The 72,089-nt window shown below is 44.9% G+C and overlaps 2 protein-coding genes and 2 long non-coding RNA genes across 4 annotated transcripts in view; 1 reads left to right on the top strand and 3 right to left on the bottom strand.

Moving 5' to 3' along the window:
- Positions 1 to 8,746, top strand: part of LOC116984996 (choline kinase alpha-like) — a 16,490-nt gene extending 7,744 nt beyond the window's left edge. Inside the window, exons 5-13 of the mRNA XM_033039355.1 lie at positions 386 to 499; positions 2,414 to 2,547; positions 3,963 to 4,067; positions 4,249 to 4,307; positions 5,613 to 5,700; positions 6,228 to 6,336; positions 6,607 to 6,713; positions 7,565 to 7,646; positions 8,632 to 8,746. Coding sequence (XP_032895246.1) covers positions 386 to 499; positions 2,414 to 2,547; positions 3,963 to 4,067; positions 4,249 to 4,307; positions 5,613 to 5,700; positions 6,228 to 6,336; positions 6,607 to 6,713; positions 7,565 to 7,646; positions 8,632 to 8,688 — 855 coding nt within the window. The 3' untranslated portion in view covers positions 8,689 to 8,746. The remainder of the gene's footprint in view (positions 1 to 385; positions 500 to 2,413; positions 2,548 to 3,962; positions 4,068 to 4,248; positions 4,308 to 5,612; positions 5,701 to 6,227; positions 6,337 to 6,606; positions 6,714 to 7,564; positions 7,647 to 8,631) is intronic.
- Positions 8,747 to 17,876: 9,130 nt separating this feature from the next.
- LOC116984994 (lectin-like) lies at positions 17,877 to 48,563 on the bottom strand. The gene is made up of 6 exons (XM_033039354.1): positions 48,523 to 48,563; positions 47,741 to 47,811; positions 45,617 to 45,771; positions 45,069 to 45,209; positions 18,531 to 18,642; positions 17,877 to 17,953 (listed from the first exon to the last, which is right to left on the bottom strand). The coding sequence occupies exons 1-6, from the start codon at positions 48,561 to 48,563 to the stop codon at positions 17,877 to 17,879; spliced, it is 597 nt and encodes a 198-aa protein (XP_032895245.1).
- On the bottom strand, positions 21,076 to 25,112 carry LOC116985282. The gene is made up of 3 exons (XR_004415236.1): positions 25,091 to 25,112; positions 24,943 to 25,013; positions 21,076 to 21,274 (listed from the first exon to the last, which is right to left on the bottom strand). It is a non-coding gene; the product is annotated as an uncharacterized LOC116985282 (long non-coding RNA).
- A 20,787-nt stretch (positions 48,564 to 69,350) lies between the features above and the next one.
- Positions 69,351 to 71,598, bottom strand: LOC116985281. Its single transcript, XR_004415235.1, has 3 exons — positions 71,586 to 71,598; positions 71,438 to 71,508; positions 69,351 to 69,469 (listed from the first exon to the last, which is right to left on the bottom strand). It is a non-coding gene; the product is annotated as an uncharacterized LOC116985281 (long non-coding RNA).
- Positions 71,599 to 72,089: the final 491 nt, after the last annotated feature.

Below are 72,089 nucleotides of genomic sequence, written 5' to 3'. Positions count from 1 at the left end.
GATAAGGAGGATCTGAGAAAAATGTCTCCCCCCCCCCCCCCACTCCCCATCATCCCAAGAGCATGAATGCAATCTGGAATTTATTATCTGAGAAGGTTGTGGAGGCAGGTATATCCATATTTGTTTCTAGGCGAGCACTAGAATCAGTGCATAAACCTTAGACCAAGTAAATGGGATTAATGTATAGGTAAGCACTTGATGGCATGTACATTCAAAGGACCTATTTCTATGCTGCATAATTTCTAACCTGATGCTGTTTAAGTTGCTAATCTATTATCTAATGTAAACTGCCTGTTTTCAAAAGCCATTTCCAGAAAGTAGTGGTCATCCTAATGGATGTGAATTTTGCTGTTTTGACAGTAGGCATTTTTGTTGTCCCTCGCAGGGTGTGGATTCTCTGGTACTGGAGAGCGTGATGTTTGCTGTATTGGCAGAACGTGCCTTGGGACCAAGATTATATGGAGTGTTTCCGCGGGGACGTTTGGAGCAATACATTCCAGTATGAAGTTATTTCTCTCCTGTGTTACTTTTAAAATTTGAAAATTGTTCCTGCACCATTTGCAGCATCCATGTACAGTCATTCATCCTCTATGGGGATACCCTACTCATCAGAGGCCTTGCTGAACTGGTTGCAAATGGTTTACTGCATTGGGCTTGTTGACTAGAATTGGCAGTTGGAGGTGGTATTGAACCTGCTGGCATAGTAAGTGGCCAAAAATGAAATTAACTTGTGCATTCTCTTTGTAGCATGTCCTCTTATTTCTCATCTCCTTCACACAATTATTTTAAGATCTTGTTATTGTCAGTCCAGACCATGCTTCAGTATGGGTGGACCTGGTTTGTTTCCTTTGCTAACCTCTATGTTGTGCAGCTGGTGGGAGATTAGATCTGTGCAGCATTTATACACCAGATGTGATAAAGAACTCCATGGTATATTTAAGCAATAGTGAAGCAATGTCTAAAATATTCTTTAGCATGTGGACAAGTGTCATTCCTGTATCATCTCATTGTGCATTCTTGCAAAAAGACATATTTGTTCATATTCTTCCCAATTTAATGTAAATGTTTACAACACTATGAATGGAAGCAAAACCAATTAATTTTAGTGTTCTTACTCCATTGATTGGAAGTTCTTCAGATTCTTTATGCAGACAGAACCTTTATCCTTAAAAGGACACGACATGCTGGAGTAACTCAGCCGGTCAGACAGCATTGCTGGAGAACATGGATAGGTGACGGTTTGGGTCGAGACCCTTCTTCAGACATAAAACGTCACTGTTGCACGTTCTCCAGAGATACTGTCTGACATGTACTAGATCAAAACCACCTTAAATTTGCTCATCTGAATGCTTGGAGTATATAGTATATAGCTGCTGTTTTAAAGTGTCGTTGCTATAAGATTGTCACTTTAGTGATGTCCTTGTACAACTGGGTTACACAGCATTCTATAGCATTTAGGAGTGTGCTGAATATAGCATAATGCCCAAAAGGCTGAGCAGCAGACCTTAATTCTATTATAGATATTTTAGATGGGATGGTACTGAATAATTCCTGATCCTTCACCTGTTTCAGTCACAGTGCCCTCCATAATATTTGGGACAAAGACTCATCATTTATTTATTTGCCTCTGAACTCCACAATTTGAGATTTGTACTAGAAAAAAAATCACGTGGTTAAAGTGCACGTTGTCAGATTTTAACAAAGGCCATTTTTATCCATTTTGGTTTCACCACGTATAAATTACAGCAGTGTTTATACATAGTCCCCCTCCCCCATTGCAGGGCACCATAATGTTTGGGACACAGGTGTCATGTAAATGAAAGTAGCGATGTTTAGTATTTTATTGCATATCCTTTGCATGCAATGACTGCTTGAAGTCTGCAATGCATGGACATCACAAGTTTCTGGGTGTCTTCACTGGTGATGCTCTGCCAAGCCAGTATTGCAGCCATCTTTAGCTTATGCTTGTTTTGGGGGATAGTCCCCTTCAGTTTTCTCTTCAGCATATAAAAGGCATGCTCAATTGGGTTCAGATCTGGTGATTGACGGCCACTCAAAAATTGACCATTTTTTAGCTTTGAAAAACTCCTCTGTTGCTTTAGCAATATGGTTGGGATGATTGTCTTGATGTAGAATGAACTGCCGGCCAATGAGTTTTGAGGCAATTGTTTGAACTTGAGCAGATAGGATGTGTCTACACACTTCAGAATTCATTTGGCTACTGCTGATGGTAGTTGGTGCCAAACTAGGAACATGTGAAACCAAAATTTTCTTGCACCTTTTAGCCCCCTATTTCTCAAGTTTCTTCTTGTAGTTGAGTGATGCCTATATTAGTGAGGTTGTGCACTTATTATGAAGGATGGGCTGGAAAGTTGCATATATTTAATGTGGCATCCTCAATCTGTCTGACTAGAGCCGTCGACTGCTGACTGAAGAGTTGGGACTTCCAGATATTTCAGCAGAGATAGCAGTAAAAATGTCTCGATTCCATGGAATGGTCATGCCCTTCAACAAAGAACCAAAGTGGCTGTTTGAGACTATGGACAGGTATGACTGACCAGAATCTGCATCCGTTTGAGTGGAGTGAATAACAGGGAAAGAGTACAGTGACCAATGCAACAGCAATTACAAAATGGGCATTCTCTTAGCTGCCTCTTTTCTAATTTACCTCTTCACAATTCTGTTGTGCTTCTAAACCTTGGATTGTCCTTTTCCAACTAATCTGGGTGGATTAGACCAGGGTTCTATTTGTAAATATACTCCTACAAATGTTGTCTTTGAATAGTCTTGCTTTGTCTTGTTGCTACTAAACATGGGTATGAGCTGGTCTCTTACCACCATCACCACCCAAACCTTTTGTTCAAATAAACATACCCTCCAAACCTTTTGTTCAAATAAAAATGAGCCGATCTGAAACCAGAAAGATTGAACTGCCAATGTAAGTACCCCAACAGGGCTACTGTTGCCGTGAAGCCAAATGGATTTGGTAAATTGTTAAGCGCAATGCAAGGAAAAATAGTAGAACTCGTTTGCTGTGCATTTTATATGACCGGATCTAGACCTGGAAATGTGTAAATTCCTTATCCTTTACAGAACCCAAATTGGAGCATTGATTGAAAGATGCTTGTATGTGGCAGGTCATGTCTTATTAACTTGATAGAGTGTTTTATTGAGGAGGTGATGAAGGAGATTGAAAGTGATGAAGGAGATTGTTGGCAGTGGATTTTAGTTAGGATTTGATAAGGCCCCTCCGGGTAGGCTGATCCAGCAGTTAAGATGTAGGGGTTTCATGATGACTTGGTCATATACATTCAGAGCTGGTGTATTGATAGGAGGGTTGTGATGGATGGTAGATATTCTGGCTCTAGCTCTGTGACCAATGGAGTTCTGCAGGGATCTATGCTGAGACCCTTGCTGTTTGTGATATGGAGATGCAGGTGGTGAGGAATGGAATGCTGTCGGAAGATACAGCGGGATATAGACCAACTGCAGAAATGGATGGGGAAATATCAGATCGAGTTTAACCGGAGCACGTGTGATGTGTTGCAATGTGGGAGGTTCTCCAATTTCTGGTAGCCCTTACTGTCTCCTCCCCTTCTCAGCTCTCCCTCAGCCCTCTGGCTCCTCCTCTTCCTTTTTTCTGCCCCCCCCCATGTTGGTCATGAAGTTGTATTTGAGGCGGGGGCTGTGGGGTGAATGGGCCGAGCGGCCTGGAGCCGGGGGAGGGAGAGGCCTAGTCCTTGCACCGGGTCCTGCATGGTGAATAGAAAATAAGGTAATGAAATGAAGGGTGAGCCTTTCGAATGATCATTTTGAATGGCGGAGGTTTGAAGGGATAAATGTCCATCTTTATTTTTGCTTCAAAAGATTGTCTGATGCAGGCTTAATCGGGGGCGAGCCAGTGGTCTTGTGTTCATCATTTAAGTAGTTTTATTAAAGACCATCTCTCTCCTCTTGTTAAGGTATCTCAAGCAGATAATGGGATTGACATTCGTCAGAGAGGCACATGTGAAAAAGTTTAATAAACTGAAGACTTTCAACCTGCCAGGAGAGTTGGCGAGTTTAAAGTAAGAATTTAACTTTACTTTAATCATTGCTTTATTATTTGACCAGACAATAATCGGAGGATGTTGGTCATTGGCAGAAACTTGAGGTTAATACTTTTTCATCTTTTCCTGTTCTTTCTCACTCTCAGAAATCAATGTCATATGCTAATTTAGTGATTTTTTTTTTATCCCCCTCTTTCAGGTCGCTTCTTGAAGCCACATGGTCACCTGTGGTTTTTTGTCATAATGATGTACAGGAAGGTAAAGGTGTAGAATAAATAAGTATTCTATCGGGGGGGCTTTTAATTGACAGAATGAGCAGCTGAGCTGTGACAGGCTGCAGTATCAACCAAATGTTTTGCAATTAGTTCTGGTCAATTATTGTTCAGAGCTATATTGTTCCCTTAGTAGTGTGTCTGAACACATTACTGTTCTGTAGTAATGCAAGGCAAATGACAGGTCTTTTGGTACCAACGACCATGGTTCTGTTGGCTTTATAATAGTTAAAGTCAGGGGAGGTCCAGAAGTTAAAATTTTGAATTGGGACAGTGCCAACCTTGATGGTATTAGACAGGAACTTGGAGTAGGATGTTTGCAGATAAAGGGATGTCCTGAAAGTGGGTTGCTTTTAAAAGTGTGGTGAGGCTTCTGGACACACCCTAAGGCTAACATGAAATTTTGAGCTGTTTGAATTTGGAAGAATCCAGACAAAGAATCGAAGCGCAGATCTAAGACTGCTTGATAGCCCTCTCAATTCCTCCTTCCATTTGTCATAGTTATACAGCACAGAACTAGGCCCTTCAGCCAAACCAACCAAGATGTTCATCCCACCTGTCTGTGTTTGGCCTATATCCCTCAACCTTTCCTATCCATGTACCTGTTCAAATGTCTTTTAAATATTGTACTGGTACTGGTCTCAACTACCTCCCCTGGCAGTTCGTTCCAGATACCCACCACCCTCTGTGTGGAAAAAGCTGATCCTCGGGGTCCTATTAAATCTTTCCTCTCTCACCTTGAATCTATATTCTCTGGTCTTGATTTCCCCTCTGCCAGGTAAAAGACTCTGTGCATTCACCCTATTTATTCCCCTCATGGTATTATATTTTTAAAAGATCACCCTTTAGTCTCCAGCCCTCCATGGAATAAAGTCTTAGCCTGCTCGACCTTCAGCTCGGGCCCCCAGTCCTGGTAACCTTCTCATAAATCTGCTCCTCACTCTTTCCAGCTATGACGTCCTTTCTGTGACCAAAACTGAACCCAAAGGTAACATAATGTTCCAACTTCTATACTCAATACCCTGACTAACCTGGATGGATCCCTGGTTGCACCTCCTGCGGTTCCAAGGAAAAATACCTGGAAAGAGGTGGTTTGGGTTGGGTTGGAAGGGATGAGTGAACCAAGGAATTAAGGGAGTGGTCCCTATGGAAAGGGGTAGAGACATGGTACATTGATGAGAAAAAAATGAAACCCCTCAAAATCCATGTGCCTATTCTAAATCAGTATGGAGAAGATTCTTGAAATGTTGCTGAATGCTTTTTCTGATTTACCTTGTTTCCCCTTTTCAAGGTAATATTCTCTATTTGGCGGACAAAGACGCAACATCCACAGATAAATTGATGCTGATTGATTTTGAGTACAGCAGCTACAACTACAGGTAATGACCTCTGAGCTATTAGGCTAAGATCCGAAGTCTTCAACACGAGCATGGGTACCAAAGATTTACACAAAGGGCTGGAGTAACTCAGCGAGTCAGGCAGCAGCCCTGGAGAATATGGATAGGTGTCAGGCTGGATACTTCAGACAAGTGACCAAGAAACACTCCTCCCTCCTTCCCCAATTTCCTCCACCCCCTCCCCAAAAACCACAGATAAGTACGAACTGGAAACCACCAGTACATTCTGGTTTTGGCAATATTAGCTAGAGCCAAGCCATATTTGCAGGTGACATAATCTTGTTCTGGACAGGCTATTTATCGTTTTGGTCATGCAACTAGGTTGGATCTGACCACTGCCCTCAATGGCAATCACTCTTTGGGGGCTTAACTATTAGCTTTCCCTGGTTGGGGAGGAGTGATGGGGCTATGGGTTGCAATGGGAATCTGGGTTCCTGTTGGAGGGCGAGCGCGGGGGAAAGGGAGGACTGCTGCTTAACGTGTACCTTCTGCCTTGTCTTTGTTCGCAGGGGCTTTGACATTGGAAATCACTTCTGTGAATGGATGTATGACTACACTTATGATCAGTGGCCTTTCTTCAAAGCTAATATGGAGAATTATCCCAACCGACAGCAGCAGGTATTGACAACAGCAAGCTGGTCTTTGGGTATCTACACAAGGTGAAAAAGGAAGGGAAATTCTTCCTCTTACCACAACATCTGGCATTGGTCACACAAAAGTCAATGTTAGGCCTCTAAAGAAACGCTTTCAGAAGCTGTTTCTTGATTCTGAGAATCTTGCCATCAGGAATTCTTCATGTCTCAAAAACATTCAGGGTCAACTTCCATTAACAGCAAATGTGGTTTGTCTACTTCACTTAAATAACTTTAAACTCTTATTTCTCCTCAGCTTCACTTCATCAGACATTACCTTTCTGAATATTCGGGGAATAAAGGGGACTCGGTGCATGATGATCAGTTGAAAATTGAAGAAGAGATGATCATTGAGATCAACAGGTTGGGCACTTGTATGGAATAATCAGGGGGTTAAGTTAGTGAGAGGTTTTATAACAGTGGGGATATAAGGATGGTGAGGCTGGCAGCTAAACTGTGCTTTTCTGCACAAGTAACTGCTAGAATCTAAAGATTGGTGGACTTGGCTGATGCTGTTTAATCTACTCTCCATGTGAAACCTGAAGACCTCTTACTCTTCTTATGAGGTAGATGTTCATGCTAAATGGAGTCATGAGCCATGGTAGCAAGATTGAAAGCCCCAGAGGGCACTGACCTTTTAATACAGAAAATGCTAAAGCACATCTTGGGTAGTAAGAGTTATAGCCTCTGTTTTGTATTTCATGTTGAACAAAATAGAGTGAGGCCTTTCCTGGAATATATTTCTTATCTGCCGCGGTGATTTTTGCCTCCCATGAATACTTACAGTGCAGCTCCAACCTCTTGCCACACTCTCACCTTTACGTTTACAGTCTCACTGCCTCACTGCTTCCCCTCCCTCCCAACCACTTTCAGCTCCAAAGTACCTCTCCAACCCGTTTAAGGAGACTGGAGAACACTGACCTAAAGCTGTGTATTACTCGTAGTAAAACTCCTCTAGTGCTGTTTTACAGTGACCTGTGCATGATGTTTGGGATGGATTGTTGACAATATTGCTGGAGAAACTCAGCGAGTGAGGCAGCATCTATGGAGTGAAGGAAATAGGCAATGTTTTGGGTCGAGACCCTTCTTCAGACAGGATTGATTAGTTGTTTATCAGTAATAACGCCAGATTTAGAATGAAATTGTGGGAAGTTGGGCCAATGAAGGGTTTTTTTCTGTTTTAACTAACTGATGCTATGTATTACTTTCTTAAGGTATGCCCTAGCCTCTCACTACCTGTGGGCACTCTGGGCTATTATACAAGCAAAGCTTTCCACAATTGAGTTCGGTTACATGGTGAGTTATGTGTGTCTGTGTATCTTTCTGCCTCTCATTACACACTACCTCATCTTTTTTGTCTTCCCATTCTTGTGCATAAGTTAAGAGAGGACAGGAATGGGGTTATACATTGGCAAGGGATGTGAAATGGCTAACCGACATGAGTAAATGGTTCTTTTCTGGATTGGCAATCGGTAGCTAGTGCAACTATATATAATCTACAGTTTTGATCGGGATGAAATGACGGGCATTTGCTGATGAGACAAAGTGGGTTAGCAAGTTGAAGAGTGCACAGCTCACAAAGGATGTAGTGAGTGGGAGATGAAGTGGGAGATGAAGACTGCTGTGGGAAAATGGGGTTATCTATTTTGGATGAAAGTTTGGAAAAAACACAATATAACAACGTGAAAACTGTTGTAAATGGTTTGGGGAGTGGAATACGTGAAAAAGTTAATATGCAAGCAGTTGGGAAGGTTGGTGGGATCCTGGTCCCTTATGTGAGAGGTATGGGGTGTGGAGATGGTACAGAGAAAGTTCATTCAGAATATCCCCAGATGAAATAGTTGACAAATGTTGAAAGAGGCTATCTTCCCTTGTGGGGGTATCTGTAACATGAGCATATTTTGAATAACGGCCGCTCATTTTGGACAGAAAATAGATTTCCTTCTCTCATAGGGTGGAGACGATGTCTATGTCACCTAAAATATATTCCGACATTTGCACTGAAGATGAGGTGGAATGGGGGAAAATTGATGTTGATGCCAAGAGTTTGTCAGCCATGATAGTACTGAATCGTGGAGGATGAACAATTGACCAATTTAGCCTGCTCCTGCACCTTGTTTTCCCATCCTTGCCTGCCCTCCTGCCTTGCACTGTCCCTCCCCTCCACCACAGCATCCTCCCTTGACTGGCTCACCCACTCACTTGCTTCCCACTTTATAAATTGGAGATGATTCTGCTTTGTGCTCTCTGAAGAACTAAGGTGATGTCTCTTTTGTTTCAGGATTATGCCCTGTATAGACTGGAAGCCTACTTTGATCAGAAGAGAATACTTGGTTGACTTGCTGTACAGTGCTAGCACTGCTTGGAATTTAGCACGTTTCTGTTATTAATTATTTTTTAAAATTGCATTTTGCTTCAAATTAGTCCAGGACCATTTTAAACCTGATCAGTGACTGCACTTTGAAATCACACAAATGTAGTTCGATGAACTCGAATCACAGACTAAAAATGGTGATCATGGACTTCTTGGAAGGGCTGTGGTTGAGAAAGTTAATCTCCAGTCCTGTGAAACCCTGGGTCACAGATGATCGTGCAGGAGCTTGTAGCAATATGTTTCTTGTGTGTGTTCTTGTACTGTGTATCTCCGTCCTCATGCTCCAGCTGTCTCCCAACACATGAACTACAAGGCTGGTTTTCCTTGTCACGACTGTGCTTTTAAGTAGCCGTTTGTGCTGGATATTTTGATTAAGATGGTCTGATTGGACTGATTAAGACCTTGGGGTTTACTTTGATGATTTAAGTTAATGGTGTCTCTGGCAAAGCCAGCACTTGTCATCCCTAAGTGCTATCAAACAGGTGACAAAAGATTATCTTGAATGCTGCAAGGTATTTCAAAGTTGTTGGGTAGGGTGTTCTAAGATTTAAACATGATGGTAAAGAAGAAATGACTCCACATTAGCCATTTATTAGAAACATAACCTGTGGGTGGTGTTCCAGTGCACCTGTTACCCTCTTTGTTTTTGATGGAAGAGTTCACATAACCACAGAAGTAATTGGGTGTTGGTTTGAATATGCTTCCACACCATTTGATGAAAATAAAATGAGTACAGTTAAACAATGCAAACTAGTTTGATATGTGGCATAATATGTGGTATAGAATACTGTGCTGAGGTTGGTACAGTTGCAAGGAAGATCTGCCCAGGTTCCTACTCAGGAAAGATAAACAAATAGTGGAAACTTGATGAGAAAAAATTCTCAACATTATAATTTCTCGGTAATATCAATGGATGGAGAAAGAATTGTGTGTCAGTTCAATGACTTACATTTCTAATTTTTCTCTCTCGGTTGCATGACCTGCTTCCATTCTTTTGTCCCTGCTTCTGATCATGGTTTAGAAATGAAGAACAGTTGTTCACCTCAATAATTAAAGCTTGTATTAGCTCATTCTAAGGACATATTTTGGTGTCACTCATGCTACTAACCGTGTGTGTGTGTGTGTGTGTGTGTGTGTATGTATATGTGTATAGACAGACTCGTGTTAAGCACTGAATTCTCGCTCATTAACTCAAATAAACAAGTACGAGTTGTTCTTTCACACTTAATATCAGGTTAAGGAATTATGCATACGAGGCATTGTGCAAGTCTACAATCATTCCAGACCCTGTTCAATATGTTGGGAGTTTCACTCTTGTGAAACTTGTGTTTACAGATTGAGTCTCTTCCTCTGGCTGTTCACCCTTCAACCAATGGAAGCAATAGTAACACACCAATATCTGCTGCCCCAATCGTTTGGCACCTGGTTCACACCGGCCTCAGTCCATGCACTCTTCTTAAAGGGACCTGAGCCCACTGGAAAGCTTGTTATACCACTGTATTGTGTAACGTTTTTGTAAGTGAGTTGAGAGTTAACTGGAATAACATCCAATTGTATGAAAAAATCTGCCACCCAGCTCTACCAAAGTCCCAAGTGTTCCAGAACCATTTTACTGTTTTGTCAGTTACTATGATTTTTTTTCATACCACCAGATATGAGGTGGGGGTGGGAGATGGGAAGCAGCACATTAAAACTGCAATGAACATCAGCTTGACTCTTGCAGTCTACTCCTTAACCCCCACACCCACCCCCACCCCCACCCCCATGCCCCAGCCTTTGTCATTCCCAAGGTGTGGCAACTGAACAAAGGTTTTTCATGTGACAATAAACTGACCTTTGAACCTTTGATTTCACTCCATTGGAAAACAATGTCTCCATTTATACTGTCAAACCCTTGCGTGGTAAAGTTCAAATGATCTCTGTTATAGAGAACAAAGCATTGGCCAGTTGCATCTTTGCTGATTGCAAATCTGAGAAGTATTTTGCTAATCTTTGAAAATTAACAATTGTACACGACATTTGTAGTTTAATTTGATCTTAACATTTTCTATACCTTCAGAAACTAATCTTAATACACTGAACGCAGTAAAAGTTAAGTTGTAATTACTGTTCCCCTAACTCTAATATCACATCTATTTTATTTTTCATCTGTTGTTATGTCTGGTATCTTCACTTTTTATTCTACCTTCATGTTTACCTACTTCTACAATGCACAGGACTGACAGTTGGCTCGGGTCTGAGAAAAACTCCTGTTTGATTTGTTTTAAAATGATTTGCAAGAAAATAAATTATCTACCACTTAACATCACATGCTCTTCTTTGGTTTGATCATTGAGTTGATTCTGGGATCTTTGTGAATTGGTGAACATCAATCCACTAAAGTCCTTACCAATATGCCATAATTCCAAATAAATGGTGTATTTAATGGAATCCTGAGCAGCTTAACCACAAGGAAGTATTTCACAAGAATGTGATGGGAATACTAAACAGCAAGAATGGACAGCTGTATATTCATGTACCTATCAAGCCTGTTAATTGGCGATATTATATGTGGTTCCACTGTCATTTCTGACAGCACGTTCTGGGTAACCACTGTTATCTGTGTCAAGTAAAACTTGCCCTACACATCTCCTTTAAACTTTACCCTTCCCATCTTAAAGTTATGCCCTCTAGTATTTGACATTTCCACCATGTCTACCCCCATCTAGGATTCACATAATTTAAAATACTTCTATCTTCCCTCAACCTCTGACATTCAAGAGAAAACAATCCAAAGTTGTCCAATTTCTCCTTATAGTGAATATCCTCCAACCCACGCAGCATTCTGGTAAACCTCTTCTGCACTCCCACATAAATCTTCACATCCTTCATGTAATGGGTCGACCAGAACTGCACACCATACTCCAAATGTGGCCTAAACAAAATCCTATAGTGTTGCAACATGACTTCCTGATTCTTATACTTAATGCCCCAATCTTTGAAGGAAAGCATGCCATATGCTTCCTTTACCACTCTATCTACTTATGTTGTCATTTTCAGAGATCTATATACTTGGATCCCAAGATCCCTTTCTACATCAATGCGGTTAAAGGCTCCATGAACTAGATACATTCCCCTGGCATTTGATCTCCCAGAGTGCAACACCTTAAACTTGCTCATCTGCCATTTCTCCACCTATTTCTGTAGCTGATCTATATCCCAATGTACACTTTGAAAGCCTTCCTCTCTTTCTGCAACTTCACCAATTTTAGTGTCACCCACAATCTGACTTTCCAACCAATCGGCATTTACACACATCATTTATATATATCTCAAATAAGAATTCTCAGCGCAGATCCCCGCAGAATGCCATTGGTCGCAGATCTGCATCAAAGCTCTGTTTTCTATGATGAAGCTACTTCTGAATCAAAATGACCAAGTCACCATAATTAGCCCATTCTCGTACAAATGCGAGTAAATTCTATCCAGAATAATCCTAATGTTCACTGACACCTACACTTGCTCTGGACGGCTTCCTCTACATTTTCCATCAAAGTGGAAGGTCCTATCTCTCAATGATTCTGAAATGTTTGTAATCCATTTGTAAGGAACTGGTTCAATTTAACTTCAAGGCCAATAAGGAGCTGGAGTGAAGTCTGGTCAGAAGGAGCGTGGAATATTTGGGTGATAGTTATACAACGTAGAAACAAACCTATCCTATCCATGTACCTGTCTAGATGTTTCTTAAAACTAGTACCTGTCTCCAGCAACTTGTTCCATTGGCCTCCCACCCTTTGTGTAAAAAAAAAAAGGTTGCCCCTCCAGTTTCCTATTAAATCTTTCCCACCAAATTTTAAACCTACATCCTCTGGTCCTTGATTCCCCTACCCTGGCTAAAAGACTCTGTGCCTTTACCCTATCCATTCTACTCATGATCTTTCTCACCTCTATAAAATCACCTGTCATCCTCCTGCGCTATAAAGAATAAATGCTCAAATTTTCCCTTCGATTCCTAGTGACATCCTCGTAAATCTCAGATTTTCCAGCTTAACGATGTTCGTTCTTATAACAGGATTACCAAAGCTGAACACAATACTCCAAATGTGGCCTCACCCATGTCTTGCACCACAGTAACATGGCCTTCCATCTCCTATACTCAATAGTCTGACTGATGAAAGCCAATGTGCCAAAAGCCTTCTTGACCACCTTATCTACCTGAGATGCCCCTTACAAGGAACTATATACCTGCCCTCCTGGATCACTTTGCATGACAACATTCCGCAGAACCCTGCCATTCACTGTGTAGGTCCTGCCTTGGTTAGACTTCCCAAAATGCACCATCTCACACTTCTCTGTATTAAGTTCTATCTACCATTCCTCAGCCCAACTGCCCAACTGATCTAGATATTGGAGCAATGTTTGACAGCCATCTTCACTATCTACAATTCCACACACTTTAGTGTCATCTGTCACACACTTTAGTGTCATTTACTAATGCCGATTATGTTCTCATTCAAATTATTGAAATAGAAGACAAATGGGCCCAGCACCAAACACTAAGGCAAACCACTAGTCACAGGCCTCCAGTCCGCAAAGGAGCCTTCAACCATCGCCCTCTGCTTCCTTCCATGAAGCCAATTTTCTATCCAGCCTGCCAGCTGTCCTTATATCCTATGAAATCTAACTTTCCAGAGCAGCATACCATGTGGAACATTGTCAAATGCCTTGCTGGAATCCAATTTTACAACATCTACAGCTCTACCCTCATTAACCTTTTTTGTTCTATCGTCAAAAAACTTAGAATTGTGAGACACGATCTCCCACATATCCTGAGGGATGCTGTGTATCCCTAATCAGCCCCTGTCCATCTAAATGCATGTATATCCTATAATCTTTAGTAACTTTCCAATCACATGTTACACTCATTGGCCGATAGTTCCAGGTGTTTCCCTATAGCCCTTCTTAAATAGAAGCACAACATTTGACACCCTCCAGTCTTCCGGCACCTCACCCGTACCTAATGATGACTCATAAATCTCACCTGGGGCACCTGTAATTTCCTCGCTATCCTCCCACAATGTCCTCAGTTATATCTGACCAGGCCCTGAAGATTTATCTACCTTCAAGGGCATTAGGACCTTCAGCACCTCCTCAATCGTAATACTGCCCTCAAGACACTTCTATTTACTGCTGCAAATTCCCCAGTCTTCATGTCTCTCAATGGTAAAAACTGAGGATAAAAACTCATTAAGGACCTTGGTCATCTCCTGTGGCTACACACAGTTACAAGGTCATTAGGAATAGCAGTAGTATTAGGCCATTTGGCCCATCAAGTCAATTCCACCACTCAATCATGGCTGATCTATCTCCTAACCCCATTCTCCTGCCTTTTCCTCATAACCTCTGACGCATGTACTAATCAAGAATCTATCTCTGCCTTAAAAATATCTACTGACTTGGCCTCCGCAGCCTTCAGTGGCAAAGAATTCCACAGATTCACCACCCTCAGATTAAAGAAATTTCTCCTCATCTTTCACTATTTGTATGTTTCAATTAGATCCCCCCACATTCTCCTAAACTCCAGCGAGTACAGGCCCAGTGCCGACAAGCGCTTATCGTAGGTTAACCTACTCATATGTGGGATAATTCTTGTAAACCTCCTCTGGATCCGCTCCAGAGCCAGCACATCCATCCTCAGATATGGCGCCCAAAATTGCTCACAATATTCCAAATGCGGCCTTACCGGCAGAGAGGCTCAACATTACATCCCTGGTTTTGTATACAAGCCCTCTTGGAATAAATGCTAGCATTGAGTTTGCTTTCTTTACTTCTGATTCGACTTGCAGATTAATTTATTGGGAATCCTGCACCAGCACTCCCAAGTCCCTTTGCTCCTCTGATTTCTGGATTCTCACCCCATTTAGAAAATAGTCTACGCCTTTATTCCAACAAAATGCATAACTCCACACTTTGCTACACTATATTCCGTCTGCCACTTCTCTGCCCACTCTTCCAACCTGTCCAAATCTTTCTGCAGAGTCCCTGCTTTCTCTGCACTTTCCGCCCCTCCACCTATTTTCGTATCATCCGCAAAACTTGCCACAGAGCCCTCAATCCACTCATCCAAAGCATTAACACACAAAGTTGACCGCTTTGTTTCATGAGGGGCCCCATTCTTTCACTGGTTACACTTTTAAACTCCTCCAGGGATACACTTGATCCCAGCTGTCTATTCCTGCCCCATGCCTCCTTCCCATTCTTGACCAGAGCTTCAATTTATCTTGTCATCCAAGCTCACTTACACCCACCTGCTCTGCCCTTCACTCTAACAGGAACATGCAGGTGCTGGACTCTTGTCAGCACACTCTTTAAAACATCCCACTTTCCCAACATTCCTATTCCTTTAAACAACCTGCTCCAATCAACTTGAGTGAGTTCCTGTATAATATCTTAAGTTATCCCTGTTCCATTTAGAATTTTAACTCGTGGGCCCATCCTATCTCTCGACCAACAGTTTTTGGTATTAAATCTTTATTTTATTTTTTAAATGTTTGCAATTCGCTGCAGATCAGTCCAGTCCCATTTCATAACTAATCAACTGTGACTGACAGATTGGTGTGCAAATCATAATTAAATCATGTGCTAGAAATGATGATCATTGATTTTTAGGGGGAACAATTGAGGAAGGCAACGTCCAGGACCAAACCCATGAATCTTTGGGCCCACAGGCTTGTAGCAGTGTTTGTTCAGTGTGTGTTCATGTACTTTGTATCTCTGACCTTCCTCTACCCAGTAGTCTCCCAATCCGTGAGGTACAGTTCCACAATGCTAGTTTTCCTTGAAAAGCAGTTGAGAATTGGGCCTGTGGCTTACAGTGGTTTAAAGTGGTGGATTGTGTTGGGTGGTCCAAGGGTGAGCATGACTGTTCCAATTCAGACTTTGTAGTGGTTTACTTTTCATTCTTGTGTCTCCAGCAAAGACAGCAATTGTCCATCCCTTGTTTCCCTGAACCAGGTGGTGGGAAGAGATTGCCTTGAACGCTACATTCATCTTGTGAAGATATTTCCATGTTGTTGGGAAGGGTGTTCCAGGATTTAAACCTGGTGATGTTGAAAAAATGTGTCCACATCAGTCTGACTTGGAAACATAACTTGGAGAACCGGTGGCTGATGTTGCCGTGCACATGTTCCATTCCTTCTTGATGGAAGGGTCACTTTGCTTAGGTATGCGGAGACATGGGTGACTGCAGATGTGGTAATCTACAGCAAAATAACATTTCTTGATGATCACAGTGATCAGGGAGCATCTGTGGAACATCTTATATTCCACTGGGGTAATCTATAACCCAATGGTATTAACACTGAATTTTTCAATTTCACGTATCCCGCCCTCCCCGTGTACCTGTCTCTCTCATTCTGATTCACCCAGATTTTCTCACTGTCGTTTTGTCAACCCTCTCCCCTTCAGTCCACCATCACCCAGTGTAGTTTCCTTCCCCCACTGGGTTCCATCTATCACACCCACCCACTTAACCTATTGTATCTCCTATTCCCTCCCCCAACTAGTTCCACCTGTCCATCTTACATCACTTAACTGGTTCCCCTTTTCATCTTCTTTACTTCTCAGATTCAAGCGCCTGCAGTGCGGGTTAGTGGCGGTGCCTAACGGCAGCGGCTCGACTACAGTCGTCTGTCTTTTTTTATTTTTGTCTTGTTAAATGTATGTCTTGAGTTAGTTTTTATTATTTTTTTTAGCTGTGTATATGTGGGGGGTGGTGGGGGGGCTGTGGGGGAAACCGTTTTAAATCTCTTCCCTGTGCGGGGACCCGACTATTCCCTGTCGGGTCTCGGATGTCGTTGGGCCTAACATCGTGGAGCCGGCGGCGACCTCCGGCCGGGATTAACCTGAGGGCTCCAGTTGCAGAGCCTGCGGAACTGACATCGCGGAGCTGGCCAACTTCGGAGCGGGAAGAGCTGTGTTGGCGCGCGGCTGCGACCCGACTTTTGGAGTTCGGAGGCACCGGTGGAAGACCCGGTGGACGGGAACATCGGGAGCTCGCAGGTCCCTGCTGGGAGACCGCTTTTCCGAGCTCCGCTACGGCGACTTCTCCCGCTGGAATCGCGGGGTTAAGGATACGGAGCCGGGGCCTAACATCGCCCGGCGTGGCTTAAACGGCCTCAGGACTTACCATCGCCCGCCGGGGGCTTTAACATCGGAGCCCCAGTTCGCCTCGACACTGCAGTTGGACTGCTGGACCACGGGAGAAGGAACAAAGGGAAGGGATAAAGACTTTGCCTTCCATCACAGTGAGGAGATGTTGGAGACTCCCTGTGATGGATGTTTATGTAAACTGTGTTAAGTGTGGGTCTTGGATTGTTTGGTAATATAAAAAACTGTAGAAATTATATTTAGTTCAAACCTAGGTTTGAATGACAATACATTGCATTCTATTCTCTTGTGCCTCCACATGACCATCCAGTCTCTCTCCCCCACCTGGCTTAATCCGCCCATTTCATCTCACTGCTTATCTGTCTCCACCGAAAATCCACCGGCCCCTGTCTCCCAACTCCATCTCTCAGCTCCATTTGGCCATCACCCCACCTCATCTCATTCACCTATCACCTCAACCGTCCCAACCTCATCACACTGCCTATCTCCCCTCTCTACTTTTAGTCTAAATGAGAGTCTCGCCCCCCAAGTGCCTATCATCACAGCTACCCTCCTGAGTTTTCCCAATACTAAGATACAATTTTGAATGCAATTTTACCCATTTCAGGCGAGTAGCCAGTTAGTGTGCTGCTGAGCAATGCACACTAGGTTGGTCTATTACATAAACCAAATTGCTGTGCTGAGGTCTGCGCAGAGATGCTTCCTAACCCTCTGGGTTCCTCCCGCACTTTGTGTCTATCTTTAGTTCATTTTGCAAATTCTGTGCCGCCTTCTCCTCAGCGCAGCACTGAGTGCAGAGGTGGGGAGGAAGCAACAGTGGGACAGGAAGGCTGCGAGAACCTGGACTCACACAACACCAAACACACAGCTTATGATGCAGTTCTCTTTATTATTGGCTGAGAAGTTAAGTGAGTATAGTCACCACAGACAGTGAGAGCGGATACAAAGAAATCAAAGCACTGGATCCACTGCTGGAAAGGATGAGGGGATGATTCTGGAGTCTTCTAATCGCAGAACAGTTTGTAGGAACAAACGAAAGGAAGACTTATGTCGCATTTGACATCATTCCAAGTACCGTCACCTAGAAGCAGGGAATGCACTTACATGTTAGTTCATAATCAAAATACTGCAATAGAGATAATCTGGAGAAAAAAAACTGGAAATACTCAGTATGTCAGGTAGCATTTTTGCAGAGGAAACGGGAAGGTTACTGATGGAAATATTATCTCTGTTCCTCTCTCCACAGATGCTGCCTGACTTGCTGAGTGTTCCCAGCATTTTCTGTTTGCCATTTGGTCTAAATGTTTCATCTGTTTGAGCCAGAGCCTATGAGCTTGACTTGGTCAGTGAGTTTGACTTGTAAATATAGGGAGTCACTTCTTGTGGAGGTGTCAGGTGCAGTCAGAGTGTGTGTTGATGAAACCTTCCTCTAACTCCAGTGTTACCCCCTTGTACATTCCACCTGCACAGTTACACTGAGTGTTTGGCCCCTGGCTCCTGTATTACATCCCATACATCCTCCTCTCACTGCTTGTAAGTAAGTCCAGTTCTGTGTAACACCAGTTCTGTGTAACACCAGGTCTGTTGAAGTAACCTGTTCAATACTGTTTCTGAAATTAACGTCGATCAAAAAACATTTATTTTACTGTTAAACTTACCATAACGATTAACGGTCACACAGTCTTCGACACCTCCATAATTATTAGGTTCCCCACTTGACCAGTTATTGTAAATGTATGAAGATCCATCGGCCCATCTGAAATTACCTTCCTGTGGGTATAAATCACTGGTCATTGCTGTTGGAATGCTGAGTAAGCTGCCACATAACAGTACAGGGAGGAGCTGTACCTGAGCCGGAGTGAGAGCAGAATACGAGCAGCCGGGACAAGTAGGGCAGTGGATGGGAGTTTAAACTATGGACTGGCAGGGTGGGGGAATATCATATAAGTAACAGGCACAAGTAACCAGTAACTGTTCCTTCATTCTGTGGCTCTTTGGTGAAGTTTACATTTCCTTGCCCTTCAGTATATCTGGAATATTCACTGCCCAGCCCAAGGACTCGAGGGGCTTTGAATGTGTCTGAACATTTAACATATCCTTTCCTCGGGGAATACCAAGTTCTAGACATGTTTTGCAGAATTTGAATATAAGATAAAAGGTAAATTGGTCAACTATTTTCTTGGATTTAGTTTGGCCAATGTTATATCTATCGGCATGAGCACTTTGCTCAAGTGAATCTGTTTCATGTTATCTGGGCTAAGTCAACAAAAGGGCCAAGGGAACAAAAATGATCCAGTGTCAGGGAAAGGATTAACTGGAACCCGACTGCAGAAGCGATCGGGCAGAATGAAGGGAGAAATGGGAGATGCTGATGGAGACAAGACCACAGCAGTAAAGAACAGGACGCAAATAGCAGAGCAGACACATCAGTGAGATCAGGTTCTCGCCTGGTTCCCAACACAGCGGCAGGAATTGTGGCCAGCACTGATCAGCATGATCATAGTGAAGGGTGGGACAAGCTCGAGGGGCTGAGTGGCCTACTCAAAGGTATTTTATTAGTCACATTCACATACACCCAGGTGTAGTGAAGTGAAATGCTTTTTGCCATTTTGCAACACACAAAAAAAGAATGCAGACATAACACCAATGAGAGTCATAAACACATAGAACATCCCCCCACAATGGCTCCCACCATGAGTGAAGGCACAAAGTCCGGTCCCCAACCCCAGTTCACCCTACTCCTGCTCCCATTTTGTTGTGTATGTGTATTTTATATTGATATTGTTTATACCCCTTTATAATGCTGATTCCATCAGTACTCTGATCCCGAGGAACACATCCTGACTGTAAAGCCAGTTACCCGTGTACACATCTGTGGAGATCACTTCTCGAGATAAAGAATTGTAAAACAGAGAAGTTGTGTGAAAATGGTATAGAACCTTGGTGAGACTGCACTCGGATACTGAACACAGTTCTTGTCACCATGACATGGGAGGGGCACAGATACACCAGTGAAGGTGAAAACATATTTCCAGGGAAGGCTGCAGAACAGAGAGATGGTATTTACCAACAAAAGTTGAACCAACCAGAGCCCTTTCATCCACCAGTGCTGAGGGTGACCTATATCTTCGTTACTAAATTACCTTGTGTTTTAGTTTTTTAGAGATACAGTGTGAAAACGGGCTCTTTAGCCTTCTGAGCATGCACGGACCAGGAATCAGCCATACATGTCCTATCCAATGCACCAGGGACAATTTACAGAAGCCAATTAACCTACAAATCTGCATGTCTTTGGAATATGGGAGGTAACCAGGGTACCTGCAGAAAGCCCATGCAGTCACAAGGAGAACGTACAAACTCCATACAGACAACACCCACAGGCAGGATCGAATAAGGGTATCTTGCGCTGTAAGGCAGCAACTCTATTGTTGTGCCACAGTACCGCCACTGGCCAGAATTTTAATATAATTTCTTAGAATAATGCATCCAATTATAATTGGCTGGAAATTGTCTACGTTCTTGAGTAAAGACTGGTTATCTGATCTAAACATTAAAACTTCATTTTGAAATTCAAACTACTTAATAACAATGTGACTTCAGAGTTCCATCAATGTGTTGACTGTAATCTGCTCTCTGCAAAGATCAATGCATGATCTGGGAAGGACAACAACTGCAGATCTGGCCATTAACCTGCAGGCCAATGTGCCATTTTTAACAGTACCTGACATCTTTCATTGAGACCAATCCAAGTTTGTGGCTTATCTGTGTCCACTACTGCAATCAGGTCAACAATGAATGTGGTGTGTTCGTTTGAGGCCACAGTAGCCAGATGTCCAGAACATGGTTGGCATTTGCAAAACTCCTTTAAAGAAAAGAATAGTTTATTGCTGTGAAGCAGGGTCTCTCATCCTCCTGCTAATCCCTCAGTAATTGGTCTAAATTGATGTTGGAAATTCAGCACGTTGATTTCCTTAAAACAAAGTTCTTGTTCTTTAATCTCTTTGGTGTCAATCCCAGGTCTGTGTTAACTCCTGGATGTGGAGTTTCCCCCAAATCCCCAATATTTCACCCACTGGTCCGATCGTTAGAAACCGGAGCCCACGGCCACAGTGAAGCGCACCCTGGAACACAGGGACTCATCACAGGCAATTCAACGATTCAACTGTGCTGTGAGTTCATGGGAATGAACCAGCAGAGAGCAATGTTCCCCAGGCCTCCTAGAACAACCACTGGTTTCAAGAACTTACCTCAGCATCTGACCATGTCTTTGCGTCAGAGAAAAAACGGTAACAGGTTTTTAAGGGAGGAAAATGAAACCAGTTTTCAGCACACGGTCCTTTGACTATGTCGCGTTTTTCATGGTCTAGTCGGGTCTCCTCCGGTCCCAAGGAGTCAGTCGTCCCTGTCAGTTAAAGAGAACTTGGATTTAAACCAACTTGCTGACCAGAGGGCCTTCCTGAGTAAGTCTCGTTTGTCGGCATTAAACCCATATCCTCTCAACCTTTCCTATCCGTGTACCTATCCAAGTGTCTTTGAAGCATTGTAATTGTTCCCCCATGCACCACTTCCTCTGGTACCTTCATTGTGAATAACATGCCCTCCAGTTTTTTGACTCCCCCATCACGGTGACCTTCTATCGATGCCCCTCGTGAATTTATAAACCTTTTTCTTATAACCCAAGCCCACCAGACCTGGTAACATCATTGTGAATCGTTACTGCATCATCTCTAGATTAACCCCATCCTTCCTGAAGTCTGGCGACCAGAACTGCGCACAGTTTCATGGTGAGGTTTCACCACCATCTTGTACAGCTGTTGCATGAATACCAACTCCTTAATCTTCACTGAGGGCAAGAATGCCAAACATCTTCTTCACCACCTTGTCCACCTGGATTACCACTTTCAGGGAGCGATGACATCTTACCCCAGGGTCACTGGTCTACACTGACCCTAGGGCTCTATTTCTCAATAACATTACCTTCTCTCCTCAAGACCACACCACTGGTCACATGCCACATGCACACACCTGCACATCACATAGCATTAAAATTACTTTGACCCAGGGCCGGATTTAGATGAAGAGAGGCCCTAAGCTATTTCACGTTTGAGGGCCCCCCCCCCCCCCCCCCTCCCCCCCCACCTCCCAATCCCCCATCCCCACGACTAGAGGACCATGACTACCCGACAGTGACAGTGTGACACTTTTAGATCCTACTGTATGTTGTCATTAAACAGTTGGATTTAAAATACATATTGGATTCACCGCGGAGTGGGCGACGCTTTACCTGGATCGCCGTTTGAAGCTCTGGAGTGTTGGGCCTGCTGCTTCAACATCATGGAGTTGTGGTTTGCGGAGCTCCCAGCCTCGGGCCACACTGATTTTAATGTCGTGGAGCCCTGGGATCCCTTTGCCTAAGGCCGCCAGCGTGAATCTCCACCCAGCTCAGCCTGTGGACTTCGGGAGCTGCGGTCTCCAGTAGGAAGTGGCCGATTCGGAAGTCCAAGCCGCTGAGAATGTTCTCCTGTTCTGTCGTCGGATGGTGACCCCCAAATTTTATTGTACCATGAGGGGGGGTCCAAGAGGAGGGGGTCCGATGGAGACGGGAAAAGGGATCATCAATGGGGGCGAGGACTCCTTACCATGGAAGAACGGTGTGAGGCGGAGGCGACTGAAGAAGAGCTCCAAATCGTGGCGGGCGGGGAACTCATTGAGATGGAGACAGAGGGGCACAAAGGTGAGGCCTCTGCTGCGGACAGACCATTCGGTATCTGAGAGGGGGAGGTCAGGGGGGATGGTGAACACACGGCAGGGATGGGGGTTGATGCCGGAGGAAGGCAGGTGAGTGGACTGATGCCAAGGCTGGTGGAGGGGTCGTGGTGGTCAGGGGATAGGGGGGTATGAAGACTGTAGTGTGGGTGGGGAAGAGCTGGGGTCACATGGTTTGAGGGGAATGGGGAAGACCCAGTGGAACAGCCACTGAGGATAGCAGGGTTCGGGGGGCTAGCACTAGGACCCAGCGCATTCAAATCCGGGGGAGTGGGAATCTGCAGCGTGGAAACTTCAGGCCCGGTGCTGAGTCCAGGCTGCAGGTAAGGCGACAGCTGCGGGCTGCTGGAGGGCGGTGGAGTGGCCAGGGTCAGCGGGCAAAGTGTAGGAGGTCCCGGTGGGCGGATGGTTGGCGGTGCGGCGAGGTGAATCGCCCCACTAGATCTCGAGGCCCTAAGCTTAAGCTTGTCTATCTTATACGTAAATCCGGCCCTGCTTTGACCACCCATTGACACACTGGCTGCGATCACAGACATAATTTCTTGAACACTCTTCTTTCCTCATCTCCCCTCCCCTCCCCCACCTCTCCTCCCCCTGATGCCCTCCCACGGTCCACCTTCCTTGGACAAATTTGTGTCATAAATGCAAGTAAACGGTTGTTATTTCCTTGTTGTTGCAACATGACCAAGTTTAGGAATTAAATATTAGTATTAGATAGATTTGGGGATAGGCAAAATGTAAAAAGAGGGGCCCTGACAACAAATGATGGGATCAAGGCAATGAAGAGAAAGGATCTTAGTTCAGAAAATGAAGACACAACATCAGTTTGGGTGGAGCTGAGAAACGGCAATGGGCAGAAGAATGGATCTGCAGATGCTGGTTTAACCGAAGATAGACACAAAAAGCTGGAGTAACTCAGCAGGGCAGATAGCATCTCTGAAGAAAAGTAATAGGTGACATTTCGGGGTAAGACCCTTGATCAGACTGACCTGTCTGAAGAAGGGTCTTACCCCGAAAAGTCAGCTATTGCTTTTCTCCAGAGATGCTGTCGAAACCCGTTGATTTACTCCAGCTTTTTGTGTCTATCAGCTGGTAGAAGACATTGGCTGGTTTTGTCCATAGTCACCCACCAGTGGTCTTGTGGTGTAGGGTACATATCAGGAACACGTCAGACCCAATGTAGACTACACCTGGAATATTATTCACAGAAAAAATGTGTAGGAAGGAATTGCAGATTGACACAAAATGCTGGAGTAGCTCAGCTGGACAGGCAGCCTCTCTGGAGAGAAGGAATGGGTGACATTTCAGTCCGAAGAAGGGTCTTGACCCGAAACGACACCCATTCCTTCTCTCCAGAGATGCTGCCTGGCCTGCTGATTTACTCCAGCTTTTTGTGTCTACCTTCAATTTAAACCGACATCTGCAGTTCTTTCCTACACAAGGAATTGCAGATGATGGTTTACTCCGAAGATAGACACAAAAAGCTGGAGTATTTCAGCACTTCTGAGGAAGGCCCTCAACCCGAAATGTCACCTATTCCTTTTCTCCTGAGATACTCCCTGACCCGCTGAGTTATTCCTGCTTTTTGTGGCTATATCGTTTACAGATATGGATTCCTAACCTCAAGAAGAATATCCGTGCTATTGAGGAAGTGCAATAAAGGTTTACAGATTTATTCCTGAAATTGGGAATTGTCATTTGAGGACAGATTAAGTGGACTTAATTACGTCATCAGAATAAAGAGGTTACCTCATTGAAACAAACAAAATTATATCCTGTAATCAGATTGCCAGCATCTGCAGTTAATTGCATTGGAAGTGGTGTTTTGTATGTCAGTTAAATGATCAAATCACTCGTAACTCCAACCTTTCTCTGTCTCTTTCACTCCCCAACTCCAGGACTCACTCCCCCTGTATAATTGCCAGCACTCTGGCCATCCTCCCTCAAGCCTCCATCCTCACCCTCACAGTGGGCAAGTACACTGCACCCATTGCATTGGACCAGTGCCTGCAGAACCTTCTCCTCTGCATCCCCTGGGTTCCTGACCGAGTCACATATCCCTCTTCCTGCAACTCTGTCTTCCTGTGAAGCGTCACCGTGGAGAAATCTCTGTCCACTGATGTGGAGGAGAGTCTCCAACTCACCTTCCAACTCAGCAGCTCTAAGATGAGTATCCCAGACAAGAGACATTTCCTACCACATCCCGACCAGAAATTCCCATGTTCCACAGTCCCAACACAATGCCTGTGAATTCGTCCCTCACACCAATTTATTTCTAAAGCTCCTGGAATCAATGGACCTTACCTGCCACATCACTGGCAAGCAGTGCGGTCAGCACCAAAACCCACACCAGCATCATGTTTCCTTCCTCGAACCTGAAACACAAGAAAACAATTCATCATTAGTGTCAAGTTTCACAGTGAAGGTGGGCATATCCCGCTGCCGTTCCCACCTCTCTCTCTCCCAGCTCTCTGCGTCGATGAGGTTTCCAATGCTGTTGCATCCTTATATACGTGTAGTTCTGGCATCTTGGAGGCTTTTGGAACCAATGGAATCAAACTCAATTGGCTGCAGCAATCTACATAAAACTCCTGCTGACCAATCACCGACTGGCAGATTAGAACAAGATGAACAGGAAGTCACAGAAATGTCTTGTGAGCTCCAAGTGTGACTGTAGAATGTGGCACTGTATCTGAACACTGAGGGATGGAAACTTGAAAGTATTTATGGCCCCATTATGTGTTTATGGTATTAGGGTCTAATGAATATAATCTACAGGAACAATTAAGATGTAACATTCAGACAAATACTTCAACAAAACCATCATTGACCCAGAACACCTCACTCACTCCTCTACTCACTCTGGTCTGTTTCCTCTCCATTTCCCATCACGGTGGAAGGTCACCATCCATCACTGACTCGGGAATGTTTGTAATCCATTTGTAAGGAGCTAGTTCAATTTAGCATCTTGGCCACTTTTTAACAAGTTGCTGGAGTGAAGTCTGCTCAGAAGTAGCATGGAAGGATGGGGAGAGAATGGACTGCTTGATGCTTGTTGCAACTGAAGGAGATCCCTGCAGGATTACTTCACTGAATCCATTAAGCGGATGGGACACACAATAGCCATGGTTTGCCTCTGGTGGAGAGAGGGAATATTTAGGGTGGGCAGTGGGCTGCCACTGAACTGGACATGAAATTTCCAATTGTATGTAATATACTCTTACCACACTCTCTTCTACCTGCCCCCCCATCACCTCGGTGTGTACCCACCTTTCCTGACAGCTCCACTACACCAGCCACCTACTATTTTTCTTCCCCAAACGTTTCTTTCCCATTCCCTGGTCCCATATTTCCTTGTATCATCTCATCCCCTTCCTCATTCCCTACCCACATCCCTCTCTCCAACTGTATCCACCTATCACTTGCCAGGTTTTGCCCCAACCCCATCTCCTTTTTCCAGATTGCACCTCACTCTCCTTAGGTTTGAAGAAGGGTACCAATCCAAAACACCATCTGTAGCAATGTTACAACATTTTGAGATTTTAAAAATCAAGTCTGCAATTTATCCCATCAGATAAAGCATAAAAAGAAGTTTAATTTGACACCTAATTCACTTTCATATCTCAAGTATATAAAAAGTTATGGCCATTTTCATACTTGGAAATTAGCATCTTGTTCCCTATTGATTTTCTGTGGACATAACAAAAAAGCTGTGATCGTGGACAGTCAAAAGCCCATAACCTTCTTAAACATTAAGAGAACTGAATGAAATTTTCAATTATCATAGATTGAAGCATTCTGAAACAAATATAAAATAATCTTACTTGGATGACCTGAAATTAAAGCATATAATTTTACTTCGGAGTCACGTGAGTGACTACGTGAAGAACCCGCTCAGTGCGCAGGCGCGGCATTACGCCAGCAGTGCAACAGCGGCTGCCACGGGAGTTAGGCACTCCCGTTACAGGATGAACCGGACCGTCAGGTGAGTACCCTGAGGTCGGGTTTTCTTTTACAGGTGAGCCTTTTTCTACTTGTGTTTTTTACAGGCAGAGAAAAAGGCTCTGGAACAAAACTGTCCCCCGTTTTCCCGTTGGGGAGGGGGGCAGCAACAGGCGGTAGGAGCGTTACCCGGTGTCCCGTAATTCCCCGACACCGTGCCGAGGCCAGCCCGCTAGTACCTGAAGCAGCGGGCTGGACGCATAGCCTCTCGAGAGGCATCCGGCAGGTGTTCCCGATGTCGGACGGGACGTCTCTCCACCCGCACGGGGGGAGAGAGAGCCGCCTGAGCCGCTGGAGCGGCTCACGGAGCAGGTGCCTGCGAGACGCGCTGCTTGAGGCTACAAGGCACAAAAGCTCCAGAAGAACCTGTCCCCCGCTCGACTCCAGCGGAGGAGCGTTCCATTGCAGGGGGGGCAGCAACAGGCGGTAGGAACAATTACCGGTCGCTCCGCTATCCCCATCACCGCGCCGAGCCCAGTCCCGCTAGTGCCTGAACTGCGGGCTGGATGTCTAGCCATCCGAACAGGCATCCGGCCGGTGGCGTCCGATTCGTCGGACGGGGACATGTCTCCACCTAAATGGAGGAGAGACAGCCGCCTGAGCTGCATCCAACAGCAATTGGAGCAGCTCCAGCGAGATGCGCAGAAAGAGCGCTCTCGCGGAGGGAGGTCAGGCACCCCCTCCACAGTGCTTCATGCACTGCCCTCTGCTCCCTCATTACTGGAGGCTAGCATTGGTGACCAGGGCTGGGCTGGTCTGGAACAGGGGCAGGCGGACGAATTCGGGAGTATGCCAGGGGTGCAGGAACATGAAGAGCTGTTGGGTGTGATGGACCGCTTGTAGCAACCCCACGGGCTGGAGCACCGCTGGAACCAAGAATGGCGGCCAGCATCAACCATTACTGGAAAAGGTGCTCGCTGAGGTGCTGAAACAACACAGCACCAGAAAACGGTGAGGCCCTCAAAGTAAAAAGTGTCATCAGCCAAATCTGGGGGCATGTGGGTCACACATCCAGACCCAAGAACTCAAGCTACAGCGGATCCTAAGGCTCCTGACGTCAGCCATCACAGCCTTTGCTCGTTCCGTGGAGACCACGGAGATGGATACCTGCCAGCAGGATGTGCTGGCATTAATGTGTACCACACAATTTGAGATCAACAATCTCCGGAGGGAAACATAAGACCTGCCCTCAATCCCAAATTTGCTGGCTTGTGTAAAGCCCCAGCTGCGGAGACGGACGCGCTGCTATTTGGGAAAGATTTCAATAAAAAACTGAAGGAGATGCAGGAAGCATCAAAAACCTTCGGCCTAATGAGGGCAGGCCCCGGGACGAGCAAACCAAGACCTCCGATACCCAAGCGGCAGCACCCCACGGCATCCACCAGTCGACGTCCGCAATATGGGACTGGTGAACGCTTGGGGTCCGCACATTATCCCCAAAGATCTTTTAGATCAGGGCCCGCAGCGGACCCTCTGGAAAATGCGCCTCCCCCCAACATCGCCAGCACGTCAGAACAAAATCTTCAGGAAAATGAAGAAACAGAATCGCCAATAACCATGGAGGTAGGTGGGTCTGGTCCCTACCAGCATATAGAGAATAAGGGTGCTTTATTAACAGGGGGGAGATTACACTTGTTTAAAGAAGCATGGGGTATGGTCACGAGTGACAAGTATATACTCAACAACATTACAGGATATAAAATACAATTCATGTCAGAAAAAACGCCGCCAGTTCAACAATGGCCCCAAAGGGTATTTCTCCCTCCGTCAAAGAAAAACGTGAGGGACAAGCAGAACTGGTGAGACTTATCACAAAGGGGGTCATCGAAAAGACCAAACATGAACCTTTGGAATTTGTATCGAATATATTCACTAAAACCAAAAAAGATGGTGTCTGTCGCATCATCATTGACTTAACATCATTAAACAAATTTGTTAAGTATATACATTTCAAAATGGAGACATATGTTACTGCCAAACAACTGAATTCCAAAGGACACTTCATGGCAAGCATTTATCTTAAATATGCTTACTATCTAGTACCCATATACAAGGATCATCGCAGATACCTAAAATTTATCTGGATGGTACAAAGCATTGCCCTATGGGCGAACTTCAGCCCAAGATTATTCACCAAAATATTGAACCCAGCCATGGCAATACTAAGAAAACAAAAACATATTGTCATGGCATATCTGGAGGATATTCTGATAGTAGGGAAAACGATGGAATTGGCTGTGGCAGCAGTATCAGCTACAAAACAGCTCCTCGAAACTCTGGGGTTCGTCCTACATCCAGATAAATCTAAGTTGAAGCCATCCACTATCATGGACTACCTGGGCTTCACAATTAACTCAGTCCATATGACTGTTACCTTGCCAAAGGCAAAAATGGTTGAATTAGCACAATCATGCAACAAATTAATGGTCAACGAGCGACCAACTATTCGACAAGTAGCAAGAGTAATTGGGGAAATGGTAGCAGCATTTCCGGCTACACAATTCGGACCTTTGCACTATCAAAAAATTTACAGAGAGCAAAGGTACGGGCAATAAAACGACATACAGGTCACTATGATCGTGTCATGAACTTACCCACTGAAGCAATATCAGGGCTACAGTGGTGGGCAGAAAACGTTTGGCATAGTTTCAGCCCTATCTTTATCACTAACCCTACTTTAGTTATTCAAACAGATGCCAGTGCTCAAGGCTGGGGAGCGACTAACTCCATATCCAGCACAAGTGGTAGATGGACTAAACTAGAGTCATCATTACTACTTACACTGGGCATTAACTATCTAGAGATGTTGGGCGCCTTTTATGGTTTAAAAGCATATGTATCTAATATGCAGCACTTGCATGTTCGGTTACAAATTGATAAATACTACGGTGATGGCTTATATTAACCATATGGGTGGCATAAAATCATTATCATGCGACAAATTGGTCAACATGATTTGGCAATGGTATGTCGAAAGACATATTTGGCTATCAGCTACTTACCTACCAGGTAAGCTAAACACCCATGCCATGAGAAAATTAAACGCCTGGGTTGCAAGTTTGAACAGACCTTACCTGGAACTGGGATTGTCCAAACAAACCATCACCACCATGTCGGCATCCCTTCGAACATCCACCAAGAGGCAGTACTTAACCAGCATCAAAAAAGGGAGAAGTACTGCCAGGAAACATGGACAACATACGCAACAGCTACAGCCACCAACATACTGGAGTTCCTGGCCATCTACACCACGATGTAGGGATCAGCTACAGTGCCATCAACACAGCGCAGAGTGCTCTTTCTGCTTATCTCAAACCAGCGCCAGGACAACAGGCGATGGGATCCCATCCACTGGTGGTAAAACTGATGAAGGGCATTTACAATATCAAGCCCTAAGCCCAGGTATACCCATATTTGGGATATCAGTGTGGTCCTGACATATCTCAGGGAATGGCCACCAGCCAGATCCCCCGGCCTCGAGCAAGCTACACTAAAGACGCTCATGTTGATGGCACTTGTATCCGCTCAGAGGGTCCAGTCACTACACCTATTGCGACTGGACAACATGATCACAGCTCCAGACCAGATCTGTCGTTATCCAGTGACTGGTCAAACAGAGCAGACCAGGAACACCTAATCCAGTCGTGGCTTACCCACCAGAACCACGGTTATGTGCCATGACCCACCTACTATCCTACATAGACACAACCAGAATATTCGAGGGAGATGAAAAGCCTTGTGGGTCAGTCACAAAAACCTTATGGTGGGGTACGAGCCAAACCATTGCGAGATGGCTCAAGCAGGTGCTAGAAACTGCTGGGATAAACACTAACATGTACAAATTTTATTCCACCAGGGCAGCATCCATGTCGACGGCTAAAGAATGGACATGCCTATAGACCACATCCTGGCTACAGCAGTATGGTGGTAAGGGAAAAGACCGTTCAGAAATTTTATAATAAGCCGTTGGCAAAACCTGGTTTATTTGCAGTAAAGATTTATGAACTGCAAATATTTAATTTAAGCCCAGGGGAGCAACTTAATTCTTTGTTGTTATTGTTTAAAAAATACCATTGTGTTTTTCTACAAATAGACTCATTGGTTCATTACGATAACACTTCCTCCCTCAAGAACTTCGGCAGTGAGTGAAATGAAACTGTTACACGGTTTGAAATCACAGAGCTTTGAAATCTTCACGTAGTCACTCACGTGACTCCGAAGTAAAATAGTAAGATTAAACGAGAACTTACCAGTTTGAAGTTTGATCTGTATTTTATGAGGAGTTACGATGAGGGATTACGTGCCCTCCGCTCCCACCCTCATTATATGGATCAAACTAATAAATTGATGTCTCCTTATCTTTACTATGTTTACTTGAAAATAACTGTGTCTATCTGTGATTCCACACCGCTGCTTGGAAGTATGCCGCGCCTGCGCACTGAGCGGGTTCTTCACGTAATCCCACATCGTAACTCCTCATAAAATACAGATCAAACTTCAAACTGGTAAGTTCTCGTTTAATCTTACTATTAGTTAGTTACCCAAATGGAGCTAATTTCAAACTTCAATTACTAGATCTAAACATCTATCCATTTCTTAATAAATGATTAACATTTTTAAATAGCCTAAGTGTCCAAATAATATTCACAAATAATTCACAATAAAACATGACTTTTAAATCTCATTTACATTAATTTATAGGCCAAATGGAAGGAATTTAGTGTTTAATTGCTGTAAATTAAAGTCCATTTAAATCAGCTTTCTAGTGGGATCCTGTGAACGCGCTGGTTTAGAACGTTCACATTGCGGTAGATTTGTGCCCTCAAATGCCCAGAAAAATACTGCGGGATATAATGGGGCCCAAATTAGCTACTCGCAACATTAAACTTTGTATAAAGGGATTTGTCTTGGTTTGTGCTGGGTCTGTTTTACAGCAGCACACCTCTGTCATTCTCTCTCTCTGCCTCTGTCCAAGGCTGTGATCGCGACTCAGCCCATCGGTGAACCCCTTTCGTACATAAACTAACTCATGGCATCCTGGTGCCTGCCTTTATAAAGGTAAGAAATCAGCCGTTGAAATAACCGCCGGTAGGTCCTGGCCAATAACGCTGCTCCCAAATTCCAACTATAACCAATGGCAGGGGACTGCATCCGAGCGAGCCCCCCACCCCCCCCCCCTTTGGAAACAAAGCGCTATCAGCCGCAGGTAGACAAAAATGCTGGAGAAACTCAGCGGGCGAGGCAGCATCTATGGAGCGATGGAAATAGGCAACATTTCGGGCCAAAACCTTTCTTCAGACGTTTCGACCCAAAATGTTGCCTATTTCCATCGCTCCATAGATGCTGCCTCACCTGTTGCGTTCCTCCAACATTTTTGTCTACCTTCTATTTTCCAGCATCTGCAGTTCCTTCTTAAACAGCTCTCAGCTGCAGACTGGCGCATATAGTAATACACAGCACTAGAGACTTGGCGCGTAAAGGTAATACACCCGGCGCTGCCGGTTTAGTTCGTAAAGGTTTAAACAGAGCGCAGTCGGCTTAGTGCGTGGGCATTTCAACAAAGAACTGTCAGCTGCAGCACTATCGGTTCTAAATATAGCGCTACCGGCCACAACGCTATGGGCTTTAAATAGAGCTATGGCCACGGCGCTATGGGTCACAGACTGTTCGGGCAAAATTCTTGGATAACACTCCACCCCTCGAAGAGTCTAGTTAACGTCACTTCTGGCCCGCAGGCGTTACCTCGTTACATCCGGCCCGCAGGGGCGTTACCTCGTTACATCCTGCCCGTTGTTTTTTCTCTCTTAAACCCAAGTTGTTTAGTTAGGATTTTTAGTTGAGAGAAACATCGCGGAAACAGGCATTTTGGCCCACCAGGTCCGCGTCGACCAGCGATCCCCACACATTAACACTATCCTACACACATTAGGGACAATTTTTACATTTACATCAAGCCAATTAGTAACTGTACGTCTTTGGAGTGTGGGAGGAAACTGAAGATCTTGAAGAAAACTCACGCAGGTCATGGGGACGATGTACAAACACCGTACAGACAGCACCCTTAGTTGGGAACGAACTTGGGTAAAGGGGGTACAGGCCCGTACGGGGGGTGGCATGACAGGATTTGCGGAACCAGGGTTGGTATATAGGGTAAAGCCAACGAATGCCCTTGCATTAGTAGAAGTAGTGGTAAATGGAAATATACATTCAGGAGCACAGGTTCCGTTGTTTTGCACAATCCGCAGGCATTGCCACTTTCATTTTACTGCACATCTTGTATGTGTATGTGACAAATAGACTTGACTTACCTTGACGACTTGATTAGGCAGCATCATGCTAATTACATTTTGCAGTTGCATTTTGCATTTTGCATTTTGCTGTCATTGCTCATGGAAGTCCTGGTGTAGTGTTGCAGGCGACGACACTTGTTACTTGGATGACCTGGCATGGCACTTGAAGTGGCTGGAGATGGCAGACAAGTTGGAGAGGATGAAGGAGTCTGCTTTAGAATTTCTTCATCACAGTCAACCTTTTGCAATGGTACCTCCTTTGGTCCTAAAATTAAAAAAAACTATTATACGCATAATCTCTATAACCATACGCATGACTCTTCATAAGTAGGTCAGAGGTCATGGTCATTCCTCTCAGGTCATATCCAGAGTGAGAGAGTACTGTACACAAACTCCATCAGATTGCAAGTCACATTTAATGTAATTATGCTCCTACCACTTACCCCTTAGTCTAGCTCAGTAACACACGGAGTCCAGCACTGGATCAACTAAAGAGCCTGTCCCACTGCGGGGACCTAATTTGCGAGTTTAGAAGAGTCTGCACTCGACTCAAACTCGCAGCATGGTCAACACATGGTCCTACGAGATCTATGTAAATCTCCTTCATGCTCGAGAGAAGTTCGAGCAATAATTTAATTGTCCTATCTGGGACACATGACAATAAACTCTCTTGAATCTTGATTAGATTATAGCTATTGACAGTTCCCGAACCCAATCAGAAAATTCACCATTACATTGTTTCTACACAAAGTTCTAGCAGGAAGACAGTTTACAAAATAATAGAAACATTTCTCCAGGTAGTATAAACAATTTGAACAAGGCTTCACACTTCACAAGATAACAGCACAAACACTCTGCAACATAATTAACAGTACTTTACAACACCCATTATCTGTCCAATTCTAATCATGCATATGCAACACCTCTTAGATCTTCTACAAAACCCTCATGCATATAAACAAAAGGAAAGACATTTGGACCTCGCCTTATCATCAACTTCCATCTCGGGTCCAGACTCCTTGGAGCATGACTCACAACTAACAACCGGCTTTGCAAGTACAGAGATTCTCCATTTTGTGACATATTTTATTTGGCCAATATTATCATTAACAGGACTTAAGACATTACATGTATTCAAAAAATATTTTACTGATAAGCTGCATATATGTGGAGTTTTCACAATTCTTGTAAGAACTCATGATATAGAATCATAAAACGTTTAGAAGATTGACAGAGACAAAATTCTTCACAAATTGAGCCCACATTTGTCAAAGTTCTATATAAAGTATGCTCAGAGGATCTTGTTTAATGCAAAAATGATCAGTGATTTATAAAATTGATGAAAATTTTGATAATTGGTCAATATTTGTGATGAAAATTGGCAATGTTCTATCGAGCATTTAAATGGAAATGCTCGTATTTTCATTTGTAATACTTCGTAATGTATCAATATAAGGAAAAAAGAAAAGTTTGCTGCCAATGTGAATGATGAAAGAAGGACTTTTGGTTCCTCAAAAAAAATGCCTATGGCATCAACGGATTAAAACAAATACAAATGTGATGTAATTTACCTTTTGAGAAATACGATGTGATTAGTTTGGGGATCACCGCGGCCCTTGTGTGTGAAGTTTTTTTCCGTTTGGATCTTCCACTGCAGGATGCCGCTGTACGCTTCAGACTATCTGCTGTAATGAAATACAGGATAATGCTATGGATTTATTTCATGTTATGATTAAAATGTATTATGCAATATGGTGTCCATTAATCCTTTAACGATTAGGCTATTGGCTTCAAAATGACCTCGAAATGGAAATGGTACATCTGTATATAATGATCTCATTAAAATGTATATTTTATAAATTTCCAATATTTTATACAAAGTTTATTAAAATTGGTTAAGCACTTTTGTTATAAGATGGAAGGAGTAGAATCACAATTAGCTCTGAATATAATCGGTGATATTGTTTTCCATCTAACCTTTTACTGCACCAAGTAGATCTTCCAACTCCTTCTGCCTAGCTTCCACAGCAACAACTTCATCAACGGAATGCTGCATTACTGCGGACAGATCCATGATGACCCTGAAAACATGCAGATTTTTGTAATATTCAAATTATGTTAAAAAAATATGCTGCAAAAAGAGTCCTAAACTTTGGAATTCATATTTTTCAGTAATGTTATCAAGGCAAAGAAAGCAGTTCCAATTGTTTGATATTATTTGATATTATTCATGAGGAAAAAATATAATAGCTCTAAAACCTACCTCAATTTTACATCTCATTAAAGATATTCCCCCTTTCCTTCTCCCCTCCACCATCTCTCTCCCTTTCCCTCTCCCCCCTCTCACATCTCCCCTCTTTCTATTGGGGGGGGGCGGAAGATGAAGGTGGCGTGGCTCAGCAGGGGTCCGGAGGGGGGGGGGGGGGTGGTTAAGGTGGCGTGGCTCAGCTGGGGTCCAGGTGGGGGGGTGGGGGGGGTGAAGGTTGCGTGGCTCAGCAGGGGTCCAAAGGGGGGGATGAAGGTGGCGTGGGCCTAGCTGGGTTGGCGTAGGCGGAAGATGGCTTGGGCCCCGGCGGCGGAGGGAGGCGAGGGCAGCAGGCCCCGCCGCAGCGGCGTCTGATGTTGGAGTTACAACCACTCCCGCCCGGCGACGGGAGGACGGTCGCCAGGCTGGTCGTTGGCGAGGCCCTGACGCCGCGTATGGGAACGCTGGACCGGGCACACAGCACCGCACCCCCCCTCCACTACTTACCTAGAGTAGACGCGAGGCATCGAGCTCAATGGATGAAGAACAAATGGCAGACTCAAAGATATTATAGCGGAGCAAGATAGGCTACTCCTGCGAAATGCAATGGGCTGACGTGTAGTACGCTACGGAGGGGATCCTGGGCATTTTTCCCCGCCCATTTTAGTAACCGGAACCTACCTGACCCGACCCGACCCGACTCGCAGTGTAATCAATGTTGCGGGGCAACAGTTTGTGTGTGTGATATAGGATTAGATTCATAATTCTGTCAGTTCATACTTCTTGTCAAGCATAAAATTTGACTCTGGTAATTGTCTTTTTTTATGTTTTTTAAATCATTTCTTTTTAAATGGCTCACAAGCAGTGTTTGAGTTGATTTTGTAGTAACCGGAACCGACCCGACTCGCAGGGTAATTAAAATTGCGGGGGAAGTTTTTGTGTGTGATATAGGGTTAGATTCATAATTCTGTTAGTTCATAATTCTGTTAATTCTTGTTAAAGAATAAAATGTTTATAAACACACATACATGAAAATGATATAAATGTATATAATCATATAACACACACAATTATATTTCTTCTGATCCAATAATGAACTTTATTTCAGACTAGACAAGGGACATTAAATAAGAAACATTGTAAACTTCCCCGCAACTTCACACACACTAGGCCTTATCCCTCCCCGGCACTCCCTCGCCTGCCCCCTCACTACAATATCTCCCCCCCCCTCCTATGCCCCTCTCCTGCTGCCCCAGGCCCCACACTCCCTCTCCCCAGGCCCCACTCTCCCTCTCCACGGGCCCCACACTCCCTCTCCCCAGGCCCCACTCTCCCTCTCCCCAGGCCCCACACTCCCTCTCCCCAGGCCCCACTCTCCCTCTCCACGGGCCCCACACTCCCTCTCCCCAGGCCCCACACTCCCTCTCCCCAGGCCCCACTCTCCCTCTCCACGGGCCCCACACTCCCTCTCCCCGGGCCCCACACTCCCTCTCCCCGGGCCCCACACTCCCTCTCCCCGGGCCCCGCTGTCCCCTCTCCCCGGGCCCCACACTCCCTCTCCCCGGGCCCCACACTCCCTCTCCCTCTCCCCGGGCCCCACACTCCCTCTCCCCGGGCCCTGCTGTCCCCTCTCCCCGGGCCCCACACTCCCTCTCCCCGGGCCCCACACTCCCTCTCCCTCTCCCCGGGCCCCACACTCCCTCTCCCCGGGCCCCACACTCCCTCTCCCTCTCCTCGGACCCCGCTGTCCCCTCTCCCCGTGGCCCCACACTCCCTCTCCGCGGGACCCACACTCCCTCTCCCCGCTGCGGAAACAAAGATCCGATCTTTGGCCGTAAGCAAGATGGCGGAGCAAGATGGCGGGGGCTGGTTGCTAAAATGGGTCATATAATCACCCATGAATCCGCCCGTGAGCGTACTACACGTTTACGTGAGAGTAACCCATCTTGCTCCGCTATAAGATCTTTGGGCAGACTGATCCCGCCCGGGCCCACTGTGCACGCGCGGAGAGACGGCGTCATTTTGTGTCGCTTCCCCAACTGCGCAGGCGTGGATGGGCGCATTTTTTTCTCCTCCAGCGGCCGGAACCAGAATTTCAGGCGATTTCCCACAAAGTGGAAACGCTGATTGTGCACCGATTAAAAAATAAAATAATTTATGGGGATATTTTCTTACTCTGGGGAAATAAAGGGGGGTGCAGTCGCACCCGGCGCACCACCCCCTTCGGACGGCCATGGGGTAAGTTGTGGGAGGTGGGTTGCAAGGCCCATTGTCCTGGCGGCAGCACTGTTTGGAATTACAGGGATCAGAATGGCCAGGCGATGTTGACAATGTCCACCACCGCTGCTCCGCTGGTCTGTGCCAACTGCAGGCTGTGTCCGATTCATGCACTTGGCCAACCTACTCTGTGGGTGCAGGAGGTGGGACCCTAACCTGAATTTGTACTCCAGCCAGAATTGTGGGGTATATTGCCCACCACCCGGTTGAGCTGATTTATAAACAGACATCAGTGGTTTTCTTACAGATGTGCTGAGGCATTTCTGGTCCCAGTTCATCTTCTGCAGCTCACCCACAGGACTGTGAAAGCTCTCTCCTTGCAACTATTCCACTAACTCCCCATGTATCCTCTCCACAGCCTTTATTTCTCTCCCAGGTGCGGTGGCCGGGACCCAACACACCAGGTGCGGCCGAAGGACATGTAGCCAGTTAGTGTACTGCTGAGCAATGCACACTAGGTTGGTCTTTTATATAAACCAAATTGCTGTGCTAAGGTCCGTGCAGAGATGCTTCCTAACCCTCTGGGTTCCTCCCGCACTTTGTGTCTATCTTTAGTTCATTGTATAAAGTCTGTGCCGCCTTCTCCTCAGCGCAGCACTGAGTGCAGAGATGGGGAGGAAGCAACAGTGGGATAGGAAGACGAGAAACTGGACTCACACAACACCAAACACACAGCTTATGATGCAGTTCTCTTTATTATTGGCTGAGAAGCTCAGTGAGTACAGTCACCACAGACAGTGAGAGCGGCTACAAAGAAATCAAAGCATTGGATCCACTGCTGGAAAGGATGAGTGGATCATTCTGGAGTCTTCTAATCACAGGGCAGTTTGTAGGAACAAACAAAATAACGTTTTGCATCACAGGGCAAATCATTCCAAGATCCATCATCTAGAAGCAGGAAAAGAGAAAAGCTTTTACCTGTTAGACTACAATCAAATGGAGCAGATACTGGAAATCTGAAATAAATGCTTGAAATACACAATAGGTCAGGTAGCATTTGTGCAGAAGAAACAGAACGTTCATTGATTGAAATATTTTTCTTTGTTCCTCTCTTCACAGACGCTGCCTGACCTGCTTAATGTTACCAGCATTTTCTGTTTTCTGTCTGGTCTAAATGTTTCATCTATTTGAGCCAGAGTCTGCGAGCCATTAATGTTCCCTGACTCTTGATCGGTGAGTTTACCTCTTAAATAAAGGGAGTCACTTCCTGTGGAGGTGTCAGGTGCAGCCTGAGTGTGTGTTGCTGAAACCTGAAGCCCCCAATATTCACGGGGGTTTGAACTGTCTCAGACTCACCCTTGGCTGTGACGTCAGAGATAAACCCAGTCCTCCCCATTCCATGGACCTCACACAATGGGAGCAGAGTCTGGAATCTCTGGAGCTGGAACTTCTGCAACTGATGTCATGTCTAAATCTGGGGATTTTACACCAATGCACATTCCGATATCTGTAGCGTTACACACAGTGTTTGTAGAATTAGGGTGTTCCCTTGCATGTGGAGCACAGAAACAGTCCACTCGGCCCATGGATCCGTGCTACTGGATAAATCCTTCACAGTGAGATCGGCCCCAGGTTGGTCACCCCTCAATCTTCGCTCTTGTGGAGAACAAGCCTCAGTGTGTTGGATCTTCTCTGTCGCTCTGTTTTGTGATCAGTTCACTGCTCCACTGCATCGCAGTCTTTTATTGAACAGTGACATGGAACGGTTCACAGTACAGCATGTAACCAGAATATACAGAGGTTGAGCATAATGTTTCTGTGTTTGAATCATTTTGAAATGAATCTTTGGACATTCCTTTCACTTTCGAGTCTGTTCAGTTATTTCTTTATGTGCCCTGTCACACTGTACCTTCCTCTAACTCCAGTACTTTAGTTTAGTTTAGTTTAGAGATACAGTGCAGAAACAGGCCCTTCGGCCCACTGGGTCTGTGCCGACCAGCGATCCCTGCATATTACACTATCCTACACCCACTAGGGACAATTTCTTTACATTTACCAAGCAAATTAACCTACAAACCTGTACATCCTTGGAATGTGGGAGTAAACCGAAGATCTCGGAGAAAACCCACGCAGGTCACGGGGAGAACGTACAAACTCTGTACAGTCAGCACCAGTAATCGGGATCGATTGCATGTTTCCGGCGCTACATTCGCTGTACTACAGTGTTACCCCCCTTGTACATTCCTCCTGCACAGTTACGCTCGCTGTCTGTTCCCCTGAGTCCTGCATTACATCCCATATATCCTCCTCTCACTGTTGGGCAGTCAGTCCAGTTCTGCAGAGCACAGGACCCATGGGGTTGGTTCACTCCCTCTGTGTAACAGCAGGTCTGTTGAGATAATCCCCTGTTCTATATTGTGTCTCAAATTAACTTCCAACAAAATAACATTTCTGTCACTGTTACACTTACCATTATAGTTAGTGGCCGCACAATCTTCGTTTCCTTGATAATTGTCAGGCTGATCAGCTATCCAGCTTCGGTAAGACCATGAAGTTCCATCGATCCATATGAAATTGCCTTCCTGTGGGTATAAATCACTGGTCATTGCTGTTGGAATGCTGAGTAAGCTGCCACATAACAGTACAGGGAGGAGCTGTACCTGAGCTGGAGTGAGAGCAGATTACGAGCAGCCGGGACAAGTAGGGCAGTGGATGGGAGTTTAAACTATGGACTGGCAGGGTGGGGGAATCTCATGGAAGTAACAGAATCCTTGGGATGAAAGTGACAGGATCTGAGAGTAAAGGTCAGAGAAGAATAGTAATAGTAACTCAGAAAATGAGGGAAAAGATGAACATTGAACACAAATACAAAGTAGGATCTCCCAGAGATGGACAGAGATGTTCAGTGTTATCCGTATGAGTTTGGACTTTCTCCCTGTGACATGCGATTTTCCAATAAGTGCTTGGGTTTATGTCGGGACAGAAGGTGTCGGGACAGAAGGTGTCGGGACAGAAGACGTTATTACACTGAGCGGCGATTGGCTTGCGAAGCAAATAGGGCTGTTGAGCCAAAACCAAATAGGCCAACGTCAGGCAACGCCATTGTAGTGGGAGACTCCATTGTGAGAGGTACGGACAGGGGTTTCTGCGGCAACAGACGGGATTCGAGAATGGTGTGCTGCCTTCCTGGTGTCAGGATCCAGGATGTCACGGACTGAGTGGAGAAAATCCTCAAGGGCGAAGGTGAACAGCCGGATGTGGTAGTGCATGTCGGCACAAACGATGTCGGAAAGAAGGGGATGAATATTCTGCAGCATGACTTTAGGGAGCTTGGAAAAATGCTGAAAAGCAGGACCTCCAGGGTTGTTATCTCCGGTTTGCTTCCAGTTCCTCGTGCTGGCGAGAGCAGGAACAGGGAGATACGGGACCTGAATGGGTGGCTGAGGAACTGGTGCACGGGGCAGGGATTTAGATTCTTAGATCACTGGGATCTGTTTTGGAGTAAGGGGGAACTGTACAAAAGGGACGCATTGTATCTTAACAGGTGAGGGACCAGCATTCTGGCAGGCAGGTTTGCCACTGCTACACGGGTGGTTTTAAACTGAATAAGGGGGGTGGGGTGTCAAATGGGATAGTCGAGGATGGGGTTAAAGGGAAAGGGTTTCTTAAATGTGTGAGCAGAGAGACAGAGGGGTGTAAAATGAGGGTAGAAGCAATAGGTAGCCAGGTGAAAAGTAAAAGTGGCAGGCAGAAATATCCAGGGCAAAAATCAAAAAGGGCCACTTTTCAACATAATTGTATAAGGGGTAAGAGTGTTGTAAAAACAAGCCTGAAGGCTTTGTGTCTCAATGCAAGGAGCATTCGTAATAAGGTGGATGAGTTGAATGTGCAGATAGCTATTAATGACTATGATATAGTTGGGATCACGGAGACATGGCTCCAGGGTGACCAAGGCTGGGAGCTGAACATCCAGGGATATTCAATGTTCAGGAGGGATAGACAGAAAGGAAAAGGAGGTGGGGTAGCATTGCTGGTTAGAGAGGAGATTAATGCAATAGAAAGGAAGGACATTAACTTGGAGGATGAGGAATCGATATGGGTAGAGTTGTGAAACACTAAGGGGCAGAAAACGCTAGTGGGAGTTGTGTACAGGCCACCTAACAGTAGTAGTGGAGTTGGGGATGGCATCTAACAGGAAATTAGAAATGCGTGCAACAAAGGTAAAACAGTTATAATGGGTGACTTTAATCTACATCTAGATTGGGTGAATCAAATTGGCAGGGGTGCTGAGAAAGATGATTTCTTGGAATGTACGTCGGATAGTTTTCTAAACCAACTTGTAGAGGAATCAACGAGAGAACAGGCTATTCTAGACTGGGTATTGAGTAAAGAGGAAGGGTTAGTTAGCAATCTTGTTGTGCGTGGCCCCTTGGGCAAGAGTGGCCATAATATGGTTGAGTTCTTCATTAGGATGGAGAGCGACATAATTCATTCAGAAACAAGGGTTCTGAACTTAAAGAAAGGTAACTTTGAGCGTATGAGACGTGAATTGGCCAAGATAGACTGGCAATTGATTCTTAAAGGGTTGACGGTGGATATGCAATGGAAGGCATTTAAAGACTGCATGGATAAACTACAACAATTGTTCATCCCAGTTTGGCAAAAGAATAAATCAGGGAAGGTAGTGCATCCATGGATAACAAGGGAAATCAGGGATAGCATCAAAACAAAAGATGAAGCATACAAATCAGCCAGAAAGAGCAGCCTACCTGAGGACAAGGAGAAATTCAGAGTCCAGCAGATGAAGACAAAGGGCTTAATTAGGAAAGGGAAAATATATTATGAAAAATAACTGGCTGGGAACATAAAAACTGACTGCAAAAGTTTTTATAGATATGTGAAGAGAAAAAGATTAGTTAAAACAAATGTAGGTCCCTTGCAGTCAGAAACAGGTGAATTGATCATGGGGAACAAGGACATGGCAGACCAATTGAATAACTACTTTGGTTCTGTCTTCACTAAGGAAGACATAAATAATCTGCCGGAAATAGCAGGGGACCGGGGGTCAAATGAGATGGAGGAACTGAGTGAAATCCAGGTTAGCCAGGAAGTGGTGTTAGGTAAATTGAATGGATTAATGGCCGATAAATCCCCAGGGCCACATAGGCTGCATCCCAGAGTACTTAAGGAAGTAGCCCCAGAAATAGTGGATGCATTAGTGATAATTTTTCAAAACTCTTTAGATTCTGGAGTAGTTCCTGAGGATTGGAGGGTAGCTAATATAACCCCACTTTTTAAAAAGTGAGGGAGAGAGAAAACGGGGAATTACAGACTGTTGGTTGGACAAAATCAGGACATTTTATTATTTGCCAAAATATATTTCTCAATGTTTCTTGTTTAAAGCCTGCACAATCACCCAAACTACTTATTTATTTATCATCTAATAACAGACAAGCCTGCCGCATGGAATGATGTCAACAATCCTGATTGGGCACCCACTGTGAGCAGGATAGACAATGTGCACAAGAACGCCATGAACGTGCAACACGAAGAGAGTATTAAAGCAGATTTGGTCGCAGCTCAAGCATCTATAGCTCTGCAAGTTGATGCTGAACATTGAACGATTATTTAAATGGTAAATGGAGCTTCAGAAGCGTTTTCATTTTGCATGTTAAAACCCACCTGAGAACCATGGGCGATTTTGCAATTTTACTGACGGATTTTTCACTTTAAAAACTTTTGATATAACAAATGAATAAAGATAAAAAGTCAATAATGCCTTACTTTTGATGAAATGCAGCGAGCAAACGCGATAATTCCCGATATTTTCGATCTTTAAATCTCCACGGCAAATGTCCGCTAAGCACTTCCGCTGTTTTTGCACCTTCAGCTCCCTCTTGAATTTACCTTAGTTTCTATCTTTCTTTTGGACTGTAAATTTAGGTAGCAGTGCCTCACGGTCACCCCGACTGGCACAGCAAATTGCAGCTCAAAAACTGGCCGTTTTCGATGTTTTTAACGGGTGTGAAAGTGCGTGCTTTCCCATTCACTAACATGTACCGGAAGTGACGCATGTACCCCTGTTAAATTTTGCGGTCACGTGGGTGCGGATCTACGCTCCAGTGACCTTTCGTGAAATCACCCTATAGGAGCAGGGAGGTTTTACTGCAGTTGTACAGGGTCTTGGTGAGACCACACCTGGAGTTTTGCGTACAGTTTTGATCTCCTAATCTGAGGAAAGACATTCTTGCCATAGAGGGAGTACAGAGAAGGTTCACCAGACAGATTCCTGGGATGTCAGGACTTTCATATGAGGAAAGACTGGATAGACTCGGCTTGTACTGGCTAGAATTTAGAAGATTGAGGGGGGATCTTATAGAAACTTACAAAATTCTTAAGGGGTTGGACAGGCTAGATGCAGGAAGATTGTTCCCGATGTTGGGGAAGTCCAGAACAAGGGGTCACACTTTAAGGATAAGGGGGAAATCTTTTAGGACCGTGATGAGGAAAACATTTTTCACACAGAGAGTGGTGAATCTGTGGAATTCCCTGCCACAGAAGGTAGTTGAATACAATACAATAATACAATTCAATTTATTGTCATTTGGACCCCTTGAGGTCCAAACGAAATACCGTTTCTGCAGCCATACATTACAAACAAATAGACCCAAGACACAACATAATTTACATAAACATCCATCACATCGCTGTGATGGAAGGCCAAAAAAACTTATCTCTCCAATGCACTCTCCCCCCCCAATGTCAGAGTCAAAGTCAAAGCCCCCGGCTGGCGATGGCGAATTGTCCCGTGGCCATTAAAGCCACGCCGGGTGATGCAAGGTCGCACACCAGGTCTAGTTGTTGGAGCCCCCGGCGTGCGCTCGCAAACTCCCGCGGCCATTCCAAGCCGCGCGGGGCGGTGATGTAGTCCCCGCTCCAGGAGCTCTTCAACCCCGCAACTCGGGCGGGAGAAGTCGCCGTTGCGGGAGCCCGGAAAAGCGGTCTCCCTCCAGGGACCCGCGGGCTCCCGGTGCCGCCGCCCGCCAAACCCGCAGTTGCAGCCACCGAATCTCCGGGGGTCAGGTCGCAGCAGCGTCCACCACAGCTCCACCCGCTCTGGACTCGGCCAGCTCCGCGACGGTGAGGTGAGTAGTCGGCACCACAGCCCCCGGTCTTCCTGTTGGAGGCCGCTCCTCGTTGCAGCCCCAACGACAACGGAGACCCGACAAAGAAAAGGTCGGGTCTCCCGTGCAGGGAGAGATTTAAAAGTTACCCCCAACCCCCCCACACCACCCCCACCCTCCCACACACATACCCCAATAAAAATAACAAAAACTACATAAAAACATAGACATAAAATAATAAAAAACGCAGACGGACTGCAGAGGCCGCTGCTGACGAGAGTCGCGCCGCCCACCTGTTCATTGGCTATATTTAAGAGGGAGTTAGATGTGGCCCTTGTGGCTAAAGGGATCAGGGGGTATGGAGAGAAGGCAGGTACAGGATACTGAGTTGGATGATCAGCCATGATCATATTGAATGGCGGTGTAGGCTCGAGGGGCAGAATGGCCTACTCATGTACCTATTTTATATGTGAGGAGAAGTAGGTTACAATGAAATGACTGAATGGATGGGATTGATGTGATTGTTGGCTGGTTTGGCATTGTTCACTATACCTGGCATCTGTCGTTTAGTCCAATCCAAGCATGTGGTTTCTCTTTGCTAACTGCACCAATCATGTTGTTAATGAATGTGTTGTGATCGCTCGAGATCACAGTAGCCAGATGTCCGTAATTTTGTTCTTGATTGCAGAACTTCTTTAAAATAAATAAATAAATCAAATAAAAAAATTAATATCAAAATATTTTATCTGAATTAATATGTTTCATCCTCACATGCCTCCAAATAAATAATGAAAACTGATTTTAGAAATGGGCTACTTTGTATATTTGAATCAGAGTTCTTGTTCTTTAATCTCTCTGATGTCAACCCCAGCTCTGTGTTAACTCCTGGTTGCGGAGTTTCTCCCAAATCCCCAATATTTCACCCACTGGGCCGAGCGATAGAAACCGGAGCCCACGGCTGCAGTGAAGCGCACTCTGGAACACAAGGACTCATCGCAGGCAATTCAATGAGAGCCTGTATTGTGAGTTTATGGAAATGAACCAGCAGAGAGCAATGTTCCCCAGACGTCCCAGAAGAACCATTGGTTTCAGGGACTTACCTCAGCATCTAACCATGTCAGTTTTTGAGGGAAAAACCGGTAACAGGAACATAAGGTAGGATAATAAAACCATTTTTCAGCACACGATCCTTTGACTATGTCACGTTTTTCAAGGTGATGCTGAGTCACCTCACGTTCCAAGGAATCGGTCGTCTCTGTCAGTTAAAGAGAATTCAGATTTAAACCAACTCACCGACCAAAGGGCCTTACTCAGCATGTCCCGTTTGTCTGCATTTGGCCCATATCCTCTGATCGTTTCCTATCCATGTACCTGTCGAAATGTCTATGCAACATTGTAATTGTAATTGTACCTTCCTGTACCACTTCCTCTGGCACCCTCATTGTGAATAACATGCCCTCCAGTTTTTTCTCCCCTTCACTGTGATATTCATGTTCTATCGTTGCACCTCATGAATTTATAAATCCCTCCCTTATAACTCAAGCCCACCAGACCAGGTAACAGAATTTCCTGGCGGAATCTCAGCAACGTCTTGTAACATGGAATTCATTTCATCTTTGATGAGGGCAAGAGTGCAAAACACCTTCTTCACCACCTTGTCCACCTGTACCACTACTCTCACTGAGCTATGTCTTCATATCCCGACGTCTCTCTGATCTCATGGGTGGAGCTGAGAAACAGCAATAGGCAGAAGACATTGGTTGGATTTGTCCGTGGTCACCCACCAGTGGTCTAGAGGTCTAGGGTACATATCAGGAAATTAGAGGCACATTTAGGAAGAGTAATAACATAATTATGAGAGATTCCTATCTTTATATAGATTGGGCAAAACAAATTAACAGTAACTATGTCGAGAATGTATTCACTGAGTGTATACCTGATGTCTTTCTAGATCATTCTGTTGAGGGACCAAGAAAGCTCCAGTGATGTACAATGAGAAGTGTTAATTAATAATGTACTTAATGGGCCTGTCGGGTAAAGTGATTATAATATAATGACATTTTTTGTTAAAATTCCCACTGATCTTGTTCAAATCAAGACCAATGCCTTACAACTAGGGTGAGCAAGCTACAAAGCTGTGTGGCACGGGTCAGCTTTAGTAGGACAGGTGATTGGGAGAATGTGTTCATATGTAAGACAGGAGAGATGCAATGGTTGGCAATTATCTTTTCACACTTCAAGCGGAAAAAATCATTGGGACTTCTCTTCCTTCCATCATGGACATTGGTTACAAACGCTGTCTGACAAGAGCTAAGGGCATTACCAGAGCCCCCACACACCCACAATATGGACTGTTTACACTGCTGAACTCTGGGAGGAGGTACCGCAGCATGAAGAGCGGGACAACCAGGTTCTGCAACAGCTTCATCCCCCAGGCCATAAGACTATTGAACTCACAATCAAACCGATGCCATAACTTTCTTATATATTGCCACTTTTAATAACTTTCCTACATATCTATTTTACAGAACTATGCACATGAAGCACTTTTTATGGACACACTAAGCACTTTTACTGATCGTCTGATATAAATGTTATATTCTGCTGCTACTTTGAAGAGTCAATGCAACAACATTTCGTTCAATGTGCACTGTATCTATGTGTATACCTGAATGACAATTAAAGTTAATCTATCTATTAAAGTTAATCTATCTAACTGCAATGTTTTTGCATTATAATGTGTGTCAGCCTAATCACTCATAACTCCAACCTTTCTCTGTCTCTTTCACTCCCCACCCCCAGGACTCACTCCTCTTGTACCATTTCCAGCACTCTGGCCACCCTCCCTCAAGCCTCCATCGTCACCCTCACAGTGGGCAAGTACAATGCATCTATTGCATTGGATCAGTGCCTGCAGAACCTTCTCCTCTGCTTCCCCTGGGTTCCTGACAGAGAGTCACATATCCCTCTTCCTGCAAATCTGTTTTCCTGTGAAGCGTCACCGTGGAGAAATCTCTTGTCTCCTGATGTGGAGGAGAGTCTCCAACTCACCTTCCAACTCAGCAGCTCTGAGATGAGTATCCCAGACAAGAGACATTTCCTACCACATCCCGACCAGTCCCAATGTCCACAAATTCCCACGTTCCACAGTCCCAACACAATGCCTGTGAATTCGTCCCTCACACCAATATATTTCTAAAGCTCCTGGAATCAATGGACCTTACCTGCCACATCATTGGCAAGCAGTGCGGTCAGCACCAAAACCCACACCAGCATCATGTTTCCTTCCTCGAACCTGAAACACAAGAAAACTATTCATCATTAGTGTCAAGTTTCACAGTGAAGGTGGGCATATCCTGCTGCCATTCCCACCTCTCTCTCTCCAAGCTCTCTGCGTCGATGAGGTTTCCAATGCTGTTGCATCCTTATATACGTGTAGTTCTGTCATCTTGGAGGCTTTTGGAACCAATGGAATCAAACTCAATTGGCTGTAGCAATCTATGTAAAACTCCTGCTGACCAATCACTGACTGACAGATTAGAACAAGATGAACAGGAAGTCACAGAAATGTCTTGTGAGCTCCAAGTGTGACTGTAGAATGTGGCACTGTACCTGAACACTGAGGAATGGAAACTTGAAAGTATTTATGGCCCCATTATGTGTTTATGGTATTAGGGTCTAATGAATATTATCAACAGGTGCAATTAAGATGTAACATTCAGACAAATACTTCAACAAAACCATAATTGACCCAGAACACCTCACTCACTCCTCTACTCACTCTGGTCTGTTTCCTCTCCATTTCCCATCACGGTGGAAGGTCACCATCCATCACTGACTCGGGAATGTTTGTAATCCATTTGTAAGGAGCTAGTTCAATTTAGCATCTTGGCCACTTTTTAACAAGTTGCTGGAGTGAAGTCTGCTCAGAAGGAGCATGGAAGGATGGGGAGATAATGGACTGCTTGATGCTTGTTGCATCTGAAGGAGATCCCTGCAGGATTACTTCACTGAATCCATTAAGCGGATGGGACACACAATAGCCATGGTTTGCCTCTGGTGGAGAGAGGGAATATTCAGGGGGGGCAGTGGGCTGCCACTGAACTGGACATGAAATTTCCAATTGTATGTAATATACTCTTACCACACTCTCTTCTACCTGCCCCCCCATCACCTCGGTGTGTACCCACCTTTCCTGACAGCTCCACTACACCAGCCACCTACTATTTTTCTTCCCCAAACGTTTCTTTCCCATTCCCTGGTCCCATATTTCCTTGTATCATCTCATCCCCTTCCTCATTCCCTACCCACATCCCTCTCTCCAACTGTATCCACCTATCACTTGCCAGGTTTTGCCCCAACCCCATCTCCTTTTTCCAGATTGCACCTCACTCTCCTTAGGTTTGAAGAAGGGTACCAATCCAAAACACCATCTGTAGCAATGTTACAACATTTTGAGATTTTAAAAATCAAGTCTGCAATTTATCCCATCAGATAAAGCATAAAAAGAAGTTTAATTTGACACCTAATTCACTTTCATATCTCAAGTATATAAAAAGTTATGGCCATTTTCATACTTGGAAATTAGCATCTTGTTCCCTATTGATTTTCTGTGGACATAACAAAAAAGCTGTGATCGTGGACAGTCAAAAGCCCATAACCTTCTTAAACATTAAGAGAACTGAATGAAATTTTCAGTTATCATAGATTGAAGCATTCTGAAACAAATATAAAATAATCTTACTTGGATGACCTGAAATTAAAGCATATAATTAGTTAGTTACCCAATTGGAGCTAATTTCAAACTTCAATTACTAGATCTAAACATCTATCCATTTCTTAATAAATGATTAACATTTTTAAATAGCCTAAGTGTCCAAATAATATTCACAAATAATTCACAATAAAACATGACTTTTAAATCTCATTTACATTAATTTATAGGCCAAATGGAAGGAATTTAGTGTTTAATTGCTGTAAATTAAAGTCCATTTAAATCAGCTTTCTAGTGGGATCCTGTGAACGCGCTGGTTTAGAACGTTCACATTGCGGTAGATTTGTGCCCTCAAATGCCCAGAAAAATACTGCGGGATATAATGGGGCCCAAATTAGCTTCTCGCAACATTAAACTTTGTATAAAGGGATCTTAAGAAGCCCTCATTAATGTAAAAATAAACAACCTACCTTCTGTTGTCCCCTGTATGAGATCCGGCCCGTTGCCGGCGGTCGCGGGTTTAGAGGTTAATTTTTAAACTACTATAACAATTAGATAAAGCCCTTAAAACTAATAATAGCTCAAGCGACGGAATCTTCCAGCGATTTTTCGTTAATAATTAACTAGGCTGAGCATCCTTGATTTGATCAGCCTAGGGAAAACCGCGTTTTAAACCCGCCCCACTTTAAACGGCGCCAAAATCGCGCACACGGGCTGGGACAGATTTTCAGCGACGCTTCAGGTACGCTTTGCAACATACCTACCATCTGTCCATTCCCTCCACAGATGCTGCCTGATCTGCCGAGTTCCTCCAGCACTGTGATTTGCTCAAGATTTCAACATCTGCAGTTTTTGTGTCTCCCCTTTGAACCTTCCGGCCAACTATCAACTCCAGAACTTCAGGTGTCGGTGTTAGGAATGTGGAACACACTGCCTGAGGGGAGATGGAGGTTAAGAATTGGTGAACACTTTGGAGAGCAAGGGAGATTTGGAGACAGGGTGTTACAAGGGAACATGTTGAAGGATCTGACTAGCTGAACAGAAAAAGACTCACTTGTCTGTTTAGTTACAGATCATTTTGATTGGCAAGAGAGAGAACAAAAACAATATTTGTCTTGGTTTGTGCTGGGTCTGTTTTACAGCAGCACACCTCTGTCATTCTCTCTCTCTGCCTCTGTCCAAGGCTGTGATCACGACTCAGCCCATCGGTGAACCCCTTTCATCCATAAACTAACTCATGGCATCCTGGTGCCTGCCTTTATAAAGGTAAGAAATCAGCCGTTGAAATAACCGCCGGTAGGTCCTGGCCAATAGCGCTGCTCCCAAATTCCAACTATAACCAATGGCAGGGGACTGCATCCGAGCGAGCCCCCACCCCCCCCCCTCCCCTTTGGAAACAAAGCGCTATCAGCCGCAGGTAGACAAAAATGCTGGAGAAACTCAGCGGGCGAGGCAGCATCTATGGAGCGATGGAAATAGGCAACATTTCGGGCCAAAACCTTTCTTCAGACGTTTCGGCCCAAATGTTGCCTATTTCCATCGCTCCATAGATGCTGCCTCACCTGTTGCGTTCCTCCAACATTTTTGTCTACCTTTTATTTTCCAGCATCTGCAGTTCCTTCTTAAACAGCTCTCAGCTGCAGACTGGCGCATATAGCAATACACAGCACTAGAGACTTGGCGCGTAAAGGTAATACACCCGGCGCTGCCGGTTTGGTTCGTAAAGGTTTAAACAGAGCGCAGTCGGCTTAGTGCGTGGGCATTTCAACAAAGAACTGTCAGCTGCAGCACTATCATATCATATAATATATAAAACTCTCGCCCCAGATTCCAAAACGGAACTCCGTCCGTCCGGCACCCTGGCCCACTCCCTTTGCTGGCGCGCTCCCTGTGATTCTCCGCAACTCCGAAACCGGACGCAAGACCGCCCGCGTCTTTTCGACTTCGGAAGAGATTTCGCTTTTCTTTCTAAGTATGCGCTTCTCATTCCATTCCGTCGTGTTTAAGCGCACGTTTTAAATCAAAACCTTACCCACCCCCCCCCCCCCCCCCCAAAAAATCTCAAAACTAAACTGGCTTCTCACCCACACAAGCCTCACCAGCACCAGCCCCTGCTGAACATTCCATCGTGTGATGTCACAATGCCCAATGCTCACAGATGCCCAATCGGAATGGAGCCATTTACATATGCCAAAGCAGGAGCCCCAGCCAATGGTGAACGTTCCATCGTGTGATGTCACAATGCCCAGTGCTCATAGACATCGTTGCCATAGTGACAGTACAGAGAGTCAGATGAGGGCCGAGGAGCATTCAAAACAACATGAGATGTTCCCATATTGTGTGTGTGAAAATATTTTCACCCCTGAACCTCGATAAGAACACCACCTGCACATCTTAATTAAATTAGAGAAAAACGGAAAAGAGGTCGGGCATTTACACTTTTAAGGCTCTGTGTGTGTCGAAGCTTCGTGTGTGTGATGCCGCACCGCAAACCCCCCCACCACCCCCCCCACGCGTTGCCGAGACGGACCCGACTTCGACGACTTCAAGATACACTATTTTAAGACGGCAGGGACCAGACTTCAACGACCAAATCTCCCCTGGGGGCTACAGGTAGGGAACGGTCTTTATGCACTTTTCCAACTCTGTGTGTGGGGGTGGTTAGTGTGTGTGAGGCCCCCCCCCCCCCCCCATTGGGGGCTATTGGGGGCCGCAGGACCGCCCACGTCTTTTCCACTTCGTCAGAGATTTCGCTTTTCTTTCTAAGTATGCGCTTCTCATTTCATTCCGTCGTGTTTAAGCGCACGTTTTTAATGGATAACATACCCCCCCCCCCCCCCCCAATACTTCAAAACTAAACTGGCTTATCACCCACACAAGCCCAGATGCTCAAAGACATCGTTGCCATAGTTACCGTACAGAGAATAGCCTGTGAGCCGAGGAGCTTTCAAAACAACATGATATGTTCACATATTGTGTAAAAATATTAACGTGTTTCAAACCCCTAAAACTCGATATGAACAACACATGCACAACTTAATTAAATTAGAGAAGAACGAACAATATGTCGAGATTTTAATATTCCAATCAATGCACGTTTGACATTGAGTTGTCTGCCAGTTGGCCAATCACGCGCTTTGTTTCAGGCCAGCACACAAAATGGCTGAGAGGGCTTCACAGATGCCTGTTTTACTGGAGATTCAAATGTGTTGTTCTGTGGAATAAATGTAATGGAAACTTGCAGCAGCTTCATTGTATTTAGTGCAAAAAACATTAAAAAAGACAGAAGAAAGTGCTGCGAAGTGGATAAAAATGCAAGAGAACAAGGTCCATGCTGATGTGCTGGAACACAAATGAACCCATGAATCACCTACCTGAAAGGAAAGACTAAAGGCCGGAATTTATGAACATCAAACTGTATGGACTTTAATTAATCTAATTGCACCCTTTATAACGTTAATAGATTCATTCATTCATTCATTCATTCCTTATTCATTCACTCACTCACTCACTTACTCAGACGTTCATTCATGAAATTGAGGGCCTGAACTATAACGCGGTGAATTGAACATTGTCACTAATGCCAGCCTGTTGTACAGTTATTAGTCTATAACAGATAATCTCGGAGCTTCATGCGAAAACATGCAGGGACAAAATGCTCCGATCGCGTAACTTACGAACTCGCGGCAAATAGCAATCAATTTCACTCCCTTTTTCTCCCGTTATCATGGTCCGAAAACGAGCAAACTAAAAATACTGACGACCACCCCCCCCCCCCCCCCCCCCCCCCTGCCCGGCCACAGATATGATCCTCGCCTCCACGATCGCCAATCGGCCGCTTATTAATTGAGACCGCTTCTTCACTTTACCGCGAGTACCGGTAGGTTTTCACAGGAAGGACCGAGCTTATTTCTTAACGACTAATTACTCTACAACACGCTGGCATTAGTGACACTGTTTACTTTACTGCAATAGCTTAGACACCCACACCCCTCTCCACCTCCGATCCAACACCCCCCCTCCCTCCACACTCTTCCCCCTCTCCCTCCTCATCTTTGTGTGTGACGACAAACGCACCACCCCTCCCCCTCTCCCTCCTCATCTTTGTGTGTGACGACAAACGCACCACCCCCCCCCCCCCCCCCCCTTTGGTGCAGGAGGCGCGCGCACAGCATCTTGAACGCTCAGCAAATGTTTGAATTCTTCACTAACCGTCATTCTGACTTTGCTTGTGAAGACAGGAGTCGTGGATTGCATTTGTCTGACAATAATAATCAGCTTTATTTTTATTGGATAGAATTTATTTGTTTCACATCAACCTGATCATTATATAAATCTTAAAAAGTCAATTTAATTTACAGGCTTATTTTTAAAAAAAAAAGATTTTATTGCATTTCATTGTTATTTTCTTTATTTTTATCAATTTGAATTTACTAATTTAACTGTTCATTATAAATCTTCAGGAGTGCATTTCATTTTTAACATTAACATTTTATTGTTAAATTCAATATTTGTATTTCATTGAATTGATTTATTTCTCACTTAACATTACTTTTAAAGACTAATAATTTCAACACCGCTCCCGCCCCCTCACCCCTCTCCACCTCCGATCCCACACCACCCCTCCCTCCACACTTTTCCCCCTCTCCCTCCTCATCTTTGTGTGTGACGACAAACGCACCACCCCCCCCCCCCCCCCCCTTTGGTGCAGGAGGCGCTCACACATCATCTTGAACGCTCAGCGATTGTTTGAATTCTTCACTAACCGTCATTCTTACTTTGCTTGTGAAGACAGGAGTCGTGGATTGCATTTGTCTGACGATAAAAATCAGCTTTATTTTTATTGGATTGAATTTATTTGTATCACATCAACCTGCTCATTATATAAATCTTAAAAATTCCATTTAATTTACAAGCTTATTTTTTAAAGAATAACATTTTATTGCATTTCATTGTAATTTTCTTTATTTTTATCAATTTGAATTTACTAATTTAACTGTTCATTATAAATCTGTGTGTGGGGGTGGTTAGTGTGTGTGATGCCGCCCCCCCCCCCCCCAGTGGGGGCTACGGGTAGGGTACGGCTGCGTTGGGGGATCAGACCCAACGGGTTTGCCATTGGTCGTCGTGTTTAAGTACACGTTTTTAATCAAATCCTTCACCCCCCCCCCCAATATTTCAATAATAAACTGGCTTCTCACCCATAGAAGCATCACCAGCCCCAGCCCCTGGTGAACGTTCCATCGTGTGATGTCACAATGCCCGATGCTCACAGATGTCCAATCGGAATGGATTCATTTACATATGCCTTTGCAGGAGCACAAGCACTTGGTGAACGTTCCATTGTGTGATGTCACAATGCCCAATGTTCAAATACATTGTTGCCATAGAGGGAGTACAGAGAAGGTTCACCAGACTGATTTCTGGGATGTCAGGACTTTCATATGACGAAAGACTGGATAGACTCGGCTTGTACATGCAAGAATTTAGAGGATTGAGGGGGTATCTTATAGAAACTTACAAAATTCTTAAGGGGTTCAACAGGCTAGATGCAGGAAGATTGTTCCAGATGTTGGGGAAGTCCAGAACAAGGGGTCACAGTTTAAGGATAAGGGGTAAATCTTTTAGGCCCGAGATGAGAAAAACATTTTTCACACAGAGAGTGGTGAATCTCTGGAATTCACTGGCACAGAAGGTAGTTGAGGCCTGTTCATTGGCTGTATTTAAGAGGGAGTTAGATGTGGTCCTTGTGACTAAAGGGATCAGGGGGTATGGAGAGAAGGCAGGTACAGGATACTGAGTTGGATGATCAGCCACGATCATATTGAATGGTGGTGCAGGCTCGAAGGGCCGAATGGCCTACTCCTGCACTTAATTTCAATGGTTCTATGTTTCCCTCTCCGCACCCCTCTCCCACCCATCCCTCTCTCCCCCACCCCCCTTCCCTCTCTACGCCACCCCCTTCCTCCTACCCCTCTGTCCCTCTTCCATCACTCCCCCTACCCCTCTCCACCTCCCTCCCCACTCTTCCACCTCTCCCCCTTCCCCCTCCACTCTCCCTCCCCACTCTTTCCCCTCTCTCCCCCACCCCTCTCCCCCTCCCTCCCTCCTCCCCTACCTCCACATCCTCCCCCTCCCCCACATATCTCTTCCCATCCCCCTCTCTCACCCCCTACCCCGCTCTCCTTTCCCTCCCAAATCTGTCCCATTTCCTCCACCTCCTCTCCCCTCCCTCCCCTCTTCACATCCCCCCCCCCCCCTCCCCCCACCTGTGTGTTTGGGGGTTGGTTAATATGAGTTTGATGCCGCAGCCCCCCCTCCCCCCCCCTGCAAAACGCCGTTGGGGAAACAGACCCAACGGGTCTGCACTTGGTCTAGTAGGTTCTAAATATAGCGCTACCGGCCACAACGCTATGGGCTTTAAATAGAGCTATGGCCACAGCGCTATGGGTCACAGACTGTTCGGGCAAAATTCTTGGATAACACTCCACCCCTCGAAGAGTCTAGTTAACGTCACATCTGGCCCGCAGGCGTTACCTCGTTACATCCGGCCCGCAGGGGCGTTACCTCGTTACATCCTGCCCGTTGTTTTTTCTCTCTTAAACCCAAGTTGTTTAGTTAGGATTTTTAGTTGAGAGAAACATCGCGGAAACAGGCATTTTGGCCCACCAGGTCCGCGTCGACCAGCGATCCCCACACATTAACACTATCCTACACACATTAGGGACAATTTTTACATTTACATCAAGCCAATTAGTAACTGTACGTCTTTGGAGTGTGGGAGGAAACTGAAGATCTTGAAGAAAACTCACGCAGGTCATGGGGACGATGTACAAACACCGTACAGACAGCACCCTTAGTTGGGAACGAACTTGGGTAAAGGGGGTACAGGCCCGTACGGGGGGTGGCATGACAGGATTTGCGGAACCAGGGTTGGTATATAGGGTAAGGCCAACGAATGCCCTTGCATTAGTAGAAGTAGTGGTAAATGGAAATATACATTCAGGAGCACAGGTTCCGTTGTTTTGCACAATCCGCAGGCATTGCCACTTTCATTTTACTGCACATCTTGTATGTGTATGTGACAAATAGACTTGACTTACCTTGACGACTTGATTAGGCAGCATCATGTTAATTACATTTTGCAGTTGCATTTTGCATTTTGCTGTCATTGCTCATGGAAGTCCTGGTGTAGTGTTGCAGGCGACGACACTCGTTACTTGGATGACCTGGCATGGCACTTGAAGTGGCTGGAGATGGCAGACAAGTTGGAGAGGATGAAGGAGACTGCTTTAGAATGTCTTCATCACAGTCAACCTTTTGCAATGGTACCTCCTTTGGTCCTAAAATTAAAAAAAACTATTATACGCATAATCTCTATGACCATACGCATGACTCTTCATAAGTAGGTCAGAGGTCATGGTCATTCCTCTCAGGTCATATCCAGAGTGAGAGAGTACTGTACACAAACTCCATCAGATTGCAAGTCACATTTAATGTAATTATGCTCCTACCACTTACCCCTTAGTCTAGCTCAGTAACACACGGAGTCCGGCACTGGATCAACTAAAGAGCCTGTCCCACTGCGGGGACCTAATTTGCGAGTTTAGAAGAGTCTGCACTCGACTCAAACTCGCAGCATGGTCAACACATGGTCCTACGAGATCTATGTAAATCTCCTTCATGCTCGAGAGAAGTTCGAGCAATAATTTAATTGTCCTATCTGGGACACATGACAATAAACTCTCTTGAATCTTGATTAGATTATAGCTATTGGCAGTTCCCGAACCCAATCAGAAAATTCACCATTACATTGTTTCTACACAAAGTTCTAGCAGGAAGACAGTTTACAAAATAATAGAAACATTTCTCCAGGTAGTATAAACAATTTGAACAAGGCTTCACACTTCACAAGATAACAGCACAAACACTCTGCAACATAATTAACAGTACTTTATAACACCCATTATCTGTCCAATTCTAATCATGCATATGCAACACCTCTTAGATCTTCTACAAAACCCTCATGCATATAAACAAAAGGAAAGACATTTGGACCTCGCCTTATCATCAACTTCCATCTCGGGTCCAGACTCCTTGGAGCAAGACTCACAGCTAACAACCGGCTTTGCAAAACAGGCTTTGCAAGTACAGAGATTCTCCATTTTGTGACATATTTTATTTGGCCAATATTATCATTAACAGGACTTAAGACATTACATGTATTCAAAAAATATTTTACTGATAGGCTGCATATATGTGGAGTTTTCACAATTCTTGTAAGAACTCATGATATAGAATCATAAAACGTTTAGAAGATTAACAGAGACAAAATTCTTCACAAATTGAGCCCACATTTGTCAAAGTTCTATATAAAGTATATTCAGAGTTGTAAAGTTTAATACAAAAATGATCAGTAATTTATAAAATTGGCGAAAATTTTGATAATTGGTCAATATTTGTGATGAAAATTGGCAATGTTCTATCGAGCATTTAAATGGAAATGCTCGTATTTTCATTTGTAATACTTCGTAATGTATCAATATAAGGAAAAAAGAAAAGTTTGCTGCCAATGTGAATGATGAAAGAAGGACTTTTGGTTCCTCAAAAAAAATGCCTATGGCATCAACGGATTAAAACAAATACAAATGTGATGTAATTTACCTTTTGAGAAATACGATGTGATTAGTTTGGGGATCACCGCGGCCCTTGTGTGTGAAGTTTTTTTCCGTTTGGATCTTCCACTGCAGGATGCCGCTGTACGCTTCAGACTATCTGCTGTAATGAAATACAGGATAATGCTATGGATTTATTTCATGTTATGATTAAAATGTATTATGCAATATGGTGTCCATTAATCCTTTAACGATTAGGCTATTGGCTTCAAAATGACCTCGAAATGGAAATGTTACATCTGTATATAATGATCTCATTAAAATGTATATTTTATAAATTTCCAATATTTTATACAAAGTTTATTAAAATTGGTTAAGCACTTTTGTTATAAGATGGAAGGAGTAGAATCACAATTAGCTCTGAATATAATCGGTGATATTGTTTTCCATCTAACCTTTTACTGCACCAAGTAGATCTTCCAACTCCTTCTGCCTAGCTTCCACAGCAACAACTTCATCAACGGAATGCTGCATTACTGCGGACAGATCCATGATGACCCTGAAAACATGCAGATTTTTGTAATATTCAAATTATGTTAAAAAAATATGCTGCAAAAAGAGTCCCAAACTTTGGAATTCATATTTTTCAGTAATGTTATCAAGGCAAAGAAAGCAGTTCCAATTGTTTGATATTATTTGATATTATTCATGAGGAAAAAATATAATAGCTCTAAAACCTACCTCAATTTTACATCTCATTAAAGATATTCCCCCTTTCCTTCTCCCCTCCACCATCTCTCTCCCTTTCCCTCTCCCCCCTCTCACATCCCCCCCTCTTTCTATTGGGGGGGGGCGGAAGATGAAGGTGGCGTGGTTCAGCAGGGGTCCGGAGGGGGGGGGGGGGGGGGGGTTAAGGTGGCGTGGCTCAGCTGGGGTCCAGGTGGGGGGGGGGGGGGGGTGAAGGTTGCGTGGCTCAGCAGGGGTCCAAAGGGGGGGATGAAGGTGGCGTGGGCCTAGCTGGGTTGGCGTAGGCGGAAGATGGCTTGGGCCCCGGCGGCGGAGGGAGGCGAGGGCAGCAGGCCCCGTCGCAGCGGCGTCTGATGTTGGAGTTACAACCACTCCCGCCCGGCGACGGGAGGACGGTCGCCAGGCTGGTCGTTGGCGAGGCCCTGACGCCGCGTATGGGAACGCTGGACCGGGCACACCGCACCGCACCCCCCCTCCACTACTTACCTAGAGTAGACGCGAGGCATCGAGCTCAATGGATGAAGAACAAATGGCAGACTCAAAGATCTTATAGCGGAGCAAGATAGGCTACTCCTGCGAAATGCAATGGGCTGACGTGTAGCACGCTACGGAGGGGATCCTGGGCATTTTTACCCGCCCATTTTAGTAACCGGAACCTACCTGACCCGACCCGACTCGCAGTGTAATCAATGTTGCGGGGCAACAGTTTGTGTGTGTGATATAGGATTAGATTCATAATTCTGTCAGTTCATACTTCTTGTCAAGAATAAAATTTGACTCTGGTAATTGTCTTTTTTTATGTTTTTTAAATCATTTCTTTTTAAATGGCTCACAAGCAGTGTTTGAGTTGATTTTGTAGTAATCGGAACCGACCCGACTCGCAGGGTAATTAACATTGCGGGGGAAGTTTTTGTGTGTGATATAGGGTTAGATTCATAATTCTGTTAGTTCATAATTCTGTTAATTCTTGTTAAAGAATAAAATGTTTATAAGCACACATACATGAAAATGATATAAATGTATATAATCATATAACACACACAATTATATTTCTTCTGATCCAATAATGAACTTTATTTCAGACTAGACAAGGGACATTAAATAAGAAACATTGTAAACTTCCCCGCAACTTCACACACACTAGGCCTTATCCCTCCCCGGCACTCCCTCGCCTGCCCCCTCACTACAATATCTCCCCCCCCTCCTATGCCCCTCTCCCGCTGCCCCGGGCCCCACACGCCCTCTCCCCGGGCCCCGCTGTCCCCTCTCCCCGGGCCCCGCTGTCCCCTCTCCCCACACTCACTCTCCCTCTCCCCGGGCCCCACACTACCTCTCCCCGGGCCCCACACTCCCTCTCCCCGTGGCCCCACACTCCCTCTCCCCGGGCCCCGCTGTCCCCTCTCCCCGGGCCCCACACTCCCTCTCCCCGGGCCGCGCACTCCCTCTCCCCGGGCCCCACACTCCCTCTCCCCGGGCCCCACACTCCCTCTCCCCGGGCTGCGCACTCCCTCTCCCCGCTGCGGAAACAAAGATCCGATCTTTGGCCGTAAGCAAGATGGCGGAGCAAGATGGCGGGGGCTGGTTGCTAAAATGGGTCATATAATCACCCATGAATCCGCCCGTGAGCGTACTACACGTTTACGTGAGAGTAACCCATCTTGCTCCTCTATAAGATCTTTGGGCAGACTGATCCCGCCTGGGCCCACTGCGCACGCGCGGAGAGACGGCGTCATTTTGTGTCGCTTCCCCAACTGCGCAGGCGTGGATGGGCGCATTTTTTTCTCCTCCAGCGGCCGGAACCAGAATTTCAGGCGATTTCCCACAAAGTGGAAACGCTGATTGTGCACCGATTAAAAAAATAAAATAATTTATGGGGATATTTTCTTACTCTGGGGAAATAAAGGGGGGTGCAGTCGCACCCGGCGCACCACCCCCTTCGGACGGCCATGGGGTAAGTTGTGGAAGGTGGGTTGCAAGGTCCATTGTCCTGGCGGCAGCACTGTTTGGAGTTACAGGGATCAGAATGGCCAGGCGATGTTGACAATGTCCACCACCGCTGCTCCGCTGGTCTGTGCCAACTGCAGGCTGTGTCCGATTCATGCACTTGGCCAACCTACTCTGAGGGTGCGGGAGGTGGGACCCTAACCTGAATTTGTACTCCAGCCAGAATTGTGGGGTATATTGCCCACCACAGCCCACGGTTGAGCTGATTTATAAACAGACATCAGTGGTTTTCTTACAGATGTGCTGAGGAATTTCTGGTCCCAGTTCATCTTCTGCAGCTCACCCACAGGACTGTGAAAGCTCTCTCCTTGCAACTATTCCACTAACTCCCCATGTATCCTCTCCACAGCCTTTATTTCTCTCCCAGGTGCGGTGGCCGGGACCCAACACACCAGGTGCGGCCGAAGGACATGTAGCCAGTTAGTGTACTGCTGAGCAATGCACACTAGGTTGGTCTTTTATATAAACCAAATTGCTGTGCTAAGGTCCGTGCAGAGATGCTTCCTAACCCTCTGGGTTCCTCCCGCACTTTGTGTCTATCTTTAGTTCATTGTGTAAAGTCTGTGCCGCCTTCTCCTCAGCGCAGCACTGAGTGCAGAGATGGGGAGGAAGCAACAGTGGGATAGGAAGACGAGAAACTGGACTCACACAGCACCAAACACACAGCTTATGATGCAGTTCTCTTTATTATTGGCTGAGAAGCTCAGTGAGTACAGTCACCACAGACAGTGAGAGCGGCTACAAAGAAATCAAAGCATTGGATCCACTGCTGGAAAGGATGAGTGGATCATTCTGGAGTCTTCTAATCACAGGGCAGTTTGTAGGAACAAACAAAACCATGTGTTGCATCACAGGGCAAATCATTCCAAGATCCATCATCTACAAGCAGGAAAAGAGAAAAGCTGTTACCTGTTAGTCTACAATCAAATGGAGCAGATACTGGAAATCTGAAATAAATGCTTGAAATACACAATAGGTCAGGTAGCATTTGTGCAGAAGAAACAGAACGTTCATTGATTGAAATATTTTTCTTTGTTCCTCTCTTCACAGACACTGCCTGACCTGCTTAGTGTTACCAGCATTTTCTGTTTTCTGTCTGGTCTAAATGTTTCATCTATTTGAGCCAGAGTCTGCGAGCCATTAATGTTCCCTGACTCTTGATCGGTGAGTTTACCTCTTAAATAAAGGGAGTCACTTCCTGTGGAGGTGTCAGGTGCAGCCTGAGTGTGTGTTGCTGAAACCTGAAGCCCCCAATATTCACGGGGGTTTGAACTGTCTCAGACTCACCCTTGGCTGTGACGTCAGAGATAAACCCAGTCCTCCCCATTCCATGGACCTCACACAATGTGAGCAGAGTCTGGAATCTCTGGAGCTGGAACTTCTGCAACTGATGTCATGTCTAAATCTGGGGATTTTACACCAGTGCACATTCCGATATCTGTAGCGTTACACACAGTGTTTGTAGAATTAGGGTGTTCCCTTGCATGTGGAGCACAGAAACAGTCCACTCGGCCCATGGATCCGTGCTACTGTTGCTGCTCCACACCAGCCTCCCCCCTCCCTTCATCCGACCCCATCAACACATCTGTCTGTTCCTTTCTCCAACTGAGCTCTGCCATGATTACATGCTCCTGATCTCCACCTGCCCGCCACGCCCAAGTCAAGAAGATTTTCCCTCTTCTCTCTTTGATTTATCAGTGGCTATTTTACATTTATGACCGGTTTCACACTCGAGGAAACATCTCTCGACATCCCCTATAAATCCTTCACAGTGAGATCGGCCCAGGTTGGTCACCCCTCAATCTTCGCTCTTGTGGAGAACAAGCCTCAGTGTGTTGGATCTTCTCTGTCGCTCTGTTTTGTGATCAGTTCACTGCTCCACTGCATCGCAGTCTGTTATTGAACAGTGACATGGAACGGTTCACAGTACAGCATGTAACCAGAATATACAGAGGTTGAGCATAATGTTTCTGTGTTTAATTCATTTTGAAATGAATCTTTGGACATTCCTTTCACTTTCCAGTCTGTTCAGTTATTTCTTTATGTGCCCTGTCACACTGTACCTTCCTCTAACTCCAGTACTTTAGTTTAGTTTAGTTTAGAGATACAGTGCAGAAACAGGCCCTTCGGCCCACTGGGTCTGTGCCGACCAGCGATCCCTGCATATTACACTATCCTACACCCACTAGGGACAATTTTTTTACATTTACCAAGCCAATTAACCTACAAACCTGTACGTCCTTGGAATGTGGGAGGAAACCGAAGATCTCGGAGAAAACCCATGCAGGTCACGGGGAGAAGGAACAAACTCCGTACAGTCAGCACCAGTAATCGGGATCGAATACGTGTTTCCAGCGCTGCATTCGCTGTACTACAGTGTTACCCCCCTTGTACATTCCTCCTGCACAGTTACACTCGGTGTCTGTTCCCCTGACTCCTGCATTACATCCCATATATCCTCCAACTGCTGGGCAGTCAGTCCAGTTCTGCAGAGTAAAAGACCCATGGGGTTGGTTCACTCCCTCTGTGTAACAGCAGGTCTGTTGAGGTAACCTACTGTTCAATACTGTGTCACAAATTAACTTCCAACAAAATAACATTTCTCTCAGTGTTGCACTTACGGAGAATGTGCCCACAATTTTCATTGCCTTGATGATTGTCAGGTTGACCAGCAGCCCATTGTCGGTAAGACGGTGAAGTTCCATCAATCCATTTGAAAGTCCCTTCCTGTGGGTATAAATCACTGGTCATTGCTGATGGATGCTGAGTAAGCTGCCACATAACAGTACAGGGAGGAGCTGTACCTGAGCCGGAGTGAGAGCAGAATACGAGCAGCCGGGACAAGTAGGGCAGTGGATGAGAGTTTAAACTATGGACTGGCAGGGTGGGGGAATCTCATGGAAGTAACAGAATCCTTGGGATGAAAGTGACAGGATCTGAGAGTAAAGGTCAGAGAAGAATAGTAATGGTAACTCAGAAAATGAGGGAAAAGATGAACATTGAACACAAATACAAAGTAGGATCTCCCAGAGAAGGACAGAGATGTTCAGTGTTATCCGTATGAGTTTGGACCTTCTCCCTGTGACGTGCGGTTTTCCAATAAGTGCTTGGGTTTATGTCGGGACAGAAGGTGTCGGGACAGAAGGTGTCGGGACAGAAGACGTTATTACACTGAGCAGCGACTGGCTTGCGAAGCAAATAGGGCTGTTGAGACAAAACCAAATAGGCCAACGTCAGGCAACGCCATTGTAGTGGGAGACTCCATTGTGAGAGGCACGGACAGGGGTTTCTGCGGCAACAGACGGGATTCGATAATGGTGTGCTGCCTTCCTGGTGTCAGGATCCAGGATGTCACGGACTGAGGAGAAAATCCTCAAGGGCGAAGGTGAACAGCCGGATGTGATAGTGCATGTCGGCACAAACGATGTCGGAAAGAAGGGGATGAATATTCTGCAGCGTGACTTTAGGGAGCTTGGAAAAATGCTGAAAAGCAGGACCTCCAGGGTTGTTATCTCCGGTTTGCTTCCAGTTCCTCGTGCTGGCGAGAGCAGGAACAGGGAGATACGGGACCTGAATGGGTGGCTGAGGAACTGGTGCACGGGGCAGGGATTTAGATTCTTAAATCACTGGGATCTGTTTTGGAGTAGGGGGAACTGTACAAAAGGGACGGATTGTATCTTAACAGGTGGGGGACCAGCATTCTGGCAGGCAGGTTTGCCACTGCTACACGGGTGGTTTTAAACTGAATAAGAGGGGTGGGGTGTCAAATGGGATAGTCGAGAATGGGGTTAAAGGGAAAGAGTTTCTTAAATGTGTGAGCAGAGAGACAGAGGGGTGTAAAATGAGGTTAGAAGCAATAGGTAGCCAAGTGAAAAGTAAAAGTGGCAGGCAGAAATATCCAGGGCAAAAATCAAAAAGGGCCACTTTTCAACATAATTGTATAAGGGGTAAGAGTGTTGTAAAAACAAGCCTGAAGGCTTTGTGTCTCAATGCAAGGAGCATTCATAATAAGGTGGATCAATTGAATGTGCAGATAGCTATTAATGACTATGATATAGTTGGGATCACGGAGACATGGCTCCAGGGTGACCAAGGCTGGGAGCTGAACATCCAGGGATATTCAATACTCAGGAGGGATAGACAGAAAGGAAAAGGAGGTGGGGTAGCATTGTTGGTTAGAGAGGAGATTAATGCAATAGAAAGGAAGGACATTAGCTTGGAGGATGAGGAATCGATATGGGTAGAGTTGTGAAACACTAAGGGGCAGAAAACGCTAGTGGGAGTTGTGTACAGGCCACCTAACAGTAGTAGTGGAGTTGGGGATGGCATCTAACAGGAAATTAGAAATGCGTGCAACAAAGGTAAAACAGTTATAATGGGCGACTTTAATAATAATAATAATTTGTTTATAGGGACAGTGCATATTAATGAACATTTGCATGTAAATATGCGAGATTGTAGCCAATCAGTAGCTAATTTCCGTCTCTAGTCCCAGGCAAAGGTAGGTGAAGTGTCTTGCCCAAGGACACAATGACAGTACACACTCCAAGCAGGATTCGAACCAGCCACCTTCATGTTGCCAGCCGAACACTTAGCCCATTGTGCCATCTGTCGTCCTACATATAGATTGGGTGAATCAAATTGGCAGGGGTGCTGAGGAAGATGATTTCTTGGAATGTATGCGGGATAGTTTTCTAAACCAACATGTAGAGGAATCAACGAGAGAACAGGCTATTCTAGACAGGGTATTGAGTAATGAGGAAGGGTTAGTTAGCAGTCTTGTTGTGCGTGGCCCCTTGGGCAAGAGTGGCCATAATATGGTTGAGTTCTTCATTAGGATGGAGAGTGACATAATTCATTCAGAAACAAGGGTTCTGAACTTAAAGAAAGGTAACTTTGAGTGTATGAGGCGTTAATTGGCCAAGATAGACTGGCAATTGATTCTTAAAGGGTTGACGGTGGATATGCAATGGAAGGCATTTAAAGACTGCATGGATAAACTACAACAATTGTTCATCCCAGTTTGGCAAAAGAATAAATCAGGGAAGTTAGTGCATCCGTGGATAACAAGGGAAATCAGGGATAGTATCAAAACAAAAGATGAAACATACAAATTAGACAGAAAAAGCAGTCTACCTGAGGACAGGGAGAAATTCAGAGTCCAGCAGAGGAAGACAAAGGGCTTAATTAGGAAAGGGAAAATATATTATGAAAAATAACTGGCAGGGAACATAAAAACTGACTGCAAAAGTTTTTATAGATATGTGAAGAGAAGAAGCTATGTTAAAACAAATGTAGGTCCCTTGCAGTCAGAAACAGGTGAATTGATCATGGGGAACAAGGACATGGCAGACCAATTGAATAACTACTTTGGTTCTGTCTTCACTAACGAAGACATAAATAATCTGCCGGAAATAGCAGGGGACCGGGGGTCAAATGAGATGGGGGAACTGAGTGAAATCCAGGGTACACAAAATTGCTGGAGGAACTCAGCGGGTGCAGCAGCATCTATGGAGCGAAGGAAATAGGCGACGTTTCGGGCCGAAACCCTTCTTCAGACTGATGGGGGGTGGGGAAAGAAAGAAGGAAAAAGGGAGGAGGAGGAGCCCGAGGGCGGGCGGATGGGAGGGTGGGAGGAGACAGCTAGAGGGTGAAGGAAGGGGAGGGGACAGCACAGGCTAGCCAAATTGAGTGAAATCCAGGTTAGCCAGGAAGTGGTGTTAGGTAAATTGAATGGATTAATGGCCGATAAATCCCCAGGGCCAGATAGGCTGCATCCCAGAGTACTTAAGGAAGTAGCCCCAGAAATAGTGGATGCATTAGTGATAATTTTTCAAAACTCTTTAGATTCTGGAGTAGTTCCTGAGGATTGGAGGGTAGCTAATATAACCCCACTTTTTAAAAAGTGTGGGAGAGAGAAAATGGGGAATTACTGACCAGTCAGTCTAACATCAGTAGTGGGGAAACTGCTAGAGTCAGTTATTAAAGATGGGATAGCAGCACATTTGGAAAGTGGCAAAATCATTGGACAAAGTCAGCATGGATTTATGAAAGGTAAATCATGTCTGACGAATCTTACAGAATTTTTCGAGGATCTAACTAGTAGAGTGGATAAGGGAGAACCAGTGGATGTGTTACATCTGGACTTTCAGAAGGCTTTCCACTTGGTCCCACATAAGAGATTAGGATACAAACTTAAAGCACACGGTATTGGGGGTTCAGTATTGATGTGGATAGAGAACTGGCTGGCAGACAGGAAGCAAAGAGTAGGAGTAAACGGGTCCTTTTCAGAATGGCAGGCAGTGACTAGTGGGGTACCGCAAGGCTCAGTGCTGGGACCCCAGCTATTTACAATATATATTAATGATTTGGACGAGGGAATTGAATGCAACATCTCTAAGTTTGCGGATGACACGAGATGCAATGAGACCTGGGTGTCATGATACACCAGTCATTGAAAGTAGGCATGCAGGTGCAGCAGGCAGTGAAGAAAGCGAATGGTATGTTAGCATTCATAGCAAAAGGATTTGAGTATAGGAGCAGGGAGGTTTTACTGCAGTTGTACAGGGTCTTGGTGAGACCACGCCTGGAGTTTTGCGTACAGTTTTGATCTCCTAATCTGAGGAAAGACATTCTTGCCATAGAGGGAGTACAGAGAAGGTTCACCAGACAGATTCCTGGGATGTCAGGACTTTCATATGAGGAAATACTGGATAGACTCGGCTTGTACTCGCTAGAATTTAGAAGATTGAGGGGAGATCTTATAGAAACATACAAAATTCTTAAGGGGTTGGACAGGCTAGATGCAGGAAGATTGTTCCCGATGTTGGGGAAGTCCAGAACAAGGGTCACAGTTTAAGGATAAGGGGGAAATCTTTTAGGACCGAGATGAGGAAAACATTTTTCACACAGAGAGTGGTGAATCTGTGGAATTCCCTGCCACAGAAGGTAGTTGAGGCCAGTTCATTGGCTATATTTAAGAGGGAGTTAGATGTGGCCCTTGTGGCTAAAGGGATCAGGGGGTATGGAGAGAAGGCAGGTACAGGATACTGAGTTGGATGATCAGCCATGATCATATTGAATGGCGGTGTAGGCTCGAAGGGCAGAATGGCCTACTCTTGCACCTATTTTCTATGTTTCTATGTGAGGAGAAGTAGGTTACAATGAAATGACTGAATAAAAATGTGGATATCAAATATGTTTGAAACATTACATCTGGAAGAGATGAGATTCCTCTTAGCAGATAAAGCAAACCAATTCCAAAAGACGTGGTCTACGTTTATGGACCTATTACAAGCATGAGGTGCAATAGTAATTTTAAAAATAAATAAATAAATAAATGGTATCAGGACCTGGCATTGGGAGATAAAACAACAAAAACAGACTTGGTTGGTAGTCTTTCTGCGGAGTTTAATGTTATAATAGAGCGATTGTCCTTACTTTCTTTTTCTTTCTTTTCTAGGGTCTACTTTCTTACTTTACTTCCTTCTCTAACTTCTTTTCTAAGGGGCTTTCTTTTCCCAACACTCTCCTGCACTTCACAACTCTTGCGCACCTTCTTTACTTTCCTTACTTCTATCTTTTTCTTAAAGCTTTAAAAAAAAAAAAAAAAAAATGAAGCGGTACAAAAAACGTATGAAGATATATGTGTTGTGTGTTATTGTAATTTACCGTACTTCTAATAAAAAAAAAAAAAAAAAAAAAAAAAGAAATGACTGAATGGATGGGATTGATGTGATTGTACGGGGAGCTGGCGTGGACTCGATGGGCTGAACGGACTTCTGTTGTATGAAATTATGGACCTAAATCCTGGAACAGAGTCTGCAATGCTATCATTGCTTTGGCCAAGTATCTTCAAGGTTTTAATTGGATAAGTTCCATTAAGTATCAGTTACAAAAAAACACTGATAATTTAATTGTAAGGATTGGCCTTAACTTTCTTCTTTTCAGCTTTACAGAACTCATGTGATTTATTTAAATTTCATATCCCCAAATCACTAAATTCTCATTGTCAGATTCCGTCACAGCTGCACTGTGACATCGCTCTGCACACTAGCCTTGATCCATTTTCACATTTGGGAACAAAAATAATTCCTTTTCAGGAGAGGGATTAACTGTAACTCGACTGCAGAGAGGACCGTACAGAATGAAGGGAAATGTTGGCTGGTTTGGCATTATTCACTATACCTTGCATCTGTCGTTTAGTCCAATCCAAGCAAATGGTTTCTCTTTGCTAACTGCACCAATCATGTTGTTAATGAATGTGTTGTGATCGCTCGAGATCACAGTAGCCAGATGTCCGTAATTTTGTTGTTGATTGCAGAACTTCTTTAAAATAAATAAATAAATCAAATAAAAAAATTAATATCAAAATATTTTATCTGAATTAATATGTTTCATCCTCACATGCCTCCAAATAAATAATGAAAACTGATTTTAGAAATGGGCTACTTTGTATATTTGAATCAGAGTTCTTGTTCTTTAATCTCTCTGATGTCAACCCCTGGTTGCGGAGTTTCCCCCAAATCCCCAATATTTCACCCCCTGGGCCGAGCGATTGAAACCGGAGCCCACGGCTGCAGTGAAGCGCACCCTGGAACACAAGGACTCATCGCAGGCAATTCAATGAGAGCCTGTATTGTGAGTTTATGGAAATGAACCAGCAGAGAGCAATGTTCCCCAGACGTCCCAGAACAACCATTGGTTTCAGGGACTTACCTCAGCATCAGACCATGTCAGGTTTTGAGGGGAAAACCGGTAACAGGAACATAAGGTAGGATAATAAAACCAATTTTCAGCACACGGTCCTTTGACTATGTCACGTTTTTCAAGGTGATGCTGAGTCACCTCACGTTCCAAGGAATCGGTCGTCTCTGTCAGTTAAAGAGAATTCAGATTTAAACCAACTCACCGACCAAAGGGCCTTACTCAGCATGTCCCGTTTGTCTGCATTTGGCCCATATCCTCTGATCGTTTCCTATCCATGTACCTGTCGAAATGTCTATGCAACATTGTAATTGTAATTGTACCTTCCTGTACCACTTCCTCTGGCACCCTCATTGTGAATAACATGCCCTCCAGTTTTTCTCCCCTTCACTGTGATATTCATGTTCTATCGTTGCACCTCATGAATTTATAAATCCCTCCCTTTTTACTCAAGCCCACCAGACCAGGTAACAGAATTTCCTGGCGGAATCTCAGCAACATCTTGTAACATGGAATTCATTTCATCTTTGATGAGGGCAAGAGTGCAAAACACCTTCTTCACCACCTTGTCCACCTGTACCACTACTCTCACTGAGCTATGTCTTCATATCCCGACGTCTCTCTGATCTCATGGGTGGAGCTGAGAAACAGCAATAGGCAGAAGACATTGGTTGGATTTGTCCGTGGTCACCCACCAGTGGTCTAGAGGTCTAGGGTACATATCAGGAAATTAGAGGCACATTTAGGAAGAGTAATAACATAATTATGAGAGATTCCTATCTTTATATAGATTGGGCAAAACAAATTAACAGTAACTATGTCGAGAATGTATTCACTGAGTGTATACCTGATGTCTTTCTAGATCATTCTGTTGAGGGACCAAGAAAGCTCCAGTGATGTACAATGAGAAGTGTTAATTAATAATGTACTTAATGGGCCTGTCGGGTAAAGTAATTATAATATAATGACATTTTTTGTTAAAATTCCCACTGATCTTGTTCAAATCAAGACCAATGCCTTACAACTAGGGTGAGCAAGCTACAAAGCTGTGTGGCACGGGTCAGCTTTAGTAGGACAGGTGATTGGGAGAATGTGTTCATATGTAAGACAGGAGAGATGCAATGGTTGGCAATTATCTTTTCACACTTCAAGCGGAAAAAATCATTGGGACTTCTCTTCCTTCCATCATGGACATTGGTTACAAACGCTGTCTGACAAGAGCTAAGGGCATTACCAGAGCCCCCACACACCCACAATATGGACTGTTTACACTGCTGAACTCTGGGAGGAGGTACCGCAGCATGAAGAGCGGGACAACCAGGTTCTGCAACAGCTTCATCCCCCAGGCCATAAGACTATTGAACTCACAATCAAACCGATGCCATAACTTTCTTATACATTGCCACTTTTAATAACTTTCCTACATATCTATTTTACAGAACTATGCACATGAAGCACTTTTTATGGACACACTAAGCACTTTTACTGATCGCCTGATATAAATGTTATATTCTGCTGCTACTTTGAAGAGTCAATGCAACGAAATTTCGTTCAATGTGCACTGTATGTATGTGTATACCTGAATGACAATTAAAGTTAATCTATCTATTACAGTTAATCTATCTAACTGCAATGTTTTTGCATTATAATGTGTGTCAGCCTAATCACTCGTAACTCCAACCTTTCTCTGTCTCTTTCACTCCCCACCCCCAGGACTCACTCCTCTTGTACCATTTCCAGCACTCTGGCCACCCTCCCTCAAGCCTCCATCGTCACCCTCACAGTGGGCAAGTACAATGCATCTATTGCATTGGATCAGTGCCTGCAGAACCTTCTCCTCTGCTTCCCCTGGGTTCCTGACAGAGAGTCACATATCCCTCTTCCTGCAAATCTGTTTTCCTGTGAAGCGTCACCGTGGAGAAATCTCTTGTCTCCTGATGTGGAGGAGAGTCTCCAACTCACCTTCGAACTCAGCAGCTCTAAGATGAGTATCCCAGACAAGAGACATTTCCTACCACATCCCGACCAGTCCCAATGTCCACAAATTCCCACGTTCCACAGTCCCAACACAATGCCTGTGAATTCGTCCCTCACACCAATATATTTCTAAAGCTCCTGGAATCAATGGACCTTACCTGCCACATCACTGGCAAGCAGTGCGGTCAGCACCAAAACCCACACCAGCATCATGTTTCCTTCCTCGAACCTGAAACACAAGAAAACTATTCATCATTAGTGTCAAGTTTCACAGTGAAGGTGGGCATATCCTGCTGCCATTCCCACCTCTCTCTCTCTCCAAGCTCTCTGCGTCGATGAGGTTTCCAATGCTGTTGCATCCTTATATACGTGTAGTTCTGTCATCTTGGAGGCTTTTGGAACCAATGGAATCAAACTCAATTGGCTGCAGCAATCTATGTAAAACTCCTGCTGACCAATCACTGACTGACAGATTAGAACAAGATGAACAGGAAGTCACAGAAATGTCTTGTGAGCTCCAAGTGTGACTGTAGAATGTGGCACTGTATCTGAACACTGAGGGATGGAAACTTGAAAGTATTTATGGCCCCATTATGTGTTTATGGTATTAGGGTCTAATGAATATTATCAACATGTGCAATTAAGATGTAACATTCAGACAAATACTTCAACAAAACCATCATTGACCCAGAACACCTCACTCACTCCTCTACTCACTCTGGTCTGTTTCCTCTCCATTTCCCATCACGGTGGAAGGTCGCCATCCATCACTGACTCCAGAATGTTTGTAATCCATTTGTAAGGAGCTAG

Source organism: Amblyraja radiata, chromosome 21 (assembly GCF_010909765.2).
Source record: "Amblyraja radiata isolate CabotCenter1 chromosome 21, sAmbRad1.1.pri, whole genome shotgun sequence".
NCBI classification, from domain to species: Eukaryota; Metazoa; Chordata; class Chondrichthyes; order Rajiformes; family Rajidae; genus Amblyraja; species Amblyraja radiata.
This window is presented reverse-complemented; position numbering and strand designations above follow the sequence as displayed.

Excerpts from the sequence above, each read along its gene's own strand:
- LOC116984994 (XM_033039354.1), bottom strand. The coding sequence starts at position 48,563 with ATGGCTATTGTGTGTCCCATCCGCTTAATGGATTCAGTGAA. Across the intron at positions 47,812-48,522 it reads CGCTTAATGGATTCAGTGAA|GTTCGAGGAAGGAAACATGA; the intron begins GTAATCCTGCAG and ends CTTGTGTTTCAG. Across the intron at positions 45,772-47,740 it reads GCTTGCCAATGATGTGGCAG|AGACGACCGATTCCTTGGAA; the intron begins GTAAGGTCCATT and ends TTTAACTGACAG.